Source organism: Macrobrachium nipponense, chromosome 19, assembly GCF_015104395.2.
Source record: "Macrobrachium nipponense isolate FS-2020 chromosome 19, ASM1510439v2, whole genome shotgun sequence".
NCBI classification, from domain to species: Eukaryota; Metazoa; Arthropoda; class Malacostraca; order Decapoda; family Palaemonidae; genus Macrobrachium; species Macrobrachium nipponense.
In genome coordinates this window covers 3,892,982-3,965,070 of record NC_061088.1, presented here as the reverse complement: position 1 = coordinate 3,965,070, position 72,089 = coordinate 3,892,982, and the positions used below count along the sequence as shown (strand labels likewise).

Sequence of the window (72,089 nt, the reverse complement as noted above, 5' to 3'; positions counted from 1 at the left end):
AGTTCTTCAATCCATTTTCTCATTAGTTACTGGAATTGGTCCTCTATTTACAGTTGAACATGAATAGTATAATAATTTTTAGTGAAAATTAATGTCTATTGCACTTATTCACAAAAGCATTTAAAAATGAGTATTTCTGAAACAAAGGAGTGGTAAAGTCATTTCATTGAAAGCAAATTTTTTCTTACATCTGAATAAGATCTTGTACTTTTAATGCCCAATTTCCAATAGTGCTATTGAACATTTTTAAATGAATTTAATCTAGTATTTAAATTTAAATACTTTTAGAGAATGTACACCTCATGGCAATTACTTTTACAGACTGCAATGTTCAAATAAACAAGCAGAACTGTCATTATTTGAAAGCATTCTTTCCAGCATGTATTTATCAACCAACTGTCTACAAACACATTACTGCAGAATTGACAAGTTATCATCACTAAAATCAAGCTTAACACACACCTTTGCATCCAAACTGTTTTGTCTCTCTTCTTCTATCTGGTTTTTGAGTGCAGTTTGAGAATGAAACTTCTTGATAACCAAGTTCCTTACGCCATTATCCGTCAGCACAGACTGTACTCGTATGTTTTCATACTTGGCTGCAATATTATTGTAAATTATTTTCCTGTGAAAGCCAGTCAGAGTTTTACCATCAATCACTAACTCCTCCTGGGCAGCATCGTCCATGAAGTTTTCCACTTTCTTCTCAGTTTCCTTTAGAAAAGTTTTGGCAGCAATTTCTGTTACCTGAGGACACAAGTGCTAATGAAATGACTACATAAATGAAAATACAGAATCCCAAAAGTATGACTGCTTTACGTATTATTATTAAAAGAGCTGAGTAGTCAGTCATCTCAGTCCATACTCTATTGTGTTTCAAAAACATTCAATAAAACTACATATACAAGTCTAGGTCAACCTGAATTCATAACAAGTGAAACCAATCCAAATATAGACTGGCAAGGGTTGTAAAATCTTATATAAATAAATAAATAAAAAAGAAATACTAAACATTTTTCTTCATTTTAGCATAATAAAATCTGCATGTGCTTTTATCCATAGGCTGGGCACTTTCAAAATAGAAATTTACATCACCTCAAAGGCAGACAATACACATATGTGCAATGACAGTACAGAAAGTGATGCTATTTATTAAAAACTTAAATAACCACGCAACTGCTTAAAAAAATAACATTAGTATATTATGAAATACACTAATATATTTTGCTTCCTAGAAGGGGGTACTGTTTGCGGTGAGTCAAACCAGGTGCACTGTAAGTAGTACTTAATGTTCTTCATAGCCTTCTTTCAGCAGCAGTTGCATTGCTTTTTATTTTAGTATTATTATTTTCCCTACTATTATTATTATTATTCAAAGACAATCCCTATTCATATGGAACGAGCCCACAAGGGCCACCGAGTTGAAATTCAAGCTTCCAAAAAATATGATGTTCATTTGAAAGAAGTAACAGAAGGTAATAGGTTAAACAGAAAGAAGAGATCAGTTATTAGAAAAGAAAAAACAAATAAACAAACATTTAAAAATGTTCGTAAATTATTAAAATACAAGAATTGCTTTAGGTAGTACAGTAATACGGCACATCTCCACTTGAAATTTTGAGCTGCCAATCGCACATCCTCCTCAGGAAGACTTCTTGCTTCCCCTGGTCTCTTTCTATGGAGCCGACCAACTTTTTTAGCTTTACCTTCCCCTAATTTTTACTGCTCACCAAATAAATATATATCTTTCTATCTCAATCTCAAATAAACAAACAATTAAAAATTTAGGACATCCATCTACCTTGTTTTTTGCCAATGCCACGGCCTCACACACTTCCTCATATACATACTACAATAAACTAAAAAATTTCTAATTCTAAATCATCTTAAACTTATCCCTTTCAGAAGTTAGATAAGCTACTCTCATTTTCTAATGATCTAGGTAAGATGTAAATCATTCATGATCCACATACTAGAATACATAAAAACAATCCAGCAAAAGGAATGTGCAATGACTTATCCCCAAGATTTAGCTATCAGTTCACTCAAATATACATTAAAATATCACAAATCAACAGCCAGGCAGTGAGGAGAAGAAGAAGAAGAAGAAGAAGAAAATTCTGTACACACAATTTGACACTACAAAAATAATAAAAACAGTTTAAAAAATCCCCATTATCAAATAACATACTGTAATCAGTTGGGAATATTCATCCTTAGTACACTCCAGCAGAACCCTCCAACATACTTTATATAGCTGAATGCCTGCAAATTAAAATCACCTACTGCTTTGGTCTGAATGAACTCTACCATAAACATGATTTCAAAAATAACTATACCTACTAAAATAAAGCATTTGTGAGAAATATGCTCAGAGGAAAAAATGACATCTACAGCAGGCTAGCACTAAGAAACAATTTAAAGGTGATGAATATTTTGAAATAAAAGTAAATATTTCTGCACATCCAATGCAATGTAAATACAACCAAAATTATAAACCACAAACCTTAACAGGTGTTGGCTTTGAAATTTCTACTGGGTTCTCCTTTAGTTTATGCCTCAATTCTGCTTCCTCCTTCATAGAAATATAAGGAATACCCTCTGAAAGTTCATTAAGCAAAAAGTAAATGATTGTCATGTAATAATATCCAATTTTTCAAAAAATATCCAATATTCCACTGCATACAAAACTTTTTTTTAACAGAAACCTAAACTATCAATAAAAAATAAGAAACCCCATTGATTTCCTTCATTAATGACACTTAAGCAAAAGAAAACCAAAAACCAGACTTGGAAGCTCACAAAAAATTATAATTAGAACAAGGAAAAAGGATGAAATGTATGAAAAATGAATTGGAGCTGAGGCGCAAAAGGATAACAAAAAACTTTCAATACCATCTACAGTCTGCTAAGCTAAGTTCACTGTAAACTCACCGTCTCCACAGGTATTGTAAATGCAAGTAATATACAATTACTACTGGTATTAATATATTTTCTAGGTATTTGTGCACCTTCTAAATTAAATGGGTAGGCAACTCTCAATGAATTTTCGTTACATAGCCAAGAATCACGAAAAGCTTCCATTCGGTTTGACTGGCAACACACCCAGTCACTACATGAGACCTTAATTTCACATTAATGGTTTGGATAAACATTTTAATATGAGATTTCCCAAATGCAAAACTACATGTAGAAAAATAGAGCCCCAAACTGTGAAAAAAAAAATTTTGTACATTTATTTTGTATGCATATTCAAAAGTCCCAGTTAAACATTTTTCCAGTAGGTGAGATTCTTTACACAGGAAGACTGGATAAAAGAGTAATAAACCCAAGAATGAGACTGCTGGAGCATATTAGAAATCTTGAAACATGTTGGAGAAAGGCTTCAAAAAATTATTGAAACTGAAAACTGTACATAGGTTTGACCTCATGCAAGTGAAGTTATCATCACTGACAATCGGCAAGGGAAATCCTATGTAAAGGTAACCTAGCATTAACGAGTGAATCAAAGGAAGAGGTCTTATTACTGCTTAATTAATGTATGAATGAATGGCTGAGGAGACAACTGAACATCAGTACATATAAGCAAGACATAGGACACAGGACAAAAGATTAGTTTAAGCAGCCCTCTGAGCCTAACAAAAGCTCTTCTTGGGCTGGTTACAAACAAGATCATGGTGACTAGAAAGGAAGTACAGGAAAAAGTAAAGTAAGGAACATTATTGAAAACAATTATAGTGAAAGACTGTGTATTATCATTACAGCAAGATAATTACCTTTATATAGTTTGTTAAAATCAAATCCATTATTTGCAAGAAAGTTGAGACTTCCAGTGTCATAAATTTCTCCAGCACCTGGTTTAGCTAAGACATAAAAACAATATGTTGCATGACTGTACCTGTAAAACAATGAGTATGATTAATTATTGTCACATTAAACCTTATACACTTAATAATGCTATGAACTGTGATCTATAATCATATTACAGATTATGAAAAGATGAAAACAGATTGTCAGCTCTAGCAACCAGCCATATTACATTAATAACTAATCAAATTCTCTTCAGGTGGAAATTAAATGATAAACTCTCTCACGTTACATATACCACTTAACTTCAGTATGACATATTTATGCATCATAGGAAATACCAGAGAAAGAGAAGAAAAGTACAGTATTATGGAAAGAAATAAAAAGTGATAGAATAAAAGAGAGCGACACACTTCTTGTATGACACACAAATCAGATGAAAACCAATCCAGGAAATAACAAATGACCACAGCCCTGGACTGGAGATCAGGTAGTGGATTATCACCAAGCACTCAACCTTCTTTGCCATATGTACTTGCTACTTTATATCAGCTTTTTACATACTGCCACTCAAAAAAAAAAAAGGAATACTGAAGTAAATACACATAGTATACAATACATATAATATATAACACACATTACAAACTTGACATTTCCTAATAATTAATTAATAAATATCTACACCAACTCTGCCAACCTGATGAATTTCCAGATCTGGGTAGCAATCTGCCTATTTTATCAATACACCAGTGTCTGACTAAACAAAGTATTCCACTCTATCGCTTTGTAAAAACTCCCACATCAATAAGTAGTCTCCTTTGTGAGTTCTCGTTTCCTGCATATGCATGCTATGCATCTAGGATATTATCATGGCAGCAATGAATTGCAGATTTCAATGTTAATTCAGTCCCATTTACCACTGGTAATGATTCAGCTGTAAAACTATAGTTTACACTTCTTGTACAAACATAAAAAAAAAAAAGTGGAAAATGTGCCACATTTTACAAGGATTACATTAAAAGGAGAAATATGTAATTATCCTTTCACTCAGTGTTAATGAAGCATGTAAACTACACGTACACATACTGATACGTAATGGTATAACTTACTTCTTTTTAGTAGGGACATAACGGAAAGCTGACAAACCGAACTGGATCATTCCAAAGTTCTGGGCAGAATGCTTTAGCTTGGAGTATCTGAAAAAGCAGAGCACAGACTTTGATATAAAAATAGAATAAAACTTAAGGGCACATAATTCAGATGATATGATATGCAATCATGTTCAGATGATATGATATGCAATCATGTGCATAGTATGTACAAGGATCACACTGTTCTTGAGAAATAAGAAGTTAGAATTGCCATCACACAAAAAATACTGCATATTTAAGTTCTATAAAATTCTGAAATAAATATAAGCTATACTAATCTGATGATGTTAGTAGTACCAATCAAACTGCCAAGATGCTCAGTGCTGATAACTGGGACTCAAGAAAACTAGAAAAAACGAATGAAAACCCTTGTTCATCTTAGTTACAAGTTTATTAGCCAATATAAAAAGATAGGGCCATGAGTAAAATCCAAGAAAGTGGTAAGAGTGAGAAGGAGGAACCATATTTTCACTCAACAGCTCACTTTCTCTCAGTCATTCTGACGATAGCAGTGTATGCAGTCAGCATTCCTAAAGATAATAGCTACTAGTGGGTACCGAGAGAAAAGTAAATGTAGTAAAGGTTATTTTGTTTGTAAAAAGTATTAGACAACAAAAGGAGAAAGTGGACTACAATCTTGTATTGTATGGTGGTTAAATGGAGTGTACATCACAATTAGCAGCTGCTCCCTCACAAACCAGTATTACAGAGGGGAGCTATTCGACACATTCTGATGTACGTATTTGTGGCCAGGAAACTCACCACAAACTGGACTACTACTAGGAGATGGAATAACTCTCTATGCAGGTACTACTTAAATGAAGGTCAAGCAAGGTACGGAGGAATAAAAGTGGTCAATTGTCTGTCAGGCAATCACTATAAGGCTTGTAGCTACTTCTGAGCCCAATCATATCTCAGAACATTACTAATGAATTTCAATGATCTTTTCATAAAAAAGGGATTTTGACGTAGGAAAAATCTATTTCTGGGTGATTGGCTCGTGTCGCCCTATGAAATATCCTTAAGTTCATTATTTCTAGGTAAAATTATCCTAAAATTACCAGAGAAAAAATAAAATCAAGAAAATGTCAGTTAAACTGACTCGCTCACTCTATAAAGAAGTGTCGGTATGGAAATAGGGGCGAGTGGGATCACTACCACGAGTCATTCACCATTTAGACCTTCCATCATAAAATCCCCCACCTGAGAGAGCTGATACTAAAGGGTGATGCGTCCGCTACTACTACTACTACTACTACTGACGCCAAGCGGAGAGCAGCGCCTCTAGCGGTCATCCTTAATAGATGAACATCTTGTCCTGCAGGGTGGGATAAAAAAGGAACAGGGTGGGTTTCATAGGGCGACACGAGCCACTCACCCAGAAATAGATTTTTCCTACGTCAAAATCCCTTTTCTGGGCTCAGCTCGTGTCGGCCTATGAAATAGTACCAGAGAAACAGACAAGATGGAATAAAAGGACAAATGAAACCAAATAGTAAAAAGATTGATATAATATAAGTGAATCAAGACTCATTACAGCATACTAACAAAAAGTACTTAAAACTAACTTATACTAAATAATGGTAGGTTAATTATACCATATTAACATAAAGTACTTAAAATTAGCTTATACTAGAAATTGGTAGCACATAATAGTATAATGGTAATTAGAACAATATATAATGATTCACTAAATTAAGTATTATTTACAAAATATACAAACTCATTGTGTTCTACCCTAGCATAAAAATAAGGGTAGAAACACTGAAGCACATTATATGCACACAATGTGGATGCCCCTAGCAAAAAAAATAAGGGGCAGTCCACCAATAAGATCCTAGCGGCTAAGGCTAGAGTATCACGAAGAGCATAGCAGTAGGGTGAGGCATGTTGGACGAGGTAGGTAGAAAGGAGACCTGGATCTATACTACAACTACTGTGCAGCATCAGGAGAAACTATGTTTCCCGCTGCTACTGCTGAAAATTTTAAAGATTCCAAGGACTTCAGGTAATGACGTTTAAAGACTGTCGGTGATTTCCATCCAGTATACTTTTTAAGATCCTCAAAATTCATATGTTGGAAATAATTAATTGAGGTGGGTACTCCTCTGATATCATGTGCTTTTGGAAATGATTCAGGGTTGGCTTGTTTAAAGAAGTAAAGGATCTGTTGCCTGATTCCTTTCACTGATAAAGTACCACCTTTTTCTCTCATAAAGAGAGGACCTGAGGATCTAGAGGATGTACGAGATAGAAAGGCTCTTAAAGTTGATACTGGGCAAAGAGAAGGATCTTGTGGAAGTGGGATGACTTTCCAAGGGGCCCACCTTGCAAGGGGATCCTCGTTTTTAGCTAAAAAGCTGCGATCCGGAGAAAGTAGAACTTCTCCTGGGGGGAGAAATTCTACATGACCTGCATCTCTGGATAGAGCCGACAGTTCTGAAATTCTGGCTCCTGAAGCCAGGCTTAACAAAAATAACGTCTTTCTAAGTAGCATTATGAATGTGCAAGACGAGTTGTCAGTATCTGAGGCTAGTTTGAGGACATCATTTAAGAACCATGAAACTGAAATAGGCCTTTGAGAAGGTCTAAGTCTAGCACAGGCTTTGGGAATAGGCGTTAAAAGTAAAGATTTGTTAAGTCTATTTGGAAACCCAACTGAAAGATTTTCTTCAAAGCCGATTTATTAGTAGTAATGGTGCTAGCTGCTAAGCCTTTTTCAAACAAGGATCTGAAAAAGGATATAGCTAAGTTAACTGTCATGGTTGTAGTGTTTGATTCTTTCAGGAAGGATGCTAACTTTTTAACAGCTGAGTCATATTGTCTAATAGTTGACTCTCTTTTATCTGATTCCAGAAAGAGGATGTTTTGTGGATCAATGTTAGCATCTTTTTTAGCCGCAAACTTCATGAAGTCCATAAAGTTAGGGTCTGAAGAATTCCTGAGGAAGCGAACACAGTCCTCATTTGTACTGATTGCGACAGCTTGGGATTGGGAATCCGTTGAGGTCGGAGACCCAATTCCAGAAGCAGAGGATACCAGTTGCTTTTTGGGCAATCTGGAGCAATCAGAGCTACTAATCCCTTGAAAGTCCTCAGCTTGCTCAGAACTTTCAAAAGAAGATTCACTGGAGGAAATACATAGATTTTCTTCCATTGATTCCAGTCCAACGACAGGGCGTCCGTGGCATAAGCCAGAGGGTCCAGGTTGGGGGCCACATAGCAAGGGAGCTTGTGGTTCGCTTGTGAGGCGAAGAGATCTACTTGGAGACCTGGGACTCTCTGGCATATCCACTCGAATGACCTGTCGTCTAGGGACCATTCTGACTCCAGAGGGACTGACCGGGACAGTGCGTCCGCTATCACATTTCTTACCCCTGCCAAGTGGGTGGCAGATAGATGCCATTTGTGCCTGTCTGCTAGAGCAAAGATGGCTATCATGACATGATTCACGTGTTTGGATTTGGACCCTCCTCTGTTGATGCAATGTACTACCACTGCACTGTCCAAAACTAGTCTTAGATAAGACTTCTTTGGGGGAAGGAGTCTCTTCAGGGTAAGAAATACTGCCATTGCTTCCAGAACGTTTATGTGGAGCTGGCGGAATTGAACGGACCAAGACCCCTGAACTTGCTTGAATTAAGAATATCCCCCCCAACCGGACAGGGAGGCATCCGTGTGAATGGTTAATACCGGAAGGGGATATTGAAGGGGTACCAATTTGGCAAGATTCTTCACTTTTGTCCATGGACGGAGCTGGTTGCGAAGGATCTGTGGAATCACTGACAACTTGTCCCGAGATTTGGCGTTTGCTCTTGACCGCCAAACTCGATTTATATCTTTCAGTCTTGCTTTCAGAAGGATGTCCGTCACTGAGGCAAACTGAAGGGAACCTAGGATTTTTTCCTGGTTTCTCCTTGAAGCTTGTTTGCTTTTGAGAAATTGCCTCACAGACTTGGCTATTTCTTTCCTTTTGACTACCGGAATTGACAGATTGTGGGAGGATAAATCCCATTGGATTCCTAGCCACTGAAAACAAGACTCCGGAGTGAGTCTGGATTTCGTTTTGTTTATCTGGAACCCCAGATGTTCCAGAAATTGCACTACCTTCTTCGTGGCTTTGAGGCATTCCTCGACAGTTGGTGCCCAGATTAACCAATCGTCGAGGTACGCTACTACCATTATCCCTTGTGTTCTCAATTGTTGAACTACCACTTCTGCTATTTTCGTGAATACCCTGGGGGCTACATTCAGACCGAAGGGCATCACTTTGAAGGAGAACGTCTGATTTCCTAGTTTGAAGCCTAGGAATGGACAGAAGTGTCTGGCTATAGGGATATGATAGTATGCGTCTGTAAGATCGATAGAGGTGGTGACGGCCCCACGGGGAAGTAAGGTCCGTACCTGCGAGATGGTCAGCATTTTGAACTTGTCGCAACGAATGAAAGAGTTTAGCTTTGACAAGTCTAAGATTACCCTTCTTTTTGTTGAGCCTTTCTTTGGCACTCTGAACAAGCGACCTTGAAATTTTAGATGTTTGACTCTCGCAATAGCTCCTTTCTGAAGGAGTTCCTCCGCATAATCTGTCAACTCCTTTGATGGTATCTGATAGAATGATCTGTTTGGAGGAGGATCTTTGATCCAACTCCAGCCTAATCCTTTGGACACAATGCTCTGTGCCCATTTGCTGAACCCCCACCTGTGACAGAAGAGGAACAGCCTCCCTCCTACCTGGGGAGCCTCACTGTTGTTGAGCGGGTTGACCTCCGCGCCCTCCTCTGAAGTGCTTGCCTCTTGCAGCTCTTCCTGTGCCTCGTTGGCGAAAGTGACCTCTCGCTCTGCTCCCCCTAGAGAACCTGTTGAAGGTTGGGAAGGCTTGGCTTTCATACATTGAGTTGAAAGCTGGCGAGACGGTGTATGGAGTCGGGCTGATTCTGAGGAGTCAACAGGAGAATGGGCTGTGTCTGCTTAGAAGTCGAAGGCTGCCCCTGTTGTGTAACTGGGACAGCTTGGACGAAATGCTGTTGTTGCTGCTGTTTCTGGTAGGGTTGGAACCTCCTACCAGTTTTCTTCAATTTCTTACCAGCAGCAGGGGCGCTCTCTTGCTTTTGGAAGAGATACCCCATCTGGCTCTAAGGCTCTGGTTAAGCCTAGCAGCCTCGTGATGCACCTCATTCACAGAAGCTTCTGGGAAGAGGTCCGCACCCCACATGCTGGAAGCTAGAAGCCTATTAGGCTCGTGCCTAATAGTTGCCTCCTGCAAAACATGCTTTCGACAGTTCCTTCTAGCCGAAAAGAAGTCGAAGGCATCAGCTTGAACCGACTGGAGCTGGGATTTAGCCAGTATTTTAAAAAGTGGTTCCGTAGCATAGGAAAGAGCAGCCATCTCCGTGATGATAAGGGAGTTAAGTGATCTCCCAAATCTTGTACAGGCGTCGAATTACTTAGCCTGAATGCAAGGCTATTCAGGCCACAAGTCTCGGGAGCTTCTCGCCAAACTGGTCCATCGCACAGTCTGGTTTCAGCTTACCTACTGAGAAAGTGGCAGGTAGGATCTCCCACAATTCTCCGAAGGACGGAAAGAGCGGAGATGTTGATTTCGCCTCTCTCAATTGTGGCATGGGCTCGTCTTTAAGGACTGCTTGGAGAGTCGCTTCTACTATCTTAGTAGCGAATGGAAGAGAAGCCTCCTCCTCCGTAGCAAAGATAGTGAAGGGGCTCTTGAATGCCTGGAGTTTGGTATTGGTACAATCCCAATCCTCCAGGCAGTGAACCCATTCCCTCTGTGCGTGATCCCTACTATACAGCACAGTCTCCCTAGAGATTTTATCCTCCCTATTGAGAGCTGTCACCGTAAGCCTAGCATACCCTATGAAAGGCTGAGTCAGTCCGGGGGGGTAGAACTCGAAGTCCTCAATCCTTCTTGTTCCACACTCCGGAATGGAAATCATGCCATCCTTGAACAAGGGGAGGCATAAGCTTGCCACCCTATCCAAGGGCAGGTTATCCATAGAGAAGGCTGGTAGGGATTCATAAGGAGGTAGCTGGAGAAGACCAGTACCTGCCACAGGGGAGTTCGCTTGAGGGGCCTGAGTGAGGCCAGCGAAACGGTCATCATGCTCCCTAACCCGGTTAGAGAGGTCCTGTATTGATTGACCAGATTGGTTGATGGTACTAGAAAGTTGAGCAAACATTTGCTCAAATCTCATACCGAGAGAGCCAACCATCTCTCCCACTTGTTGCAACACTCCTGCTGAGAAAGTGGTGGGATCAAAAGAGCTAGGTCCCGCCACCCCAACAGGAGTTACCGGAGTAGATCCGGTAGATGCCGGAGAAGGCACTGGCTCGGCAGGAGCGCGGGCCTTCTCCTTAGAAGCCTTGCTTCTTGAGCTCTTCGAATGAGAAGAGCTAGGCTTAGCCTTCACCGCGTCGGTGTAGGATGTCGTAGACTTCTTAGCCGAAGAAGACGACGACTTCTTGGAAGTCGTCTTATGGAGGGTCTTCTGTTCTCTCTGTCCCTTCACCTTCGGGGGTACAGAGAGAGCGGGAGAACGCGAAGGGATCTCAGATCCCGTGAAGCCTTGAAAAGAGGAAGAAGAAGGAACAGGGGAAGAAGATCCAGGAGCGCTCAAGGGTAGACCTTGAGCGCCCGAAACACCTACCTCAACCAACAAATCCTCCGCACCTACCGCCATAGGCTCAAGATTAAGATCCAGGTTAGCTACGTCTGGAACAGGCTCCTGCGTCGAAACGGACCCAAACGCCTGCTGCACCTCCTGCTGGATGGAAGCTATGAGTGGGGCTGCTGAGATGGGGTCCACGTACCCCGTCGCCTTGCCTCCGAGGAAGATCTGAATGGCCAGCTTCTTATCTAAAATGTAAGGCTGGCCCTTGGCGGCGTTCTTGCCGAAGCCGCCTACCCAAGCTTTCAGGGTTGCTAGGGCGACTTCTTTCACGGCGGCAGCCTGAAAGAGAAGGCGATATGAAGCTTCTAGCGGCGGGGATATGGTTAAAGGAGCTTAAAACTAAGGGTAAATCATTGATAACAGGCAATATGTCCAGGAGTTTACTTACCCCACCCAAAAGCTGACTCACGAGGTCATAGCAGATGGTGCATGCCTCAGGGTGCCAAACAATCATCCCGTTGTGGGTAGTGGCACACGGGGCGTGGGTCCTACATTCTTCATGGGCGCAGGGGTCATACAGAACAGCGTTACAGCCTGGATCTTGGCAGTTGGTAGCCTGTAAGTGGAGAGATACATGAGTATCAGAGTGCACACTTACAGCCTAACATAGACTCCGCTGCATGCCGGAGCATGTAAGTTAGATTAAAACTAGTGCTCCGCCGCAATACGTGTGGTTAGATAGGCGGTTGGTTGGGGTCTGCAGCTTACGCCGGAGACAGGAAAAAAGTTTCAACCAGGAGTGGTGAGGAGCCATGAAACCACGACGGAGAACGACGGAGATAGTACGTAAAACTATAATAAAACCAATAAATCATCGTATCAGTAAGGGTATATCCTTATAGAATGAGATATGACTCTTTCCGACTACTAGAGGAGTGCCCGGGTAAGGAGCCAGCTCTCCTCCGGTAGCGAAAATCAGGATATAGTAGGCAAGCAATATAGACCACTAGTAATTTCCCACCCCGCCCGCTGGCGGAGCCAGATGGACTTTAACCGAAGGGGCTCCCGGCTTCAGCGGGGGTTCCGTGTCCGTTAAGGTAGGGGTAGGGGAAGGGTTGGGAATGGGGGAAAGGGGGGAATCCCGGCGTGAACACGGCGGGCGAGAGAGAGAGGGGGGTGGCCTACCCCCCCGTCCCTACTACTACCCGTCGGGTAACCCGGTACCCGAGACAAGTGGTCACCCTAGCCCCCAGCTGGTACGGAACTCCTCTGGCCCCCTCGGAGGGAGAGGGAGGTAGGCTACGGTGGTTGTCATGACAACCAAGGAGATCCACCAGACCCCTCCCTACCACATGGAAGGGAGGGAAGGGGGAGGGTAAGGCGCCTAATGGGACACGTGATCGTAGGTGGCCTAGGACGCGATAGCAACACAACCACAGAGGGGCCACGTGAACCAAACTGTACCAACACATGGCACAAGGCACCTAGGCTAGCCTAACACCCTAAATAACACTGATAAATAAATAAATACATCGTAAAAAGATAGAAGAGACACTTGAGTAAAAGAGAAAGAAGAAAAAAAAAAAAGCCCAGGAGGAGGCGAACTGATCCGAAGAACAGTCGACTACCCGGAGCCAGCAGTAGCCGATGAAGAGCAAGAGCTGGGATGCTGGGCCAGAAAAACACAGTATAGCCCTAAATACCAAACTAAGAGATAAAAGGTAAAAGGGATGGGCTGTGTCCTAACTCTAAAATACGATGTAATAAGACGATGAACGTAAAATAGAGCCCATAAGCATAAGATGTCCCAGTATGGAAGACCGGGAAATCTTTACAACACGAGGCGGCTCATGGCCGCCACGAGTCAACCGGGAGACCGTATATGACCTAAAAAACGGAAAATACTGGTCCCTGGAAGACTGGAATACAAAAATTATTACTTATGAGGCACTTAATTTAGCCGAAGCGATAGCAGCACGTTCCATCGTTGAAAAGGATAAATCCCAAGAGCTAAAACAACACGAGTCAAAAAAGATGCAACTAGCGTTGTCGAGCTAATAATTAAGGATGACTGCTAGAGGCGCTGCTCTCCGCTTGGCGTCAGTAGTAGTAGTAGTAGCGGACGCATCACCCTTTAGTAGCAGCTCTCTCAGGTGGGGGATTTTATGATGGAAGGTCTAAATGGTGAATGACTCGTGGTAGTGATCCCACTCGCCCCTATTTCCATACCGACACTTCTTTATAGAGTGAGCGAGTCAGTTTAACTGACATTTTCTTGATTTTATTTTTTCTCTGGTAATTTTAGGATAATTTTACCTAGAAATAATGAACTTAAGGATATTTCATAGGCCGACACGAGCTGAGCCCAGAAATGATGTCTGGTGTTTGATATGGGAAAAAATCTGAACGAGTATCCATGATTTTACCTCAATAACTTCTGCATCAATTGATTAAAGTCTTAAGTACTTGCACCAAAGATTTAGTAGCCAGTATATAATAATTAGATCCATTACCAATTCTCTTCTAAAATGGTTACATTTCATGTAATCCCAAAAACCAGATCTAGTGGATAAAAATATGAACTTAAACAAATTGGCACTGGGAAACTTAAGCATGCAGTAAGTACTTTTCAAGTAATTTCACCTAATCACTGCATCAAAACGAGGGAACCTAGGTGTCTTTAGATGACATGTTTAAGGCAGAAGATAAATAACTCAAAACTTCTTACTTTAGTTTTCAACTAGCACTGCCATGTTCCACGCAGGATAGTTTAAGAGACAGTAATAGGTCTGTACTTATATTTATAAGATATATGAAATAAAACTATTCCTACTCACTGAGACTGAAGAACATACTACATACTCAAAGCAGTCATGGGTAAATGAAAAATGCTAATTAGGAAAATGCATGCATAAATCAGTTTCAAGGAAAAGAGGCTATGCAACAAATACACACTGCAAGTTCAATGGGGAAACATTGAAATCATCAGATAAAAAAAAAATGGCTAAAAAAATGCACAAAAATAACACTTCATAGAATAATTAAATACAAAATAAAAACTGTGAAACAGAGTCTGACTTATACAGTGCATGGGTGAGGTCAAAAGTAGTAACATCTTTTATTTAATCTGAAATTTTTCTCATTCAACCAAAATGTCAAGGCATTATAAAGCAATTGTTTGTACTTCACATAAATGAAACAATTCGTGCCTCCAGTGTATCAGCTTAAAGAAAAAAATCACTCGTCTACATACATTTCCAATGAACATATTGTAACTAAAAATGAATTCATAGTACATAAATTTCTATACGACATGCATTGCCATTCATGATACGTAGTACTTTTATCAAAAACACTGCAATCAAATTGCCATGAACATTACATAACTAAGGTGACTCACCTCTCTTCAACGGTGTCTAGGTCATTCAAATTAGTGTGCTCAGTTCTCAGTCCCGTAAATTCACTGTCGATAGCAACAAAGTCACTGCTGTCAATGGCATCTATCACATTTGGCAAGGTAGCCTTGAAATCTGAAAAATTACATTTACTACAGATGCTGATAATATCAAGGATTATATAATGTTACAGCTAGGAAATTCTCAAACTTATTTAAACGGTAATTCTCCAGAAGTGCTCCACATGCAGATCTCATTTATGAATGAAATTTTCTGACTGAACAATATAGAAACGGGTGCATATAATGTAGTACAGGTGAGATAATTTGAAAAATCCACCAAAATAATGTGAGAAATATATCATCTTTTGTCTTTGTTTATACATTCATCCCTAAAGGGATGGTGTTAAACATCACATCCTATGGAGATATTCTCTATGGAGATATTCTATGTGAAAACATAAACAAAAGACATTAAGTTTCTTACATTATTTTAGTCAAATTCTCAAATTATCTCACCTGTGCTGGATCATATGCCCTTTTCTATATTGTTCAGTCAGACAATTTCAATAATAAATAATATCATGTAAAGCTCTTCTGTAGAATTAGGCCTAGCTTATTCTTTTCTTTTACAAACCTATTAGATGATTTTATACCCTCCACATTAACCTAATCTAAGACAGCAGCATGCTACTTTATACCCTATACGTTAACCTTATTTAAGAGAGCATGCCATAGACTGAAGACTAAACCTGTGGCCTGGTTCCCGCCAGTCAGTTTTTATGTTGTTTATGAAATTTACAATCTTTTTGTTTATGTTTTTACATTCATCCCGAGGGACTGATGCTAAATACAGTTACCAAACCAGAGGGGTATTAAAGTAGTCTTCAATTTTACCCAGTAGGATTGTCATCTCCAGACTGAATCCTTTCCTGCAGCCTGAACCAATTACAGAGTGGAGGGGGTTGGAGGCTGCAAAGCTATCTGAGGAGTTTTCACTCTCAAAACACTGGCAAATGTGATTAAGGTAACTGAATGATGCCAAACCAAACCCTTTGTATTTGGAAACATGTGAGGTCTACAGCACCTTATGGTTAATTTGGACAATACCCCCTAACTCGGCTGGTAAAACTGAAAACTAAAACCACAACCCTCTGGTTCTGGGAGGTTGCTAGGCAGAATACCTATTTACCATCATTTGTTTGCTTTTGATAATGTCTAGGTATGTCTGTTCATGTTTTTACATTCATTTGCAAAGGGCTGGTGCTAGACACGGTACCAAATTTATATGTACACGAATAAGTTACAGAACCAGAGGGGTGTGGTATTACCTACCTAGTACGTATACAGTTTTACTGTGTTGTTAGGGTCCAGAGTGGACCATGTACGGTCAGCTTGGACAATCCCAAAAAAAGTACATTATAATGCGTCCTGACATCGGAGATGGGCATCAGTAGCGACTTGTTGTTGGTGAGAAACGGAGCTAAAGACCTCTACTCTCCTTTCGAAGTAAGTATTTTCTCCAAAGTTAGAAATTAAGGCCAAATTTTAAGATTTAAACAGAGGGTAGTGAAAACGTGTCAAACGTAGTGCAAATCTCACCAAAACGCATTCAACATTTTTACTTACAACTCGAAGTATTTAGAAGATTGACGCCATCTCGATGTTTACGGAGTCGCTTGTGTCAATAAACTAACCATTTCCTGTGATAAATCCGCACACCACTTGTACCCACAGACGCTGGGGCACTTTCATCACAACAATTGGAAAACTTTTCCTCACCGAGTAAACAACTGTTTTGTAGAAGACGACGACGAAGAGTGCACTTTGATAATTTTTTAAATAAATAGTAAAACATCAACATTTTACATATTTATGATGATTAATTTGAAAATATTCGTTATTGAAAAAGTAACTTGATTCTGACTCAAATTTAAGTAATTATTTTTTGGAATTAGAACGTTCTTTTAAGTCCTAAATTATGACGTCACGACATCTTGACTTTCGTACCTATTGTAAATAATTGCTTTACTCAACTTTCTTGCAGAACAGTTTACCAGTTATTCATGCAGATTATCAGCTTTTCATGTAATTGGTATAATTGTAATACACATATATATCTTTATTATTTACTTTTTGGATATATGAAGATGTTTTACTGCCGGATTATCGCCGTAGTGTGACGCAATCGTTTTCGGTCCCTGCGCCTCTGTTTTCGCACCATAAGAAATTATGGGGCCGAATTTGCAATGACCAGAAAGTCGTTAAAAGAGGAAAGTTACCATTGAGGGGCATATGTTTTGATTGAGAAAAATACAAATTTATTCAATAGCTAGCTTGTAAAAAATACTTGATTACAAAAAACTTGATTGACAACTAAGCAGCACACCTACTATGGGTTTCAGAGACAGTGCAAGCACGTTTTTGGGCAATACCTATTTCTGTAACGAACACTCGTATCAGAACGAGATTTTGCTATAGTGTATTACACCCAGTGCCGTAATTTATAAGGGTATCATGAATCACTAATCGTAAAGAATAACAACACTTGTCCTTGTACCAAGAGACAAAAACTCCATTATGCAGAAATGGATACGAACACGCGTATAAAGCTCCACCTACCCTCTCCCCCCCCTCCACCGCCACCCCTTTCCTTCTTCGTTCCTTCGCCTTCCTTTCTCTCTCTCTCTCTCTCTCTCTCTCTCTCTCTCTCTCTCTCTCTCTCTCTGTTGCCATTCGGTATGTGTTGACCCTCCAAACTGGGTATAAGACTATACAAAAAACGTTGAAATTGGTGAAATTAGGCTATGTATTGGAAGTATATATACATAAATATTAAAGCAATTTTATAATTATTGCATTACTACGACAACTAGAATTCATGGAAACCGTTTATAATAATGAAACGGCGTATGTGTGAAGCCTCCACTAATGTGGCAACGATGATTTTGCCATTCTTAGCATGCAAACATTAAAGGTTACATTTATTTTTGGCATACGGTTATTAAAGAAATTCAAAATACTAATATAGACTGAAATCAATGAAAAGTGCTAGCAAAAACAAAAAAGCAAAAAAAAAAAATATGTATATAATTCACTTATCCGTAGTCGTTCCTCTATGGTTTTCGGCAGCCAGATGTACGAAAACATTAGAAACATTTGATTGTATCTACTTTAGAAATATCTGTAATTTTTCGGGGTAATTTGGTTGCAAAAAAGGGGTAATATACATGAATTAAATTAAAATTTTTAAATAACAAAGTAAATTTGAACTAAATAATGAGTAAAGTAAACAATTTAGGGAATAAAACTTTGCAGTTTCGTCGTCTGCTGTTCGTAACTGTTGTGCTTAGGAACCAGGAACAGCAACTGGTTTAAAGTGCAATGTGGAGTGAACTGAGACCAAAATGTGCATAATAACAATCAAATAAGCACTGTGGAGTTTCAGTTGTGATGGCAGTAAGGATAAAAACCACCGATTACAAGGTAAGAATGAATTCAGTTCAAACCATGACCCCGGGAATAAAAAATTTCATACTTTCAGTAATATAGGCAACAAAATATTGTTTTATTGTGCTGATTACAACTGCAATCTTGAGTAAGATCAATAAACGTTACATACATACATACGCTAACATTGTTCAAATGATTGCTGGGAAGGCTAGGAAAGATGATTTTCGTCACTGATCAGAACCTGTACATCCCATGGTAGCCACCATATTGGATTTCAAAACTGCCTTGTAAACATATTTTACGAAGAGCGTCACATGCTTATTTTAGTTTGTATGGGGCTTTCATATATCACATTATGTTGACGAAACTTCAATCTTTTGAATGGTATTCTTGGAGTTGTAATTGTATTCTTGTTTCACCATTTAAATATCGAGTGAATAAGACCTGAAAACTGTGATAAGGGTTGGTAGTCGCTAAATAATGGTAGGTTTGCTTGCAACATATTTTCTCTGAAATGCCTGGGACAGTTAAGAGCTACCCTACAGTAAAATACAGAGCAGGGAGTCATGAGTCAATGTGGGGGTTCAAGGGGGCCAAGACACCTCCGGCCAGGTTAGGACACGGCGTCCCATGTTAGGTCAAGTAAAGGAAAGTCTGTTAAGGTTATACCTACTAGGTATTCCCTCTGAAATGCCTACTACAAAAATTCCTACAGTAGGCCTGACCCCTACTCTGCATTTGCCAGACCACAGTGCCCACCCCAAGCCTCAGCCTCCCCCGCATGTTGGCTCCCGTGTTTAAACATACAGAGGGCAGGTTGGCTATGAACTTGTTCCTAGCTGTCAAGCATAACCTCGGGGACCTTGTAACCCCTTCCATTGTGCCCCACCCCCTTAAATAACCCCCAAAAATAACTACGGGGCTACCTTCGACAAGAATTCGGGGAGAGGCTTAGGTAACTTAGCATAGCCAACCAAAACCTGTCAACACTCGGACATACCTAGCTAGGTACTTTACTACCTAGTGCTAGGTAACTGACCCCCGCAAACCGGCAATTAAAAATACCTAACAACGCCCACACTCACTTGTCTTTGTCACTTCCATCTTCAGAAACAGATACGAAAAGTCCGGGGAGCGTTGTCAAAGCGTCATCCGGTGCGGCGGTGAAGATAAAGGATTTGTTGTCCTGATCGAGTTGGTGTTGCCTGTCTGGTTTGTTTTGTTGACATTGGGATACTGGGACAATAATTTTTGTCGGCTTCGTCAGAGTAATGCTTCTCATTCTACCTATAGAGTAGTACCTAATATATGATATATTTCAATACAATGAATGTTATAATTATTAATGAAAATAATTAATACAATTATTATTATTATTAATTAATGTAAATAATCAATAGATTTACGTAAGATTTCTATCTCGTGTTCCTTCCAACGGTAATTATTTGTTTACTATTATTATTACTGTTTTTGTCTCGTTTACTTCGATTGGTAATGTAATATTACTCTTCTGAAATAGTTTCCAAGATGCAGAATAGAAAGATATCACTAGATTTTTATCACTTATCTAGATTTTCATCGTTAACTCTAATAATGGATGAAAGGTAATACTAATTTGTGGAGAAAAATATCAGGTCAGGACGTTGGGGTGTAATAGACTATATCACGATATTTGGGCTATGCGGCCAAGCACTGGACACTATTCAGTCATTCACTTTCAGAAAAGGATTCAGAAAACAAAAGGAGAAGCGCAAAGATGTAAATAGGTGAGAATGGAAGAAAACTCAAGTTATAGGTACAAAGAAATAGTTAAAAGCTGGACAGCAAGATGAAAACAATGAAACGGGAATAGAAATAATTAGGCAAGCTAATAAGTGCGAGCTACTACGGCCAAGGAACTTTACAAATACCCTTTATAATTGCTTACAGTGGACCGTGCAAGGTGCAATTGCAGCATTTAGAACGTTCAGAGGTGACAAGAGGGGAGGGTCAGCAATTGTATTTAATCGGTTAACATGGTTTCCATTTATTGTGCGACTAGTACTCAACTTCACTTTTACATAGTCACTTTACTTGCGTATTTCTGTTCCATATTTGCCAAAACTGGTGAGAGTATGATCACTTTTGATTTATAACTTTTGAGGCTTTTCTAATTCTGCAGGCATTTATTATTATTATTATATAATTACTATTATTATTTGCCAAGTTGAAACCCAAATTGGAAATGCAGAGTTCCACAGGCCCAAGGGTCCATTAAGGAAACCAACTCCATATGGAATAAGAAGCAAGTAAAGGATAAACTTTGAGAGGAATTGAGAAAAACTTGGGTGAATGATAAAGCAAAACAAATGTAAGTAATAAACTATTTGTAGCAACTCATTTCTGCACCATTTTACCAAAACACACTGATAGCAATAAACTTAGACTTTCATCTCTAGTCAGACTCATTTAGAATAAAACTAAAAGGAAATATTAGATGTTAAAAGGGAAAAGATGCATAACAAGGTAAACAATCAGTCCTTAATTTATGAAACAAATTTAAGAGAAAAAGCAAAAAATTCTGCCCAGCTTCAATAAAACTGGTTCAGAATTGTTTAGTATACATAAACAAAATCAAAAGTAATGGGTAAAAACTGATGCTTTATAGTTCTATGGAGGTAAACAATTAGGAATGCCATCTGTGGTACAATTAATCTATTCTAAAACAAAGGAAAAAGTAGTTAAATATGTTCTTATACTTGAACTGCAAATTTTTCAATATATATATATATATATATATATATATATATATATATATATATATATATATATATATATATATATATATATATATATATATATCTCTCTATAACCAAGCAGGAATAACAAAAAACCTATGTGAATTTTAAAACAATATATTTTAATAAGTCTACATAATACATATGCAAGTAACGAAATACATTTTTATTGATGTTAAAATATATTAATTGCACTTAAAATAACATAGGCATGCAAGAAAATTTCACCTTTTTTTAAAAAAAAGAAAAAAAGGAGCATAAATAAATTTTTCAAAAATAAATTTCAAATAAATACTCTGCAAAAAAGATGGCACATGAAGAGTAAAAATTTTCCTCAAACCGTGAAACGTAGCAAGTCCTCATCCAATTAACAACCGAAACAGTTTTCCCATATTTCAAGAAGTACATAACAATCACTTGTTGACTGAGATAAATAACAAAAAATTTCCTTTAGTGAACCTTTCCCATCGTATACCCAGCCCAGTCAACTTTTCTAACGAGAACACAATATTTCAACATAGGTATTGTGGTGTTAAGGCAATGGAAAAATATATTCCATACAAGGGAATAGAGAAAAAAAGACTCCACGTTCTACATGTTTATATAGGTATAAAAATTAGATGCAGAAATCTTGTTATATCTTCAGCAAACTCCAGTAACTACTGGTTCTATATAGAATATTGCAAGGGAAATGCTGGCAGTGGTTTATTCTAAAACAAATAAGAGTAAAACTATCACAAAAGGATATTACAGTAGTCTACTACAAACAAGGTCTGCATTTGATTTTTTGAACAGAAGGGAAGACTAAAGCAAACTTTCTAGTAATTATGAAAGAACTGAAAACAATTGCTAACACAAACATTACCGAGTGCCATTCACAATTTTGAAGGCAATGAACTTGAAAGAATGTCCAGCAAAATCTACACAATATCAATACCTTCAAATTAGGCAATAAATCTAAAAACTAATGCTTCACTTTCATTTCAGGTCTTACTAGAAAAATTTTCAGTTATATTTTTGCAGTCATATTGAACACAATTTGATAACATTTGGCCAAAGAACAATAATTTATATAGTAATGAAATCTGAAAATAGAATTCTTAGCAAATAGCACCAATAAGATAAAACAATATATGAGAAACTGCATCAAAAACAAAAGTACAGATCACCTGTACAACCAGAATTTGTACTTGTAAAATAATGAAAGGTACAAGTCATTTGTCATGAAGACATTACCTGCAAATATTTTAAGCTTTTAGGGTTGCACAACATGTAATCATTACACAAAACATAAAAGGTACATTTACTGACAACTGAAATCTTCAAGAGAGAATACAGCTTGGATTTAATCCACATTACATTTACAAGAACAGCTTAACAAAGTCCTGTCAACAAAACATCAAAACTAGAGATATCAAGAAAGCTCCTTTATTAGAATGAATGAACTTTCTTCATACTGAATACTTCGAGAGAATATGCCCCAAATAAAAAGCGCAACAGTTGTGTAAGTTCTAACTGTAACTTCTTAAGTAACAATGGTTAGTTCAATTTACCTAGTAAATAGTTACCATAACAATAAACTATTTAATCTCTTCAATTAGACTTTAATTTTTTGGTCAATAGCATTTTTTTAGTTTTGGTAAGTAGCTTTTAAAAGCCCCAAAAATGCCATGCAACTCAGAAATCCCATCAAGTAAGTTACAACTTACAAAAGTACCTAAATTGTAACAAGGTTAGTTAAAACAGCAGTGAAACCAAGAATGAAATACTATCCTGACTGTCCTGACATAATCACTTGGTAACCGAAGTCAACATTATCAATACTACCTGGATCAGAAGTGAAACTGGTTAAACTCATTATCATAAAAATAATATTCTTAATCTACAAGTGGAATTCACCCATAAAAAAAAAGGGTTGAGAACAACCCAATAATATTGGTCAGGATAAAAAAATCAGAAAAACCTCTACCCTGCAGCTGATCATATGGCATTACATACTGCAACAATTATAAAACTCTTGTCAGTAAATAAAGCAGAGTAATAGTAAATGGTCAAGCTATTAATTATGGGCAAACATAAATCAAAACCAACAAATTTTTAAGATTTAGACTTTAAACCTCATTTCTACTTGCCACTGAATGTTTCAGTATGTACATCTAAATTACAATTATCAGCAATAATTTGATAAGTACCAATGATAAATGTCATGATATGACAAAAAAAAAAAAAAAAATGCCAAAATTTGGTTCACTGCAAAGCCTAACCCCCATTTAATACATCAAGTATATTACACATCAAATTAATATATAAGCTTTCAACGAAATTTTACTTCATGATACAAACATCTTATTTTGTTTATATATATTGCTCTCACTTTGCAACAAATTAACCAAGATGTGGAATCACTCTTGAATTAAGAGACAAGTCATCTTCCAGTTTGGTATCTGCCACTAAGGGAAAGAGAGGCCACCAAATCTCACTGCTGGTTATCTGGAGCCTTTGTGAGCTCAAGATAAATTAGTTTCTTCTACAGATAAGGTTGGGAGGAGCACAACTTATTAAAAATAAATGAGATGTTTGTACTTATGAAACATGAAGTACTAGTTTCAAACGTTATACAAGTTCACACATCCTTTATGATGTGTTGATTTATAGGTGGAAGTCTTACACAGGTGTCATTATTGTCTTATGGGAAAACAAATTTACAGATGGTTACAAAGGTTCCACCATGTGTGAAATCCTCTTACATTACATTAAGACTGGCCAAATTTGAAAATGAAATCAGCTTGAAGGAATGAGGGGATTGGATGAAGAACAATCTTATTCCTAAAGCAGCAAGCATACAGACTTTTGAAAAAATCTTAACCTCAAGTACTTTTGACCAAGAGCTTAAATTTTTGTATGTCATAAAACCTTGAGTGGTTTTCCACACCAAAGGAATTAAAATCCCCTTATCAAGAAGAATGAAGCAAAAATTATTTCCATTTTGTGTAAATAAAAAAAATAAAAAAACGACTACTGAAAATTTCTTGTGTACAACCTTGAATTAACAACCTATCTTACAAAACACTCCTCAGTGTTTACAACTAGTTTGAAAGAGAAATAAAAACCTCCCTCCAAAAAAGTAAAATGAAACCATTTATATATGGTTTTCCCTCACCATGTACATAATAAAACAATATGCTTTCCTGAAAGCAAAGAGTGGAATGAAAAAAGAAATTAAAACAAACACACAGTCACTCACTTCTTATATCTAGTGAAATTTCAAACACATTTAAAATTTTTAAAAAATATTGCTATTACTTAAAAAAAAAATTACAGTGAGACTTTCTTCAATTCACCAAAGCTGGGCAAACAGAGGCTTTTGCAATAAATTAATGTCTAATGCTTCTGTCCATACCCTTGACATTTCTTTTAGATTCCTCAACAACAGATGCAAAATACAGTATCAATTATGAGCTTCTGGGAAGCTTCTAACTATCCTTGATGTTCAAGGTTGACAAAAAACTGAGCAGTCTTTAGGTACATATTTCTTTCAAGCTAGTATGTTTGGTTTTGAGGTTTTAAAGTGGCCAAAATCACAACAGTACATACATGTACAAGGTAAAAAAAAAAAAGGAGCTAATTACATTAGATGTCATAGGAAAAGGAACGAAACATTGTAAATCTTGCATTATTTTCATGAAAATACTTCATAAGGACACTAGACATCATATCAAAACCAATCACACACCAGCGAAAGCCCTCTTAGAAGCTCCTTTCATCTATAAAAAAAAAATTCAGTCAAGGAAAGCCTTTTTAAGAGGTAAATCCTAAATCTTAGAAACATTGTTGGTCCACACTATACGTATCAGCAAACGAGAACTCCTACTTTGACAAATGAGCAGAGGCTTTGGAACCTACATATAAGCTAGAGTGTTAGTGCAATGCTGTTATGTATATCTAATAGTTGGACCACAAGTTTGTGGAAATTTTGGCAAAACAGTAAAGCTTGCCGTTCACTGCCATGTAATGTACACAATGTCAGGTCTTATGACAATTAATGCATGCACTATATTTGAAGTAGTGCATGGTAACCAGTTGAAATATTTTTGTTCTAAGTAGTTTCAAACGCATTACATAAAACACTTGCATCTCAGTTGCTACGAAGCCTCTTGACAGAGAGCTATATTCACACTTAGTAAAAATACTTATTTTCCAAATACCTAAATAACATTGATGTTCTTCAATATTCAAATGAACAGTTATACAGTTGTTATCTGCATACATAATCCAAGAATATAAATGGTAAAACAAATATACATAAATGCCAATACGTACCTCATCATTTTGAAAACACCACCTTTGAAGCAGTTTCATGAAAAACAGAAACGATAGAAAAAAAACCAACATAGTGGTGGTAATAAAAAATTGACATTATTTTCATCATTAAGGAATCATCTCTAAATTTTGTACAAAAAAGTGTTTTCAGAACACAATCTATACTTGAAAAAAAAAAAAAAAATAAATTAAATTGTATAAATTCTATGTGATATCAAGCTAAAGTCCTACAAGGCACTGTTATCATTGTCTTGGTTACATTAGACATCTTACTAAAAACTGACTAAAGGATGAAAGCATTCTCTCATAGCTACCACATAATGAAATTTCTCATGAGCCTTTATAATCCAAATGCAATCACCTGAGTTGCTGGTTTCAAGATGTAAAAGATTTTCTTGCTAAAGCTTCATAAAATTAGAATCTTACAACTTAGGGAACTAATGTAGTATTTTCAACAGAAAAAATTAAAAAAGGCAAACATAAGCAGGGATGATAAAGCAATATCTGAAGCCCTCTTCATATACCCTTAAAAAGAAAACATGTATATCTTAGCTGAAACCCTGAAAGAGTTCTGTTTTCCAAGAACTGACAAATATCAATTTGAAAATTCCCTAATGGTGGGATTTCACATTGGATGGTAACAATGATCCTTTGCAGCATCCTCCAAATATTCATTGGTACACTCTGGGCTATACGTACCTGTACACCTTAATCATGACTTAGTCCTACTTTTAATGCCTGATGTGAGAACAAATCACCTGGACAAGCCCAGTGAGTCACAGAAATGTAATTTTTATAATAAAATGTAATCTTATTGCATACTTACTGAACAATTATTACAGCTGTAAAGAACCTACAACTATAATAATTGTTCGGTAAGACTGCACTAAAAATGTAATTCAAGTGGTCAGTCTTGTTCCAATTCTTCATAACAACAATAATTAATATAATGACAAAGGATATCTTTAGATTTACAGATAAAATTATGCTGTCCTTGATATATATCAATATATCCCCAAAACACAAAAATGATGGTGACTTACAGCCAGTTACATAGGTGCTACTTGCAGAGCTAAATACAGTACCTCCCAAGGCTTATCACAAGCTTTGGGTCTAACCTTCTAAAAAATGTCAAAACCTGATACGTAATAAAAGACATTTTAGTATAGCTCACATAAACATTTAAAGTATGTATCCCACAGCCAACAGTAATTTCATATGTCTAGCCCAATTTAAACAGTATTTTACAGCAACTCAATTTAGGTCTACCTGCTACATCATTTCCTCAAAAACAAAATGGCCTAACAAAAGACAATCATAATAACATAGCTAATACAGTAATAAAGTCTAGTAAATTGAAGTCTTGATAATCTGTGAGGCTACTCTTGAACTTTTCCATTTCTTCAAATACTGGATTCAAGAAGCACACTGTAACTGCTTCTTACAGGACAACCTGTACTAATACACATGTTCAATTAATTAATGAAGTACGTACCTGGTCCAGATGATCAAGGGCAATACACTGAATATTCACTAAAACGTTGTCAGAAAACAGACTTGTCCTAAATTTTTTCCAAGAAGTAGTATTCAGCACAGCAATGTGAACTTTCTAATTAGCTTAAGTTTATCTGTCCCCATTAATGATGAGACTAAAACTACCACTATGTTACAAACATTGTTAAACACCACATTGGATGAAAGTATAGTAAATGTTACTAGTTATGGAACCATTCAAAGGCCTTCATATGACAGAGAAGTACTAGTACTCCATACAAAAGAATGGGACAGATCAATCAGTTATTTTTAAATGAGAAACCTGGGGGGGGGGGGGGGGGGGTTGGAGGAAAAATGATGTAGTACAAGAATTTACTCCAACAGGATTATTTCAATGACTTCAGTATCTGAAGGCTTATCGCAGAGTGAAAAAACTTCATCAGCACTCATAGTATAAAATATATTTCTGGCAATCCATACCTCAACATAGCAGTATTTCAGAAATGCTTGTTAATAAATGGAAACACCACAGCAGAAGTATGATCTGAAAAATCATGTGCATGTTACTCCTGAAATGTCTACAAATTCTAGCAAATGTCAGGACTTGTGGTAATACTGGAACAATTCTTACCTTATTACAGTTAGCTAAAGCTCTGTGTGAATTCATTTATCATTCAAGCCAGTTACTCAAGATGTTGCAGTTCACTGCAATACTACTTTGCTCTTTCCTGTATTGTGGCCTAGATAAACTTTCTTATAACAGTAACAATGAATGATGCAAGGCACTAGCTCATTGTGTTTGTTATCTACTCAACCTACAGTGTAACGCTGGCCATCCCAAATTCAACAGATGTTAAATTAGACCATATAATATGTAGTACATATATGGCATACAACAGCACCTGCTTTTCATGTTTACAGCATTGTAGCACACGTCGACCAAAATGTGTTCTACACACAGGATAAATATCTTATGTAAATAATCTTACTGTTCAAGCAGTCTGTTTCCATCATTCATTGGTTTGCTTACAATATTGGTCAGATATAAAACATCAGTAATCTACTAAGTATAGCAGCAACACTACAGTATATGATAAAAAATAACTAAAAAATACCTTAAAAATCTATTAATTGGGTAAAGCTCTAGCTACTAATCTCAAACAAAGGAACAAACTAATGCATCTTAAAATACGATAAGAGTGAATTTCATAACCTTTTGCAGCTAATCACTGGATTAAACTTGCTAAGCTTCTCGAATTATGCAATTACAATAACTATGATATTAAAAAGTTATCCTTTAAAGAACTAAGTCTGAACTCGTAAAAATTAGACATTTCTATTCCTACTTTAAAAAAATAATAATATATTTAAATTAAGTAAGAACACATACACAGGTTGCATGTAGTAACTGCTCTCTTTGCAACTTCACAAAGCCACTTTTTTATTGCCTTAATCCACTTTTAAAACATCAATCATCCCACTAGCCCCATCCATCCATACAGCACTTCTACAGACTAAGAAGCACCAGTGAAAGAATGCAACGTTTCCACAAGTGAAACTTGCTCAACAATGTACCTATTTACTAGGGATATAATAATTTCCAAGTGTTTCTTCATTACATCAGTGACCATGATCCCTATTCTATCACTACTTCTGATGCAACATCCAGCAGAGGTCAACAGAGGATGAAGCTTTTTACAAAAAAACCTATGTACTTACGAAAAAAGCACTAGTTCATGAATCCTTCAAGTTGTTGCAAAATGTTGACCATAAAACTTAAGCTCTTGTCACTTTTTGTCAAAAGCTTTGATGAGTCTTCATATACTAGTACTAAAACTAAAACCATAGTTTGACAAAGAAAACTGTATCAACAAAATCAAACTGCCATTACCACTGGGCACATCCTTCCTTTGTTTCCACGCAACAAGAACTATATACTGATAGAAATGAAAATGACAGATACAACTGAAGGTTCATTTTTCAAAATAATTCTATGATATATAAAGAGCAACAAAGACAACAAATTAAGTCTTGTTCTCTTACTAATATTCCATGCATAACTTTGCCAAAAGAAAAACTAAACCCTATTACAAGTAAGGATGATCATTCAGGGAGCAGAGATAAATCTGCAATGGTGATAAAAAACTGATGAAATGAACACAGAACTGCAGAATATCAACGTTGCACAAGATCTTCAAAAAATATTTGAACCTTAGCACATGTGTAGCCTAAAGAAGCATCTTCCACTAACAAGACAAAGAATCAAGACCAAAGGCTGTGTAGCTCAATAAGTAACCTGTATCAGGAAATCCAAATTTAATCAAATATTGGCAACAATATAGACAAGTTTTTACCAAAAATTTGTTTTCAAGGATATTATTCCTCGTTAAATAACTGACATTAATCTTTATAATTAACCAATAAGGAAAGTCAAGGCATTCAATTATTTGTCACTCCTCACTGTAACTCAGCAAGGAATGAATTGTAAAGGTTATGAATTAGACCTAACAGCTATCAAATAGGTAAAATCGATGTTTGAATTAGAACCTACAAAACTTGAGAACCGAATCAAAATCATCTTGATTACAATAGTACGTACATTTTAATCTTCAACACATCTGAAAGATAGAGATTTATTATTCTTAGGCCACTGTGCAATATTCTTAATCTTCCCTTCCACAAGACTTCCACCGAATATCAATGAGAACCATGAATAACAGGATTGCAGTATCTAGGAAATCACAAAATTAATTTATGTAACAATTATTAGGCAGCTAAAATACCTGAAAAATAGTGCAGTATCTCCAAAGGATTACCATCATACTTGGACTGACAAGTATCAAAAACATCTGGTCTATATGGCTGATATAACAAAATCCTTTCGAGTGCACCACACCAAGAGAAAACAACGACACTAAACCAAGAAGACGTCAAGTATTTAGTTACAAATATCTTTTACATACAATGGTTTCTGTGAAAAAATCTTGAACTCATTTTTTAAGATTCATAAACCAGCTGTATGTGAACACTTGTAGTAAGAAACATCAATCTGCTGGTTGAAACCAACTCTCTCACCCAATGAGCTTTGGAAATGTAACAATCGCTCTCAATAAAAAGTTGTCATGATACAGCTCCTCACCTGTTCTGTTACCAAGAGGTGAAAGGTATCAATGAATCACATCTTTTAGCAGAAACATGAATAAGTGTTGATGAACAAGAATTTGCTAAGGAATAATGTCAATGTTTAAGGCTTATATGTTCCTCCATCACAGAGCCCATTTATCACAAAATGCCATTAAATTTCATTGTTACTATGGTGAATCATTCATTATAAACAACTGACAACATTAATTTATAAAAATAGAGTTATTTGTCAACAGCTACACCTATACCTAAGTTTAAATTACACAACAAGTAGTAGTATATATTCAATCTTCAACAAACATTATTTAGCTGCATGGCTTCACATCTCAAATTTGATTTGCTGCTTGTACTGTTTACTTTTCCAGTCTAAAACCTATTTACCTGCTTTTCTTTGCAACTTTCAAAAAAAAAAAATTACTGTAGTCTTTTCTTACTCTAATATTTTTAAATGATAGAAATAAAGCAGACTCAAAACAGTTCCACAAGACCAATGGGCATGTACAACTTAGAAGAGCACAGTAGGATGTTTAATAGGTCAAAGCTTTGTTCTGTTACAACTCACTTCACTGAACATAAAATCTGAATGAAAATGTTTAACACAAGTTATGAATTTCATGACCTAATATAGACTACAGCACTTTTATGCTTACTTGCTACAAGTTAGTTTCAGACATTTCAAAGGCATTAAAACTTCCTTCTCTGACATCTATCTTAAAAAGGAGTTGACCACAATCATTCATCTTAAGGATCACAGAATGAAGAGGGTGCTGAAAGCCTAGATACACCTTTTCTTTAAAAAAAGTTACTCTGGAATTACACTTAAAATTCTGCTGGGTTGGCACATGGCAGGAGGAGGGGATGATGATCCATCACCCCTTTCCTTCACTTGGTTACAGTCATCGTCTGAGTCTGAGGAGTCGCCACTGTTGTCAGCCTGACATTCATTACTCTTGCAAGAGCTCCTGCTCTCCAAAGCATCCTTATTCCGATTCACATCAGTTCCTGTATTGTCTAAAGTGTTCATTACCATAGGAATCACATTAGTTCTCAAAGTCGATGTTGGAATATTATCCACTGTATTACTTTTGCAATCATCTTCTGTCTTGGAAGTGACCTCCCAGACAGAAAAGCCCTCATCATTACCTTCCTCCAAACTTATTTCTATATCTTCAATGTCGGTTTCATTGTCCTCTACAACAGTTGTACTACATGGTTCATTATCAAGTTTAGGAATATTCAAATTGGTATTCACAGCCAGAATAATATTCTTCCCTTCCGTAGGACTTTGGGCACCGTCACTTTCCGAACCTTGACTACTCGCACCACTTACAACTCTCTCCTCTTCCACCGTAATTTCCACTGCAGAAATGGAGGCACAGCTGCTTCCTGTCACAGTTCGTTCTCGACCATCAGGGGAACCGGTGTCAGACAAAACTTCTTCCTCTGTGGAACAGCTGTCATTTTTTACCTGCAGTTTTTCAAGTTTCTCCCTTAAAGTTTCCCAATACTGAAAGAGGAAAAAAAATTCAAATTTAAGAAGTGTAGAAAAACACAAAAGGAAGGCTTCCTGGCAAAATTACGCATAGAAGATTGAATTACAACCAAAAATTTCTAATAAACAATTGTACAATTGTTGCTTCACTCTCAATGTAATTATGTTACAACTCATTATTTATTGATTATTGATCAGGTGGGGTTGGTGGGATGTAAGGCCTTAGAAATAAAAAAAGAAAGAAAGAAAAAAAAAACTCTTATGTTCACTCAGGCATAAAGCTGACTTTACTCAAATTTGCTGACATACGCCCATCCCAACTAATGATCCAAACTGAATGAAATTCCCCAAAAGGCACAGGAACAAAACATTAAGAGCAAATACCTTAAAAAGTACAATAGAGTGAATGGGTGATGCACTTCTTCCCAAGTAACCAAAAAATATATGTATAACGCAGAACATGTTATTGTTAGTATACAATAAGGTTTTGTACATACTTACCTGGCAGATATATACTTAGCTATACGTCTCTGACGTCACGACAGAATTCAAAACTCGCGGCACACACGACAGGTAGGTCAGGTGATCTACCTTACCCGCCGCTGGGTGGCGGCTGGAAGAACCAATCTCCCTTTCCAGCCAGAATTTTTCCTTCCACCGGTCTCCTGAGGGGAGGCTGGGCGGGCCATCAATCGTATATATCTGCCAGGTAAGTATGTACAAAACCTTATTGTATACTAACAATAACATTTTTGTACATGAACTTTCCTGTCAGATATATACTTAGCTGATTGACACCCTTGGTGGAGGGAAAGAGACAGCAATATAAATATGGAAAAAAGGGGAAAACAACACTAGTTGTAGGATGTAAATACAACCTTGGTTCTTACCTGTTTAGGCAGAAGACTTCGTAGTTACTGTCTATGAGTCTGCGTTGCCTTAAGAGCTTCAGCGAGGGCGTGACCTACAGCTGACAGACTCTTTGGGTCTATCAAAGGGATTTGGTTATCCGCTTACTTGATAGAATCCGAGCAGGATCTGTCAACGGGGATTCGCCCACTTATATGACAGAAACCCTAACCACTATCATTGCAAGGAGCTCAAACATAAACCGATCACCTAACCAATCTAATCATTGTTAGACTACGAAATGAAAAACATGCCTACCCGCATGTTCTTTCAAACAACCAAAAACTTACAACCTAACAAGGGGAAAACTATATACTACTAAGGATATGTCTCAGCTCCCTGCCCCAGCACCGAATCCGCCGATACGTACGGGCCTAACCCGAAGCACTTCTCATACGTAATTTTGACGTCTCTCAGATAGTGGTCTGCAAAACTGAGTTGCAACGCCAGAATGTTGCCTTCATAATATTACTCAGGGATATGTTTTTGTTAAAAGTCAATGAAACGTGGCAATAGCTCTTACCTCATGAGCTGTGACCTTAAGAACTTTGAATTGACTTTCATCACATATCGCATGCGCTTCTTTCACCAGGCTTCTGATAAAGAAAGAAAGCGCATTCTTCGAAAGAGTCCTCCTTGGATCTCTTACAGAGCACCAAAGGTTGACATCATTGCCCTTAAGTTTTTTTTTTCTTTCTCTGTAGATAGAATTTAAACTTCGAACTGGGCAAAAGCGACCTCTCTGCTTCCTCGCCTACTAATGCAGACAAGCCTTGTACTGCAAAGCTCCTAGGCCAAGGATTTGAGGGGTTCTCGTTCTTGGCTAAGAACGAAGGAAGGAACGAACAGATAGCTGCATCTCCTCTGAATCCACATTTCCTTCTAGTGCATGGAGTTCACTAACACCTCTTTGCGGAAGCCAATGCCATGAGAAAAATTGTCTTCTTCGTGAGGTCTCTAAACGAGGCAGACTGAGGCGGTTCGAACTTATTGGACCTCAGGTAACGTAGCACTACATCCAGATTCCAACTCGGAACCCCTGGAGAAACCTTCTTGGATGTTTCAAACGATCTTATTAGATCATGAAGGTCCTTATCTTCTGAAATGTTTAAGTTTCTTGTGCCTAAACACTGCAGATAGCATGCTACGATAGCCTTTAATGGTGATACCGCCAATCCACTTTCTTCCCTAAGGAAAAGTAAGAAGTCTGCTATTTGGGGTCCCACAGAGGTTCCGGAATTGGGCTACTGGAAAAAGGAAAAAAAAAAAAAGGAAAACGTGATGGTTTGCCTACACCATCGCCAAAAGAAGTCCCGACTTCGATTGGTAGACCTCTAAGGGTTTAGAAGGCCTTCTTGCCATGCTGCGATAGCCGTTTGCAAACTCTTTGCAGAAAAGGCCTCTCGTTCTGACCAAACTTTTGACAGTCTGAAGCCAGTCAGATCTAGAGCGGGGAGGTTTTTGTGATACCTCTCGAAGTGGGGTTGTTGAGCAGATCGATCCTCTGTGGTATGTTCTCGGAGGATCTACTAACCATTCCAGTACCTCTGTGAACCATACTTGTGCGGGCCAGAACGGGGCTACCAGCGTCATCCTTGCTGCCTCCGATTCTGCAAATTTCTTTAGTCTCTCTCCCACAGTATCTTGAATGGAGGAAAAGCATACATGTCTAGACCCTTCCATCTAGTAGAAACGCGTCTATCGACACTGCCCTCGGGTCCGATATCGGAGAGCAGTAGTTGGCTATCCTCGCATTCTTGGCTGTGGCGAAGAGGTCTATATGAGGCTTGCCCCAAGCTTCCACAGGTCCTGGCAAACATCCTCGTGAAGAGTCCCTCTGCAGGCAGGACTTGATCTTTCCTGCTTAGGAGGTCTGCTCTGACGTTCTTTTCTCCCTGTACGAACCTGGTAAGGAGACAAATCTTCCTTTGCTCTGCCCACAGCAGAAGTTCTTTTGCTGTCTCGTACAGGGAGAAAGAGTGAGTCCCCCCTGCTTCCTGATGTAAGCCAGGGCCGTGGTTGTTGTCCGAGTTGATCTGTACTGCTGAAGCTAGGACGTGGGGCTCGAAAGCTTTCAAAGCTAGCCAAACCGCCATCAGCTCCTTCTTGTTGATGTGCCAGGTCACCTGTTCCTTCTTCCAGGTGCCTGACACTTCTCTTGAGCCCGAGCGTTGCTCCCCAACCTGTTTCCGAGGCGTCGGAATACAACACTTGGTTGGGGTTCGAATGTGAAGGGACATCCCTTCTGCAAACCTGAGAGGGTTGGCCCACCAAGAGAGGTCCTTCTTGATTTCCCTTGAGATCTCGAAGGAGAACTCTAGGTTTTGCGAACGACACCTCCAGTTTCGATGTAGAAAGAAACTGGAGAGGTCTGAGGTGCAACCTTCCTAGAGAAAGGAATTGCTCCAACGAGGAGAGTGTCCCCAACATACTCATCCACTCCCGCGCTGTGCATACTTCTTTCTCTAGGAAGGCTTTGACTTTCTCTGACCCTCGGGCTATCCGTTCTGGAGACGGAAAAGCCCGAAAATCCAGAGAAGCCATCCGAATCCCCAGATAGATACGATCTTGACTGGGGATCAACTGAGACTTTTGAAAGTTCACCAAAAGTCCCAGAGAACTTGCCATGAAAAGGGTCTTTTGTAGGTCCTCCAAACATCTTTTCTGCGACTTGGCTCTGATTAGCCAGGTCGTCCAAGTAAAGGGACACTCTGACTCCCTCCAAATGTAGCCATCTTGCTACATTTTTCATTAGTCCTGTGAAGACCTGAGGGGCTGTTGAAAGGCCGAAGCACAAAGCCCTGAACTGGAATATCCTTCCTCCCATCATGAACCTGAGGTATTTCCTTGAAGAAGGATGGATAGGCACATGGAAGTAAGCGTCCTGAAGATCTAGGGACACCATCCAGTCCCCTGGCCGAAGGGCCGCCAAACACTGAGGATGTCGTCTCCATGGCGAACTTCCTCTTTTCTACAAAGAAATTCAGGGCGCTTACATCCAGAACCGGTCTCCATCCTCCTGAGGCTTTTGGAACTAGAAGAAAAAGGCGGTTGTAAAAGCCCCGCTGAGCAAGGGTCGCTCACTAGCTCTATAGCCTCTTTCTCGAACATTGTTCCACTGCTTGTGTTAAAGCAAGGATCATGATGGGATCCCTGTACCTGGCCACCAACTCCCTCGGAGTCGTTGTCAACGGTGGTCTTTCCGTAAAGGGAATCAGATATCCTTTCCGGATAATCGAGAGGGACCAGTTGTCCGCTCCTCTCTTTGCCCAGGCTTCGAGAATCTTAGAAGTCTGGCACCTACTGGTGTTTGGAGGACTACTTCCCTACTTCTTAGCTCTGCAGAGCGTGAGAAGGATCTACCTCTCTTGAAAGGTCTATTACCTCTCGAGTAGAGGCTCTAGAAGGAGGGCCCCCTCGAAAGGGCTCCTGTCTAGCTGGAGTCTCCCTTCTTCGTCTTCGTCTGGAAGGAGGTCCTAGGCTTCCGTGCCGACTGCGCGAGCATGTCCTGAGTCGCCTTCGCAGAGATAGATCCTGAGATGTCCTGTATTATCTTCTTCGGAAATAGCAGAGGCGAGAGCTGCGAATACAGAAGAGAGGCTCTTTGGGCATGCGAAACAGACTTAGTCAGAAAAGAGCAGAAGACTGATCTCTTCTTAAGGATCCCTGCTCCAAACAGGGAGGCTATTTCGCTCGATCCATCTCTAACTGCTTTTATTAATGCACGTTAGAACACTGTTGAGATCTTCTGGCGAAATAGCATCCGGGTTCTGAGTCTTCTTAGCCAAGACCCCCAAAGACCAGTCAAGGAAGTTGAAGACTTCCAAGACTCTAAACATTCCCTTCAGCAGGTGGTCAAGCTCGTTCATAGCCCAGGTAGTCTTAGCAGACAAAAGAGCGAGCGTCGTGCTGCATCTACCAGAGAAGAGAGTCCGCATCCGCCGATGAAGGAAGACCCAGGCCTAGGGGTTCTCCAGACTCGTACCAAAATCCCAGTCTGCCCGTAAGCTTGGAAGGAGGGGAAGAAAACACAGTCTTCCCTTTCTCTTCCTTAGAAAAGCAGCCAATCACCAAAACCTCTCAAAGCCTTCTTCATTGAGATGGTTGGCTTCATCCTCACACAAGAGGAAACTTTCGTCTTCTTCGAAGTCGAGAATAAAGAGAGAGGAGACGGAGGAGAGACGGGAGTAAGGGAGTCTCCAAACTCTTGAAGAAGGAGATCTGTAAGGATCTTATAGGACGAACTGACGAGTCCTTCTTCACCAAATCCTCTTCTGAAGGTTCAACTTCATCCACTGAAGAACCCTCCGCTTCTTAACGAGGGCAGTTAGCCTTCTCTAAAGAAGTGCGCCTGTCCAGAGAGTGTAGTAGCAGACTGGCGCCTATCAGGGGAAGCCAAAGTTTCTGGAGAGCTCCTCTCGAATGAGTCCTTCCTACTCTGATGAGTGCGTGCTCTTTGATCCTTAATCCTACTCCTAGAATTCCGGGCTTCCAAAGGGGAGAGCGCCTGCTAGGAGAGGAGAGCCTACTATGCTCAAGGTGCTTCTCAGGATCCATGCGCCTGTTCAAAGGAGAGCGGCTGCCAGGCGAGCTGCGCCTACCATGAGGCGAACGCCTACTAGGCTCTTGGCGCCTACTTACAGGAGAGCGAAGCCCTGGAGAAGGTCGCCTACTAGGAGACCGGCGTCTACCATGCTCCACAAACTTCGATCCAGATTGTTGTGTCTCTTCAAAAGGTAGTCTCCCAGAAGAGACATATCTTTCAGGCTCTACACGCCTGTCCTGAACAGAGCGGCTAAAAGGAGAGCCGCGCCTATCAGGAGAAAAGCGCCTATCCTCTCGCACCACGCTTGGGAGCAGGAGAGCGTCTACTTGGGGAGTATGCGCCTACTAGGCTCAAGGTGCACTAACAAAAGGCGAGATCCTGTCTCTTGACGAATCCATCAAAGAGTAGGCTCTCTTATCCGGAGAATGAAGGATCTTCGGAAATGAGCGAGAAGACGAGGCTGTACGCCTGTCTTTAGACGAACGCCTACTAGGCGCTAGATCCCTTCCTACTGGAGAGATGTAGTCACAGGAGAAAGCTTCTTGGGCGATTGACGCCTGGAAGGACGACAAGACGCCTGCGAGGGAGAGCGCCTCCTTCCATCCCGCTGATACAGGAGAGAGAACCGACTCTGACTGAGACGGTAACACAGGCGAAGGAATCCTAGACTTCTTGACAGGGAGAGAGACGTCTTTCCGACGCGTTCCTCCTGCCAAGGAGCCCGCCAGCGCCGAAATCTGCGCTTGCAGTCCAGCAAGAATTCGAGCTGGAGATCTTGCAAAATCCTCCACCGGAGAAGAGGCTCGAAGCCTACTATGATGGCGAGAACTCCTGCTCCCATCCATGGGTTTTTCGTGATCTCTACTTTCCCAGGTCTCTTCTTTGGAAAAACTTCCGGGCTGGAAGGAAAGGCGCCAGGAGCCTTCCAGGCTCTCTTCAGCGGTCGCGAAGAATCCAAGGCGCTCCATCCTCTTCTAGGCGAAGGTGAGGAAGAAGAAGAGAAGCATTGGCGCAATACCTCCTTCTTCGCGCGAACAAGGGCAGCCTGGGTACGAGCATCAGGACTACCGAGGGGACGCCTGATCGGGGTGGGAGTTCTCCCTAACCTTCCTGCGGCTGTTGACTTTCCTCCTCCACTGGGACTGGGAGTCTGGAAGAGGTCTAGGCTGGAAGCATTAAGGAGCCGATCAGACGCACCCTCCACTGCACTGTGGTCACTGCACAATTCACCTTCACTACTCTTACCTTGCAACGAACGAATCTTCTTTTCCATGCTAAGGATCGTGGCTCTCATGGTTGCCACTTCCGTAGTCGTATCCTTAGGTTCGATGCAGGGCGCAGGAGCTGAAACTGGAGAAGGTTCTAATGTACAACAGGATTTTTCTTTTCTACCCCTCGCTAATACGAGACTTACTAGAAACTCCTAGACGAAGCCTTTCTCACCCTGTCTTTCTCTAAACTCCTCAAGTAGGAAGAAAGAGCCCTTGTCCATTCAGCCCTCATCCAAACCTTCTCACACTTCATTACACGGGTTAACAAAAGAAAACTCATTCTTTCCCTCTACATTTAAAGCAACTGTGTGAGGATCTACCGTAGCTTTCGGTAGTCTCACCTTGCATTCATCCATAGAGCACACCCTAAACATAGAAGATTTCTTAACCTCTAACTCAGACATCTCGAAATCAAAGAAAAATCCAAATCAATATCCAAAACAATCCACAAATGCGTATGCCAAGCCAACAAGATCAGGTACTTCACCGAAAGTCAGTCCAAATAAATCCACGGCAACGAGAATTGAATAAAGCTGTCAGGGGAGGTAACAAACCACAGGTGTAGTCGTCACCGGCGACAGAAAAATTCTGGCTGGAAGGGAGATTGGTTCTTCCAGCCGCCACCCAGCGGCGGGTAAGGTAGATCACCTTTTGAATTTTGGCCTAGCCTAACTCCTTTCTTTCTCTATAAAAATGAATAATCTACCACCTGTACGCTTTCTCCAACTCCAGTACACTCCAGAAATCACCTTAAAACACCAGCACCACAAGACTTACGACCCAAAAAACAACTCCTACCAGACAGAGAGCTCTCCCCTACCAACCACACACCACCAACACGTGCTTTCTACTGCCCGTGTTATTGTTTACATCCGGCCGACGCCGCCGCCATCTTGTCTATGACGTCACAGCCTATGACGTCACAACACAACTTAAATACAATCAACAGGACACATTCTAGAATCTACCACATGTTGTCTATATATAGGACACCCACCATATTTCAACAATGCATAAAATACCATAACAATTATACAATATATAATCACGCTTATCTATACCCATAACAATTTATACAATATATAATCACCACTTATCTCTTTCTCCCTCCCCTCCGACTGTTTCCTAACCTAGTATTCCCTCTTAATTTCCTTCGTCCTCCAACTCTTTACCCTCTACATAATTTCTAATACATTCCCCTGAAACTCCTGCTTTAGTTAATACATCAGCCACTTGCTCCTTTCCTTTTATCCATCTCACTCCTTTATTTCCCCGGATTCAATGGTTTCTCCCTTTATTGCAGCAATATCTATTTTTAATCTTCTTGCTACTTACACAGTGCTCGATTTGATGGCCGTCATTAGTGTTTTACTATCAGTGTTAACCAAGGCTTCTAAATTTCTCCCTCCTACTACCTCTTCCCACAAATGCTTGAAATATATCAATCCTTCTACAGCTTCCCCAACACTCAGGGCTTCAAGCCTCAATGGTGGATCTTGCCACTCTCCTGGATTTCCTAGACTTCCACCATATGGGACTTCTCCTCTTCCCATCTGTCAAAGAAATAATATAACCCAGTTGAGTATGGCCATCTTCTATGTTTCCAAATGAAGCGTCTGCATAGGTCTTCCCAATAAACCCTTTCTTCTTCCATCTCACTTATTGTAACTTCGCCCATCATGCTCTTAGTTTTTCTCACAATTTTAATAAGTTTCTTCATATCCTGAGTTGTTCCTTCTTTAAATGCTTTACTTAATTCGCTAATATCATGATATTTCTGGCATCGTGTGTAGTGTACCCAATTCAGCTGTCCTACCACTGATCTGTACTCTGTTAACTCTTTTGTTCTAGCACTCTATTACCCGTATATCTTCTAGCCTCTGGTTCTCTTATGGAATTTATATACTGCCACTGATTAAGGAAAATCTATTCTCCTTCTGCTCTATTACTACTCCTATATACTTGAACCTTTTACTCTCTTGTTCTCCTACTTGCAATTTCCCTTTCAATCTCCCAATCGTTTCCTTTAAGAATCCTTCAGTTCCTCCGTAGCAAAAAATCATCTACGTGTGTACAACAAAATGCCTTCAATTTATTGTTCTTTTTCCAAAAGAATATATTAGGTTCTAGTCTACTTCTCTCACCTTGAAGCTCCTTCACTACTTTCACCACTTTATAATACCATGCTTTTGCTGCATCCTTAGCCCCATAGACTGTTTTTTCTTCAACAACTTCCATAATCCCCTCCAACCATCTTCCCTTGGTGGCTTCAAGTACACTTCTCTTTGTATCTCGTCACCTTGTAAATATGCAGTTTTGACATCCAATGTATAACAATTCCAATTTTTCACCTTTATTATGGTTAGACAGAATTTTAAAATTTCAGCATTGCATGTGGGAGCATCCTTTTCCCACTCAGCCATTTCTTCTTCAAACCCTCTAGCTACCAATCTTGCTTTACATATCCTTTCCCCCCCTTTTATCTTTTCAGTTACTATCCATCTTGTAGATATAGCTTTTTGTCCAACATCATTTACCTCCTCATATACCTGGTTTATCTCTCCAACTTAGAAGTTCTTTTTCTTTAGCTTCCATTATGCTTCTATTTTCAAATCCAGCAACACCTCCTCTTCATCTTCAATTTTTTCTACCTGACTATAATCCCTCAAGTTAACCCACCCTTTGTCACCTGACTGTGAGTCTCGTATATTGTACGAATCAGCCCATGCTTGGCTTGATCTTTTTCCTGCAAGACTAAAATAGTCCATTCTTCTACTTGTCCTGTATCATTGTTTATAGCCCTAACTCTATTTCCCTTTTTGAATTTTGGTATCTCTTCCATTAACTCGCTTTCTATTGACCCACTTTGCCCGTTATCTTCCACTGTTTCCTCTATCACCTCTCTTTCTATAGGTCCTCTTCTGTGTTCTGCATTCCTTCTCTCACCCATTATCTCCTCTCCTTCCAGCCAATCTACTTTCCCTTCATTTGGGCCATCTGACCTACCTTTCACCCCATGGGATTTATCTATTCTAGCCGATATCTCTTCTGTATCTGGTGATCGTCGTTGAATCCTTGTCACATGTATCCTAGCTACTTCTCTTAAAGAATCCCATGTTTGACTATTATTGTTTTCCCCGATACTCCCAACTACCTGAGCAGGTCCTCTCCATTCATTTTCATTTTCCCTCTTATAGAATACCTCATCTCCTACCACTGCTTCTTCAAATTTATGTTCTCTGATGTTTTTGTTTAGCGCTATTCTTATTTTATTACAGGACTCATTTTTTATAAATGCTTCTCTGGCCTTGTGCATTGCATTCAGTGTGTCCCTTACCATACCTCTTCCATCCCTTTTTCTCTGCTTGCAGGACTAGAACTTTCTTCTCCTATTAGGTTAGGCAGTGAAGGGTTTTTTCCAAATACTAATTGGTTGGGAGAGAAACCTCCATATTCATTAAACAGTTCCTAGCACTCACTACCCATTTCAAAGCTAGGGACCAATCTACTTCCTCTTCCTCCATCATCTTCCTTACACTTCCCTTGATCATGCCTACGGTCTTTTCACATAATCCGTTGCTCCACGGAGATTCTGATGCTGTGGCTAATACTTTAATATTCCATTTTTCTGCCATCCTTACTTTTTCATTTTGAAATTCTCCCCCATTATCTGACAATATTTTGGAGGGTGCTCCAAATATAGCAAACCAGCACTCAAAAAGTATCTTTATTATAGTTTCTGGTTTCTTATCTTTTATCCAACAGGCCTGACAATATCTCGTTGCCATATCCACTATTACCAAGAACTTTCTCTCTTCTATCTCTCCCACATCCATCGCTACGACTTCATTGAACGTTTTACTCCAAGAAAAGCCTACTACCGGTTTGGCGGGGTTTCTTTTGTATTTTTACAAACCTCACAATTTTTTAATCAGTTCCGTTAGTAACTTTCTTATTTCCTCTTTTTCTTTTTCGATTAACCCATTACTCCATTGTGCTTCCTCTGTTAGCTTCCATATTTTATCTCCACTTCCATAACCAAACTGTAAATGTAATTTCTTCATTGTGTTCTTAATTTCCCTCGGATTCTTTCCCTTCCAACCCTCCAGTAATAATTCTTCTACCTTCCTCCTCCTTATAGGCACTCTTAAATGACCCTGTTCGTCTTCTCTTAACTCTACTTTCATTCCCCCTAATACTTCTACTATGACACAATTTTCTTTCAAATTTAGGGTCATACCCATTTTACTCATGGTTTGCTTACCTATCAGCCAGGGTATATCACCTTGCAGAATTTCCGTCTTCAAATAAAACTTTCTGTTTTTTAGTATCACAGGTATTTCTATTATTCCTCTGGACTTATAAGATGTCTCACCAAAATTAAACACTTTGGTTAGGGACTCTGTCCTAGTGTCCCCCCCCCCCCCCCTCACTTCTCCTCAACTCTCCTGACTCAAATCCATGACAATACGTGCTAGTCACAATTCCCCGCAAACTGTTGATTTACACCCTGTGTCCAAAATTGCATCAAACCACCTCCCATGATGCTTCCACTATTTTATTAACTTCTCCTACATAAACCTCTTCTTCTTCTGTCCCATTTTCTGTTTTTACCTTATTTTCTTCTAGTCTTGTTTCAGTTTTCTTCCTATTATGAAAATTCTGAGGACAATCCCTAGCCCAATGCCATTCTGAGCTGCATATTGCACATACTGTTACCTTCCCTTCTTTGTTTATAGGATTTCTACCACCCCTTCCTCGGTTCCATCTTCCCCGATATCTTTTGGTTTTTGCCCTCCCTCATCCCAGAACTGGCATTGCCTTCTGACGAACCCCACCATTCCCGTTCCTCTTTAGTCCCTAATCCTCAAATAGTCTTTTCATTGTTTGCGACACTGTTCCGTACTCTAGCTTTTCTTGCCCACAAGCCGATAATACCATTTGTTTTTGATTTTCGTGAGATTTGCTTGCTCTATTACATGATACCCCTTGACTTCGCCTTCAAGCGCGCCTTTCCCATTGCTCTTTCACACTCAGGATGCTGCCTTCTCGTATCTAATTAAATAGTCCGCCATATTTTCACTAGATTTCTCTTCTTATTAGAAGGTATCTTTTATTTCTACCGTAATTCTCCATTACCGAGTCTTTTAGATAGGCTTTATCTAGTTTCTCTAGGATTAACTTTGGACCCTCTGTACCAGTAAGTTTGTATCTTTATCTAATGCTTCCACTAGCTCTCGGGCTTTCCCTTTTAAGCTCATTCTCATTTCTATCGCCGGGTATTTTGTATCTTCTCCATACAACAATAGCCAATCTTCGGCTTGACCTTTCCATTCTTTGTATTCTTCTTGTATCCCGCTAAACCTAGGACATTCCCTTCTCCATCTAGTAGTCTCCCTTTGTTCACTGTCGGATCCAGGCATCTTTGATCAACCACGCTCTGCTACCAGTTTGAATTTTGGCCTAGCCTAACTCCTTTCTTTCTCTATAAAAATGAATAATCTACCCACCTGTACGCTTTCTCCAACTCCAGTACACTCCAGAAATCACCTTAAAACACCAGCACCACAAGACTTACGACCCAAAAAACAACTCCTACCAGACAGAGAGCTCTCCCCTACCAACCACACACCACACGTGCTTTCTACTGCCCCGTGTTATTGTTTACATCCGGCCGACGCCGCCGCCATCTTGTCTATGACGTCACAGCCTATGACGTCACAACACAACTTAAATACATCAACAGACACCTTCTAGAATCTACCACATGTTGTCTATATATAGGACACCCACCATATTTCAACAATGCATAAAATACCCATAACAATTATACAATATATAATCACACTTATCTATACCCATAACAATTATACAATATATAATCACACCTGACCTACCTGTCGCGTGTGCCGCGAGTTTTGAATTCTGTCGTGACGTCAGAGACGTATAGCTAAGTATATATCTGACAGGAAAGTTCATGTACAAAAACCTAAAATATAATAATGATAAAAAAAGGCAAAGGCAGCACACAGAAATGTTAGGAAAATGGAAAACAAAAAGTATTGCACGGTTGCTTCACAAAAAGCATACAAATTTTGCATTGATCATGCTCTTTGTTGTACCAATATTACTGAAATTTTTGTACTAAAAGGTTCAAGCACTTATTGGATTAGCATCAGTTCTCTTTATTTTGAAAATCCTGCCTACTTTCATGCCCTAAATTTTTCATAATGAAAATGTAATAAATTTCTCAATCCTGTATGCTACCATACCTCCTGTGAAGTGTTTCTAAATAGGTTTTTCTATACATGTAGTATTTGCTGTATTTCCCTTGACTGTTAAGTACTATCACTAAAATTCATGAAAATTCATTCTTCAGTGTTTCATTACTTCAACACTGATGTTTTCAAATGCTTTAATTAACCAGATCAATTCTTTTTAATTTTTGTGGTGGATTCAACAATCAAATTATCTTTAAAAATATTTTCTTATCTGCTTCAATACTGTGCTCGAACTCTTTTGTTTGTTTGTATGATTTTTACGTTGCATGGAACCAACAGCTTTACGTGACTTCCGAACCATGTCGAGAGTGAACTTCTATCCCCAGAAATGCTGGAACTCTTGACTAATTTATATTTCATAAAGGTAATCAATAATAAAATGAACAAGGTTGTGTCCCAGTCCCAATTTTGTCTTTCCTTTGTTGTCTTAGCGATCTTACTGTTTAGATTTAGTTTTCCTCTGCCTTTCACAAATCTCCACTTTAAGGGATGATGTATCTTCTCTTGAAAATACTCAAATCATGCACAGCTTGTTAACCAAGGGTCTTTCCACAAAATCCAAGGGAATGGAAACAAAACTAAAAAATAAAGTGAGAATACCATAATTAATGTAGTTTTGAGCAACCACGCAGAGCCAACTTAAGTCAGCCCAACCACAAGGGACTAAGAGTCTTGGAGTTTTTTAAAGTTGCAGCTGACAGACTACAAAAAGACAAATTTTTAATCAATTTATATTTTTCAAAACTAACAAACCTTTGGTATTACATATGATAATCTAGCGCCAGCTGGAAATCTAGTAAAATTAATAAGAAAAAAACTTGTGTGATCCTGGCACTATTGGCATCAGTACTTGCTCACAGGGTATTTGGGTATATGTCTGATAAAAGTCTGTGTATTATGAGACATATTCTGGTGTGAGATGACAAGGTTAGAGACAAATGATCAAAACTGCTTGGTTACACAGGTACAGTGATATCAAACATTTGTTACGGAAGATCATATTAGAAAATTTGGGGGAGAAACAAATTTCAGCAATAACCACACAGTGATTAATAGACAGTTCTGAAGAAAAAGTTACTCCTACTCCACTGTTTTCCTAAGTGAGGTATAAGACAACATGGTAGAGCCTTTAAGGAGGAAGAGATCTAAGCATATTTCCTACAATTTATGTTACTTCGCACAATGTTGGTGATAGAACAACACCATAGGGAACAAAAAAAAAGTGGAAAATCTGTGGACAAGAGAAAGCACAAAGCATGAGGGTCAATGAGTGAAAAACAAGGAATTGAGTACTAGTACATGAAATCTGGCCTGTCTGGCTCAATGCTGGGGCCAGCTGGCTTAGAGAAGTAACATCATTCAGGATAGTTTCTACTGCTGTATGTAGTGCCTTAACCAAATTCTGCAAATGAGTTACACATCACTTCACACAGTGAGCAACCTCAATAATGCAGTGGTATTTCAATAGTATGTAACATCCATACCTATTTTCAGGTGACACATGAGAGTAACTTGATTCTTTCAATGGAATTAAGTTCAATGGTATGTCTCCCTGCATACAAACATTTAAAAAAAAATAAAAAAACAACCTTTTCTTCCTTTGCTGTCATTTCTTCGAGGGGTGTGAAGGCTTTGGCGCTTGTGGGAGAACGATCTTGATCATCTGAAATTTCTGGTGGAGTCAATTCCGCCCCAACACCTGGCTCACGCGGTAAACGGCACTTACGCTGCTCGTGAATCTCTTCAGAAATCTGTGAAAATGTGGCAAATTCAAGATCAGACAGGAATGTACTCTAAGCCACCATAAAAAAACTATTCTTGTTCACCAGTGCCAAACAGTTTAGAGGGAGTGAAATAATTATCAAAAGACCAGATATGTGTGGGTACACCAGCCACAATCACATAAGCTCTGTCAGTTTACACTTATATCTATAATATATACCAACAATAATATCAGATACTTCAAAATATTATCCTTCAACTAATACAAAACAGACATTCCTAGTTGAAGACAAAACAATTCCTCCTTACTGATATGATTTGCCTGGATGGGAGTATTAACACCTCTATTCGCGGCATGTTGGTTATTTCAAATTCTCTTGACTGGAAATGACTGGCACTTTCCTACAAAAGCAATCATTTTCCTTTCTAATATATTAAAGGTAATATACTGAACAGGATAATTCCAGATGAAATGTTGATTTGTCATTTCTCATGAACATAGTTTGTTTAACCTGCCCTCTTCTGTTCCCTGATTTTGTGGCAGTCCTGCAGAGCTTCCATTGACTTGCAAACGGTCGCACATTCTGACTCTTGTACTCCAAGATTCTTTGTATAAATAATTTTTTATATAGTACAGTTTTTTATGGAGTTTTTCGGTTTTCTAATCATTATAGTACATCTATTGTTAGAGGTGGTATTGCTATCTTTAAATTTACTGTTCTCCCTTTCTTTGCTGATCTTTCTTAAACAGATTAATCAACTACTATTCTGAAGACTGATTAAATACTTCTGCTCAGGCTGAACTAAACTTTGTCTATGCAGCACGACTCAATGAAAGGGTTGTACTCTCTGCAAATGTTTGGGGCCATAACAAAACTTTTTATGACCTTTAAAGTCACACACCTATATATAAAATGACACCTGTTTCTGGGGAAAAAAAGACAACAACAGAATTCCTCTCCGTCGGGTTTAACGAGCCTAACTTGTTTACAAATACTACACAGATTACTTCCTCTTGACCAGGATGTGGATGTTTACTGAAGAGCAGAGCTTCCAATTTATTGCCAGAGCTGTTAATGTGACTCCCATGAAATTTTTACTGTACTGAGTTTTACAAATATTCATAAGTATTTGGAGTCTATTTAAATATGAACAGAAATTACTATAGTGTATTTGATAACCTTCCGAAAAAATGTAGTTAGCCAAATTGAAAGGAAAATTTGTAACCAACTTAAATCATTTACATTGCTAACATAAAGAACAGAATTCAGTACTACTTACCAATTCTAAACTTCTTAGAGACTGAGCATATGCTGACTTGGAAGCTGCAATGGCTCGCTGTAACTGTTGTACACGTTCTTTCTGCCCTTCCAACTGAGATGTAATGTTAGCCTTTTCCTCAAAATAAACAAGAGACTTGTTAATGGATGACCTGAGACCTCTCTGAAGCTGTTGGACCTTCTGCTCAGCCAGAGTAAAAGCTGATGCTCGTCTCATGTGCTCTCGCTCGCTGGCAGCCTTTTGAGCCTCTGCTTCCATGACCTGTAAGAAAGCAAGATCCATTCCAGGTTACTGTTTTCCACTAATGTCTTAATGACAATGTCTGTAAATAAAACATGATTATTCAATGTCATAAAATTATTAGTTTTTTAATAAGTGAGTTATTTGGTTATTTTTTAAGTAGTCTGATCAAACCTAAATTAAAATTCTGAATGTTCATCTCGCTGGCTAGTTCCCATATGTGTATACAATGTGTGCATGTTACAAATATTTTTAATACAGGATCTGATGATACTGTTTTAGATTTACTTTTGATTTAACATCAACTAAAAGCAAAGGAAATAATGTTTGATAATCCAAGTAAACAATTAGTTCTCCAAGTACCTCATTCTATAATCACTGATTTTTAGAAAGCTTTCTACAATGACTTGTTTGGTGCAGATGGTACCAATCCCCCTAAAGCAGATAAAGGATGACATTCTCAGAGAACTACAGCACTTGAACCAAACTATTCAATCTCCTGCAAATATTTCTTGAAATAATCCGATCATCTTGTTATCCTCAAGTTCGACACCAAGTCAATAAGTACAATAAATGTCAGTGGAGCTTTGGTGTTGCCTTCTCAGGTTTGAATGTGGGTGTTGACTGTTCATTTTAAGGGAAACATGATATTGTTATAATACAATAAAGTTTCATACATACTTACCTGGCAGATATATACGATTAGGGCCCACCCAGCCTCCCCGCAAGGAGACAGGTGGAAGAGAAAATATATGAGTAGAAAACGGGAATGGTTCCTAGTCCTGCCACCCAGGGCAGGCCGGTAGATCACCTGACCTACCTGTAGCGAGTGGCGCGAAATTTGAATTTCTGTCGGGGACGACGGAGTCTTAGCTATGTATATATCTGCCAGGTAAGTATGTATGAAACTTTATTGTATTATAACAATATCATTTTCATACAATCAACTTACCTGTCAGATATATACATAGCTGATTGGCACCCTTCGGTGGAGGGTAAGAGACAGCTACTTCTGGAATAGACAGGTAAACAACATATGTTGTAGGTATAAATAAAAACCTTGGTTCCTACCTGATAGGTGGTAGACTTCGTGGGTGTTTGCCCCGTAGTCTGCATCACCTCAAGAAACTTTAGCGAGATATGTGATCTATGGCCAAGAATTCTTGTGGGTCTGCCGAAGGGGTCTTATCCACTTACTCGGCAGAGCCTGAAAGGACTTTGTCAATGGGTGCTGATCCACTTATATGACAACACACCTTATTAAGGAGCACACAACCAATCCCGACCACCTGATCCTAACCACCATGTTAGTATTAAAAATTGCTCCGAGTTATCCCCAAACTCTTCGCAACAACCGTAACTCAAACCAAATTGCACACGCACACAATAATTTTCCAAAAAAAAAAAATGATACTCATCTACTAAAAGATATCACAAGAGTTCCTTACTGAACGGAAGTGACTGGCCGCCTGTGCGGTATCTGCACTTGTTCAGCAGAAAGTCTAGAACATATCTATTAGACTTAAGTAGTAAAAATTAAGGATTGTTGTTAGCTCCTGTACCCAGGATTGTGCCCGCAGACACAAAAGGACCTAAGGAAAAACATTTTTCATAGGTCACACGCACATCCTTCAAATAGTGAGAAGCAAACACAGAATTACATCTCCAATATGTCGCTTCCAAGATATTCTTCAGTGACATATTTCTCTGAAAAGAGAGAGACGTCGCCACTGCTCTCACTTCATGAGCTCTTACTCTCAGGAGTTTGAAAGAATCATCCGTGCAAGCCTTATGAGCGTCCGTAATTACGTTCCTGACAAAAAAGGCTAAAGCATTCTTAGACATAGGTCTGATGGATCCTTCACCGAGCACCAAAGACCTTGTCTAGAACCTCCCAACTGTTTCTTTTTCTGTAAGTAAAACTTTAACGCCCTTACTGGGCAAAGAGACCTCTCCGGTTCCCTGCCGACGAGACCCGATAATCCTTTTACCTCGAAGTTTCTCGGCCAGGGATTCGAAGGATTTTCATTCTTCGCCAAGAATAATTCCTTGAAGGAACAGATGGCTGAATCTATATTGAACCCGACTTTGTCACTAAGGGCGTGCAGTTCACTAACTCTTTTCGCCGTCGCCAGTGACAAAAGAAATAAACATTTTCTCGTTATATCACGAAACGAGGCCAAATCCAGTGGGGTTCAAATCTCTCTGAAGACAAGAACTTAAGCACTACGTCTAGATTCCAGTTAGGGGGAGAAGTAATCTTAGACTTCTTGGTCTCAAAAGACCTAATCAGATCATGTAGATCTTTATCGTTTCCCAAATCTAGGCCTCTATTCCTAAAGACGGCCGATAGCATACTCCTATAGCCCTTTATCGTGGCTACGAGACGCGATTCTTCTCTCAGAAATAACAGAAAATCAGCTATTTCTGTTACAGAGGTACTGGAGGAGGACAACTTCCTCGACTTACACCACCTTCTAAAAACTTCCCACTTGGATTGGTAAACCCGGATAGTGGAAGTTTCTCCGGGCTCTAGCGATCGAGCTTGCTGCTTTGCTAGAAAAGCCTCTCGCTCTGACAAGTCTTTCGATAGTCGAAAGGCAGTCAGAGCGAGAGCGGGGAGGTTTTGATGAAACCTCTCGAAGTGTGGTTGTCTGAGAAGATCCTTCCTTTGTGGAAGGGATCTGGGAAGTCTACTATCCACCCAGCACCTCTGGGAACCACTCTTGAGCTGGCCAAAAGGGGGCTATCAGGGTCATTCTTGTCCCTTTGAAGTCACAAACTTCCTGAGCACTTGCCCCAGAATCTTGAATGGGGGAAATGCGTAAACGTCTACCTGAGACCAATCTAGCAGGAAGGCGTCTACTGCTAGAGCTCTGGGGTCTTCCACTACTGAACAGAAGACTTCCAGTCTCTTGAGAGGAACGTGGCAAAGAGGTCGACATGAGGAGTCCCCCAAAGAGACCAGAGATTGCGGCAAACGTCTGAGTGGAGGGTCCATTCGGTATGAAGGACCTGGTTTCTCCTGCTCAGCCTGTCCGCTCTCACGTTCCTTACTCCCTGAACGAACCTCGTCAATAGAGAGATGTTCCTTTGCGATGTCCACAACAGCAGGTCTCTTGCGAGTTCGTAAAGGGCATACGAGTGAGTACCTCCTTGCTTCCGAATGTATGCAAGGGCGGTTGTATTGTCCGCATTCACTTGTACTATTTTGTTGCTCACTAACGGTTCGAAGCTCTTTAGAGCTAGGTGTACAGCAAACAGTTTCTTTGCAGTTTATGTGCCAGGACACTTGAAGAGCATTCCAAGTGCCTGACACCTCTCTCTTTCCCAAGGTTGCTCCCCAACCTTTTTCCGACGCGTCGGAAAACAATACAAGGTTTGGGCTCTGTATTTCCAGGGAAGTACCCTTGTTTTCCCTCAGTGGGAGTAACCACCATTCTAAATGGCGTTTCATCAGAACTGGAATGGGAAAACTGTCCGAGAGGAGTCCTGTCTTCATGTTCCACGATCTTCTGAGGAAGAACTGAAGAGGACGGAGATGAAGTCTTCCTAGATGAAAGAACTGTTTCGAGCGAGGAAAGGGTCCCTAATAGGCTCAACCATTCCCTCGCCGAAGTACGTTCCTTCCTTAGGAAGAGAGAGACTTTTTCTAAACTCTCGTTAGTCTCTCTTGAGAAGGAAATACTCGAGAACCCCGAGAATCCATCCGAATCCCCAGATAGACCAAGTTCTGGCTGGGGATCAGTTGGGACTTCTCGAGGTTCACAAGTAATCCTAAGGTCTTTATCAGGTTTAATGTCACAGTCAGGTCCTCCAAACACTGTTTCTCTGACTTTGCTCTGATAATCCAGGTCCCGTCTAGGTACAGAGATATACTGATTCCTTTCAGATGAAGCCATCTCGCCACATTTTTCATAAGGCTCGTGAAAACCTGAGGCGCCGTAGACAGGCCGAAACACAAGGCTCTGAATTGGAAGATCCTTCCCCCCGTCATGAAACGGAGGTACTTCTTCGACGAAGGATGGATCGGGACGTGAAAATAGGCGTCCTGGAGATCCAGAGACACCATCCAATCCCCTTGGCGAAGAGCCGCAAGGACTGAAGCAGAGGTTTCCATGGAGAACTTCTGTTTCTGAACAAACTTGTTCAGAGCGCTGACATCCAGAACTGGCCTCCAGCCCCCCGAGGCTTTCGCAACCAAGAAAAGACGATTGTAAAACCCTTGGGGAGCTTTGATCCAGCACTAGTTCTATAGCTCTCTTGTCCCACATCTGATCCACCATTTGTTGAAGAGTATCTTTCAACACAGGGTCCTTGTAATTGGCGGACAATTCCCGCGGAGTTGACGTCAGGGGAGGATTGTCCAGGAAAGGAATGAGGTATCCCTTCTGAAGCACAGACATCGACCAAGCGTCTGTGTCTATGAGAGTCCAGGCTTCCGCAAATCCCCGAGCCTGGCACCTACTGGTGTTTGGAGAGCGCCACTTCACTTTCCCCCTTTTTAAAGGGACGGAACGAGGCTCTACCTCTCTTCTCGGTCGTTTTCCTTTTAGCGGTAACTCTAGCGGGAGGGCCTCCTCGAAAGGGCCGAACAGGAGTAGACACCTTTCTTTTCTCCCACCATCACTGGTCTCTTCTTCCTGGAAGATTGCAGGAGAAGATCCTGTGTAGCTTTCTCCGTCAGAGATCGGGAAATATCCCTCACCAACTGTGAAGGGAACAGAAAGTCAGACCTAGGGGCGAATAACAAGGCTGCTCTTTGCGAATGGGATACTGCTTTCGTCAAGAAAGCGCTAAAAACAGATCTCTTCTTCAAGAGACCTGCTCCAAATAAGGAAGAAACTTCCCCTGAGCCGTCCTGTACCGCCTTGTCAATACAAGACAAAATTGCAAGGAGTACGTCCGGATCTAGCCCTTCAGGGGCATGAGCCTTCTTGGACATCACCCCAAGGGACCAATCTAGGAAGTTGAAGACTTCTAGAATGTGAAAAAGTCCCTTGAGGAGATGATCCAACTCTGAAAGACCCCAAGTAATCTTCGCAGTGTGAAGGCTATGTCTCCTGGATACATCTACCAGACTGGAAAAGTCAGCTTCAGCCGAAGCTGGGAGAGTGAGGCCCATATTCTCCCCAGTCTGATACCAAATCCCTCTCTTGCCCGTAAGTCTAGCGGGAGGCATGCAAAACACTGTCCTTACTAGCTCTTTCTTGGTTAGCACCAGCTATCCAGAGACTGAAGAGCTCTCTTCATAGAAATCGTCGGTCTCATCTTCAAGAAAGCCGACGACTTCAGCGTCTTAGAGCAAGAGAAAAGAGAACGAGGCGAAGGAGGAGCGGCAGGGATTAAAGCATCTCCGTATTCCTGGAGGAGGAGAGCTGTCAAAACTTTGTAGTTAGACAGCCCTTCTCTGCCGTGAGTCTCGTCCTCTGAGTCCTCTTCTAAAATCGGATCAGAAGGAGAAGCCACTTCCCGTTCCGGGTCTTCCTGTCCAAAAACTCTCTCTAACGGGAGACCAACTCCACCCCTTTTCCTAAAATACGGAGAGGGGCTAAGAGAGTGTATAGAGCTCCTATGCTTGGCTGGCTCCTCGTACTTGGCTGGCTCCTCGCGCTTGGCTGGCGCCTCGCGTTTGGCTGGCGCCTCACGCCTGGCTGTTGCCTCGCGCCTGGCAGGATCCTCGCGCCTGGCTGGCGCCTCGCGCCTGGCTGACTCCTCGCGCTTGGCTGGCGCCTCGCGCCTGACTGATGCCTCGCGCCTCTCTAAACTCTCGCGCCTGACTGACGCCTCGCGCCTTTCTGGTGCCACATCCTTGTATGTATGATGCTTGTCTGGCGCCTCGCGCTTGGCTGAATCCTCGCGCCTGGGTTGTTACATCGCGCTCGGCTGAAGCTGCTGGTCTGGCAGACGTATCCCATCTGGGAATATCCTCGCGCCTGTAAAGCGTTTCTCGCTTGTCTGACGCTCTAATCCTAGAAGACGCTTCTCGTCTGTAGGAAGCCTCGCGCTTGACTGGCGCGTCGCGCTTGTCTGGCGAATCAAAATCGTCCAAAGAGTCTCTATCCGAGTAGATCTCAAAAGACTCACGTCCCACAGGAGCCTCACTCCTGGCGGGAGAAGGAAGACGAGTCTTCTTGACCGGAAGTCTCGCGTCTTTCTTACGAGGGGGATCCTTCGAAAGGACTCCTACCAAGGCGGATAACTGTTCCTGCACCGCCAAAATGATCCTCTTGGAAGCCTCTCCTGCGTCTTCTTGAACGGGAGAGGGAGACCTCGAAGGAGTTTTGCCCACATCATGGGACGTCAAAACCCTCTTCGCCTTCTTGATGGAAGGAGGCGCTCTTCACGAAAAAGCGTTCTGGGCTAGAATCCAACACAGGATCTCTCCAGTGCCTTTTCAGGGGCCTGGACAAGTCCGAATCCTTCCACCCTCGTTTAGGAGAGGGAGAAGCGGACGAAGAGAAGCACTCTCTGAGGACGCTTTTCCTATAGCGGTCCTGAGCAGTCTGTCTATTACAGAGCCTGCTGAAGGGACGCCTGACCGGGGGGAATTCTCCACAACCTCCGTACGGCTTTCGACTTTCCTTCTCCTCTGGGCTTGGGAGCTTGGAAGAGGTCTAGGCCTGGGAGCGTCGCAGAGACGGTCAGACGCCCCCTCCACAACACTGGGGACACTCACTTCACTATAATCACTTTCACAGTCCTTACCTGTCATGGTAGCCATTTTGGATCTCATCCTGTGAAGAGTAGCTTTCAGTTCAGCAATTTCCGAGGCCGAATCTGAATGTAAAGCCAGTGAGGGCCCTGATACAGAATTAGAATCATAAATAAGAGAAGAGTTAGAATTATCCAAAGGCTCAATAGGCCTTGTACTACTACCGGCAATCTTAGATGCAGCCCTTCTGACTCTATCCCTTTCTAACTTCTTCAAGTAAGAAGTTAAGAGTCTTCCATTCCTCAACATTCAACCTCTCACACTCATGACAGGTGTTAGAAATAGAACAATCAAAACCCCTACATTTGCGACATACAGTGTGAGGATCAACCGAAGCTTTCGGTATCCTCACCTTGCAGCCTACATTCACACACATTCTCACACAACCACTTGAATCAGACATTCTTGAAGAAAAATCAAAAGAAGTCCAAATCCAGTCCACAGTAGCGAATGCCAAAACAACGATCCAGGTACGTCACCAAAAGTCCACAAAAAGATGATCAATTGTCTAGAAAAGCGAATTCCAGTCAAGAGGTGGCAGCAACGATGTTGATACCACCGGCGACAGAAAATATATGAGTAGAAAACGGGAATGGTTCCTAGTCCTGCCGCCCAGGGCAGGCCGGTAGATCACCTGACCTACCTGTAGCGAGTGGCGCGAAATTTGAATTTCTGTCGGGGACGACGGAGTCTTAGCTATGTATATATCTGCCAGGTAAGTTGATTGTATGAAAATATCAGTTTTCTCCAAAAAACACAAATTTGGATATGAAACTTTCCTAGATGTAAGGGCCCATTAAATTTGGGGAAAAAATGATCTCCCTCCAAGAATAAGGAGGAAAAAAATAAATTTGGATATAACACTCAAATGCAAATATTATTTTAAGACATTTTATGCTTTTACAAAAGGCTTAAGACAGGCTACTTAAAAGAGCAGAAATTCTTATATAACGTACACAGAAAATGCTTTTCTCTGAACTTACTTTTTTTCTTGTCAGCTTCTTCATTATTTTCATTTTCCATATCCATCATTAGTGTCCTTCCCTACTGAAATCGCAGTCTTGCATGATTTGCTGACCCCACTGTGTTAGCACAACATCAAAGGAAATAACTCGTGACTCACCTTCATTGTAGCATGGTTGAGCATTTCCTGCCATGCTGAATCAAACTGCCAATGTTCATGACGACTATTGACAAATCTCTCTTCAGCCAGAGCTATTGTTTCCTTCGCTGCTTGGTGTAATGCTGTAGGAAATACAATGAACTCTGTGTAAATAGCTATATAATAAGAAAGGATATCACCAAGCAAACACTAGCCAGCAATTCTTATTGTTGGAATTTCACCTTGTGATCTGAAGTCTCGGTAAAATCATGAAAAGCATCATACAATAGTTTCACACCAGTCCCTAAACATTTTGAATTAACTTGCTGGTCAAGTAAGAGATATACCTTAACTAACCTTGTACCAAATTTGCATAGAAAATAATTTGTGGCACTACAGCCATTTTGAAATTTTCAGAAACCACCTGGAAAAAAACAGGAACTTACCATTTGCTCTTTGGTACTGAACAGCAGCCCTCTGGCAGTCTAGCTGAGACTTTCTGGCCAATTCTTGAGCTTCATAAAAGGGCCGAGCTTTCTCGATACAACTCCCCAACTTCTTGGCCAAAGCCTTGAGCCGTGCTGTAGATTCCGTAAGAGTTGTTCTGAAGACATGGTTAGCCTCCTGGTAATTATTAATGTGTAATAATTAATTATTACGCCATCAAAATTAGACTTTTTCTGATTTAATTTTCACATCTTATCCACAACACACCATCTGGATTAGCAACATAAATACCTAATGGTCTGGTAAAACTATTTCCTACCTTTCTCTATCATTGCTTGCAAATTTATACTTTTTATGCCTTTGTGGTTCAATATGTTAAAAATTAAATAAATTAAAAAAAAATTTTGGTCATTTTAAAATACCTTTTTTATAACTAAGAGTTTTCTGTAAAACAGCTATGGATAGATGATTGAAAAGTTAGTAAATCAATAAGAAAAAATAAACTCGGAAAAACCATCAAGGCTAAAGTGAAATACACATATTGAAGTGGGCATAACTAAGCTGAAAAATTATCCATGCAGACTTTTGTTTACCTAGTATTTTGACTTCACTAGCTTTTCAAATCACAAAAGCAGTACATAGTTGCTTTTATTTTTGTTAATGTATAGTTGTTGTTGAAATAATTATTAACTAAGCAAATTTCTGCATCTAATAATGATTTATTGAAAGAAAATGACAAATTTCTAACCAAATTGTATTTTTCATAACTAACAAATCTGAGGTCTTAACATTAGGATAATACTAGCGCCAAGCTGGAAACCGGTAGACTTAATAAAAAAAAAAAAAAAAACTTGTGAGATCCAGGGAGTATTGGCATCTGTACTAGGTCCCAGAATGCCCTTGGCATCCCGTGACCTATCAGTTACTCTTCCAACCCAGTTTAGACAGTTAGAGGGGTGGTTTGAGGTGGGCCTTATCTGTTAAGACCTGAGCAGGTGCCCCACCTTAAATCTGCCACTGCAGGAGTCCCCACAACCAGCAGCATCAATCAATGGTGATCCAGTTTTACAGCACTTGTCTAGCAATGCCATTAACTGGGTTTTCAGCCCCCGTAAACGATTTTCAGCATTGGTAAGTGGTTTATCAGCACCAATCTCCAGTTAGTGGCATTGATATCCGGTTAGTGGCACCAATAAGAAGGTTATCAGTGCTATTATCACCGATTTCGCAGATTTTTGGTTAGTGACGCACAGCTGGGAATGGAACCCCTCCCCCCCGTTAGCTGACTGTAATTATTGCTAGTCCAACTAGTCATAGCATTACTAGATGCTAAAATCAATAACAGTTACAGCAGTACTTAGCACGCATAGCAGTTAAATTTAGTAGTATTCAAGAATTCTGTAACATTCTAAATTCATTAATTTACAGAACAGCTCTCTGTGACACTCTAGCGGCTACAATTATTAGTATGTATTCACAGTATCTAGTTGCACTACATTCTCTATTCTGAAGTACCATCTCATGGGAACTTTAGGATAAATACTTAGTTAAAACTCTTTATAGTTTTTATGAATGATGCCAAACAACTTACCTCCAATTTTGACTCCAACTTATTAATGTCATCTGTGGCTGTATTTAGTTTCTCAAGTTCAACCTGAAATCAAAATTCTAATATTAGATGGCTGGAAAACTATTTTCGTAATAAATAAGACATCACATTTAAAAATACAGAAAAATGCAAAAGTGATCAATGTTGAACAGCCTATCATTAGAGGGAATGATTCTAATAAAAATACTCTTCATATGTTGTACAGAATAATTATCTACTCCATACAGATTAACCCACTACAGTAGTACCTCGAGATACGAAATTAATCCGTTCTGAGGCGCCTTTTGTATCATGAGGTTTTCGTATCTTGGACCACATTTTACATGTAAAATGGCTAATCCGTTCCAAGCCCTCCAAAAACACCCCAGTAAATTTCATAATAAAGTTAATTGACCTATAAACAATGAAATACTACAACAATTTCGACCATTCAATACGTAACTTAATAATAAAAATGCAAAACCTGTAAATAAAGTGTATACTAGTGTACGAAAAATATTATTACTGTAACGTAAAATGTGGAAGCTGACCTTTCGAGTGAGGCTATCTCCGAAAGTGGCGGCAGAGGAGGAGGACGACAAACGGCAGATAATGTATGTACGTGCGTACACTTAACTTTACGAAAACACATAAAAAATTTAAGGAAAACTATAAAACTAAAATTTACGAAACACATTAACAAAACTGTAACACTTAACTTTACAAAAAACTAAAAATCAAATTTTTTTTATTTTTTTTTTTTATTTTTAACTTTTTTTTTTTACTTTTACGTAGGCTTTTTTTTTTTTACTCCTGCTAATGCTAAAGGCCTCTTTAAAAAATAACAACCCAAGGAAGATTTCTTCTGCTTACCTTTCACAATGTTCCTGAAACGACTCGGGCAAACGTCATCAAACTGCACAAGCATATGACCTGTGTGAGCCTTTTCGGGGTGTCTTTTTTCGATAAACGATTGCACTTTATGAAAAGCGGCTAGAACCTCCTTAATTTCTACCGTTGTCATAGGCTCCTCCTCCTCTTTCTCGCCGCTGCTAGAGAACTCCTCTTGAACGACATTATGTTGCATGGCCTCCAACTCCTTCAGGTCATCCGTCATAAGCTCCTCTTGGTGCTCCTCGAGAAGGTCGTTGATGTCGTCCTCGTCGACGACCAGCCCCATGGACTTGCCAAGTGCAACTATCTCGTCAAGATCTGGTTCCAAAACAGTTTCGGGATCGTCAACTGTTTCTGACTCTGCAGCACCAGCTTCGCCCACGTCGAATCCCTCGAAGTCTCAGGCGGATACGGCATCAGGCCAGAGTTTCCTCCACGAGGAATTCAAGGTTCACCTTGAAACCTCCTGCCAAGCTTGGTTGATGAGTCGGATGCAAATGACGATGTCGAAATGCTCCTTCCAAAATTGACGCTGCAAATGACGATGTCGAAATGCTCCTTCCAAAATTGACGCAAGGTGAGGTTTGTGGTATCGGTGATGTCGAAACATCTCTTGAAAAGATGTTTCGTGTACAGCTTCTTAAAGTTCGCTATCACTTGCTGGTCCATGGGCTGGAGGAGAGGGGTGGTGTTGGGCGGAAGATAAAGAATCTTGACGAAGGAATACTCCGCTACGATATCTTCCTCGAGGCCAGGAGGGTGGGAAGGGGCATTGTCCAACACCAGCAGACATTTCAGGGGGAGGCGCTTCTCTTCCAAAAATTTCTTCACTGTCGGGCCGAAACACAGATTTACCCACTCGGTGAACAAAAGCCTCATTACCCAGGCTTTTGTATTAGCCCTCCACATCACTGGAAGCTTCTCCTTCAGCACTTTGTGGGACTTGAAGGCTCGAGGAGTCTTGGAATGATACACCAGTAGGGGCTTCACCTTGCAATCCCCACTGGCGTTTGAACAAAGTGCGAGCGTAAGCCTGTCTTTCATAGGCTTATGCCCGGGTAGCTTCTTCTCTTCCTCCGTGATGTACGTCCGACGAGGCCTTTTTTTCCAAAAAAGGCCAGTCTCATCACAATTGAAGACTTGCTGAGAACTGTAGCCTTCCTTGGTCATAATCTCGTCGAAAGTTTTCTTAAATGCTCCGGCCGCATTCGTGTCCGAGGTGGCAGCCTCCCCATGATGCACCACCGAATGGATGCCAGTCCGTTTACGGAATTTCTCAAACCAGCCATGCGAAGGCTTGAACTCTGGGGTTGGCGTTGAAGTCCCTTCCCCTCTGTCGTCTTCCGCCTGCGCAATCAAATCGCCGAAAATAGCGCTGGCCTTGTGGGCGATTGCTGTCTCCGTTACCGTATCGCCAGCGATTTCTTTATCCAGACGAGGAGCAGCCGTTCCATCTCGTCGTGCACGTGGCTCCTCTTGCTGGGCAAAATAGTGACGCCCTTCGACGGTGTAGCTGCTTTGATGGCATCCTTCTGTTTAAGGATGGTGCCTATTGCCGACGGATTACGGCCGTATTCCTTTGCGATCATACTCAATCGCATACCAGCTTCGTACTTCTTGATGATCTCCAACTTTGTCTCCAAAGAGAGCATGCACTTCTTTCCGTGAATTTCAACTTTCTTGGGACCCATGACTACGTTATCTTGTACGTAATTTACGAATAAGTTACACAATAAAGTTTTCGCACAACACGATAATAGTACTGCAACGAAATCGCTAACGAATTTACGTTACTAAACGAAATCGTTGGACCGAACGAATGCCGTGTGCGTACGATAAAGATGTTGGTACGAAGAGGCCGAGATAGGTATGCCACCACGTATACGTATAAGATGCATGATGGGAGGGATGCTGTCCAATAGGAGAGAAGGATTTCATGGTGGTGACTAGCATCAGGAACCAATGGGAGAGCAGGAGGATGGTGGCGAGTCTACTAGTGCTAAGATGGCGGCGTGCGGCGCGAGTTTCAAAATTGTTATCCGGACGAATCTCGGACTTTCAGAAACCTTTCGTATCTTGAAAACTTTTCCTATATAGAGCCATTAAATTTTTCGCATTGGCTTTCGTATCTTGAGTTTTTCGTAAGTTGAGCCTTTCGTATCTCGAGGTACCGCTCTATGTATAGTATTTGCAAAAAAAATGGTCAGCTAAACCACATGCAGTAGATTCCAAACACCCCACAAAATATTTTCTTGTAGATTTATACTCAATTAAAACATTGTTGCGCATTCCATCATTTTTTCTAACTGAAACTCAAGTCATGTGCACTTACTTCAACCAATTCCATCTTGTTATGTACAGTGACAATACTTCAGGAATTCACACTAACTATCAGGCTAGAGCAAAAACATTTAAGCAGTTATGCATACAGAATTTAATTTTGGCCCTGAAAAAAAAAAAAAAAAAAAAAACTGAATTCTAAAAATTACTTCAATCAATACGTAGTTACCTTACTCATAAGCAGTCTTGAAAACAATGTAACCTGCATTTTTATTGAGTTTTTCATCATAAAACATCTATAGTTTTGCTATTCTGCTGTTTTGGTGCCATATTTCTTCCATTGAATAACCGTCATAAACCCAAAACATACATTGTAACCTGGGAAATAATTTTTTACGAATACATTTGAAAAGCGTCGTAAACTCGGAACGATGTAAGCTGAGCCCAGCGTAAACTTGGGGACTGCCTGTACCACGCTATTATTGCTGCGTCATTATCTTCAACATTAAGCTGTTTCCCCCCTAAACAAGAAGAGGTCTCTTTAGAGGAAAAACAATACTGTACAGTCACTGCTCCTACTGTAGTAACTCCTTTTCCTGGCATCTCATGAGTGAAAACCAAGGAAAAATAAAAGCTAACAAAACACAGTAAATCACCAAAGGAAAGCACGACCAAGTTAGAATAGCATTCACAAACAAATAAAACTCATACCCACAACTCACTGTTTGAGAATGTGGGTCATATGGACAGCACTTGGTGTAAGGAAACTAAATATTTTATGGCATCAGTGATGAACCAGCAAACACAAATAGGTCACAAAGAATGAAACGCTACTAAAAAGTGAGGGTAATCAGCGACCCCAATTTACCTAACAAAAAGACAGTGAATGCAAATATGTTTAAGAGGACCAAGGATATGTACTTCTCAGCACTAAGGTGATTTATATGATATTAAATACAAAGTCTTGGCCAAAGGTATAACAATAAGAATGAAAAATCACTTACAACTTAGAAAAAAAAATTTTCAGTGTCAACAGAAGCCAAACATGTTACCATACAAAGACACCAAACCTAACAGACTATGAAGAAAACCTATAAAACCACCTTCATAAAATGTTTCTAGTAGAGGTCATTGTTCCATGTTACCACAATTTATAAATAAAAAGACATTAAAGCATATGAAAATAGAAATATCTAATCAAAAAAGACATTAAAGCATATGAAAATAGAAATATCTAATCATAAGTTGATTCAGGTAAGAATGCTTAACAACAACTTCCATCTATGTAACCTAGTCTTGAACCAATCATATACATACTATTTACACGGTTAAAAAAATATACAAGCAGAGCAATGTCCCTGGATATACAGAATGTACCACATCTAGAAAACAAGAAACAATGTCACTTACACGGCAGTCAAAACATCACCTTTCATTACACACTATCCCATAAGAAACTGCACTGTGTACTGAATTACATTTACAATTTGCTTAACAATTTCAAGTTTTATTGTCAAAAATAAAACTATCCACTTAATCTTTCACAACTCTTCATTTCTTAATTTATAAATGTAAAAATAATCTAAAGAGAATTTGTTATTAGAGTGAAATGACACAAACTCAATACAGAATTAATTCTACAATAGTACAACCTCCCCTCAGTCCACACATATCACACTATCAAGGTCATAATTGTATAAATGTACTTGAGATATGGCAGTTTGATAAGTCCAAACATGAAAAACTAATGAAGGTTAAAGATAACTTAATAATTTGTAAAAAAAAAAAAACTTGTAGGTTAAGGAGAGGAAAACATGAGAATATTTCAGGTGCATTTGCAAGACAGAAGATAATTATGTACAGGTAAACAAAAGGATAAACAAGGTAACCAGAACAATTTAAATACGTATACTAAGAAAGGCTGGTTAACTAAAAATCAATGGATAAATCTATGCAAGTATGTAGATGTGGGGATGAAGTTCTTTGCCACTGGAATATTATGAATTGTTGGATGTGAGGAGCACATGAAAAACAAATATGAACTATGCCTCAATGGAAAAGGTTAATGTCAATTGAAGCATGCATATGGAAGCGATTGCTGGGGATGTTGAGGAGAGTTACAAGATGAAAAATGGAAATACTAAAAGTTGATAAGCTTACTTTACATGCAAATATTACAGCATGGTGGTATATTCTGAACAATACATGAATGAGATAATTGGAAACTTTTCTTGCCAAAAATGAAATCCATCAGTGGGACAAATTAAGACAATGGACGAGTTGATACTGTAATATTAACAATATAGAGGCCTACAGAATTAGAACTAGGTATCTGTCACCGTGAAACCAGATCATCTCTGAAACGAGGAAACAAAAACAAAAAAAAAGGGTTCAAGCCACAGGTTGAGAAAAATGTTCACCCTTGAACTAGAACTAACACACAATGGTGACCTTCAACTAGAATTAACACATCTCTGCTTGTTGTCCACCTTACAGACCTTACTCTTAATGACACTGGAAATGCACAGCTATGGCTTCCAAAGATCTTCATAGAGTGTCTTGCCTTCTCACCTATCAGGCGCTGTTCACACATTACAATCCCCCCCAAAACCTTATCAACATCATTAAAATACTACTGATAAGAGATCTTATAGCTTTATTCCAAATGGTTTCTGTGTGAGTCACAAACCAGGAATGTAGTATTGTTGTTGAATAAACTACATTAATGTGAAAATTTGAATAGCTTCTAGTATAATATTTTGACACTTACAAAACCTGCACCAAATCATTTAACTGAAAGAGACATCTTATTAGAAGCCATGAAATTAAAACTCCACTTATGTTTGATATTTCATAGCTGTTCATTTCTGATACTATTCCATAAGGAAGGAAGGAAGAGAGACCTTAGACCTTACAGACCTTACATCTTGTTCGGGTTGCCCCAGGTCCCTCAGTGTGAGGCACCTCTAATGTCTACCAGAGAGTTGCTAGTACATCTTCCGGTATATTTTGCATCTTCCAATCTTGGATGGTCTGGGATGCAGTTTAGATATTTGTCGAGCTTATTCTTAAACACATCTACGCTCACTCCTGATATATTCCTCAGATGTGCTGGCAACGCATTGAATAGACGCTGCATATCGATGCTGGTGCGTAGTGGATTAATGTCCTGTGTGCTTTCCTTATTTTTCCTGGTATAGTTTTGGGCACTATTAATCTACCTCTGCTTGCTCTTTCTGATATTTTTAGTTCCATGATATTTTCTGCTATTCCTTCTATCTGTTTCCATGCCTGAATTATCATGTAGCGTTCTCTTCTCCTTTCAGACTATATAATTTTAAGAATTGTAGTCTTTCCCAGTAGTCTAGGTCCTTAACTTCTTCTATTCTAGCTGTAAAGGACCTTTGTACACTCTCTATTTGTGCAATATCCTTTTGATAGTGTGGGTACCATATCATATTGCAATATTCAAGTGGACTACGAACATATGTTTTATAAAGCATAATCATGTGTTCAGCTTTTCTTGTTTTGAAGTGCCGTAACAACATTCCATTTTGCTTTACATTTTGCCAACAGAGTTGCTATTTTGATCATTGCATACATGTCCCTATCATCATCACACCAAGGTCTTTAACTGCTTCCTTATTTGTGATGGTCTCATTATTAGGTCCCTTATATGCATATAGCTTTCTTTCTCTGTCTCCATAATTTATTGATTCAAATTTATCAGAGTTAAATACCATCCTATTTACCTCTGCCCAATCATATACTTTGTTAAGGTCTCTTTGTAGAGCGTTCCCTATCTTCATCACAAGTAATTTCTCTACTTATTCTTGTGTCATCTGCGAAACTACTCACTACCGAATCTTTAACATTATTGTCTATGTCTTCAATCATAATAACAAACAGTATTGCAGCTAACACCGTACCTTGCGGCACACCGGATATTACCTTGGCTTCATCCGATTTCTCGTCGTTTGCAATAACTATCTGTTTTCTGTTGTGTAAAAATTCTTTTAACCATTTTCCTACTTTATCCACGATATTGTGTTTTCTAATTTTCTTCGCTAATATATTATGGTCTACTTTATCAAAAGCTTTTGCAAAGTCTAAATAAACCACATCTGTTTCATTTCCGCTTTTCATATTTTTGAATATGTTCTCACGGTGGACTAACAGTTGGGTTTGTGTACTTTTTCCGGGTACGAAAACCATGTTGTCCTTTATTAAACAAATTATTTTTTATTAAAATGTTTCATAATATTTTTTCTTCATTACCCTTTCATACACTTTCATAATATGTGATGTTAGACTCACAGGCCTATAATTACTTGCCTCTAGTCTTGATCCACTTTTGAAAGTAGGGTAATATATTGCTAATTTTGTGCTCATCATATATCTTGCCTGTATCTACACTTTGTCTTAATAATATTGCAAGTGGCTTTGCGATAGAATGAACTACTTTCTTTAACAAAATAGCAGGAATTCCATCTGGCCCTGCAGCAGCTCCATTTTTAATTTCATTAATAGCCTGCACAATATCGGCTTCATTAATATCTATGTCAGCTAAATATTCACTATTTTCATCCCTTACTTCTATATCATTATCTTCATTATCTATTCTAGGGGTGAATTCTCTCTTATATCGTTCTGCCAGTATGTTGCAAATTTCCTTTTTTTCATTCGTTAATCTCCCTTCAATTCTCAGAGAGAGAGAGAGAGAGAGAGAGAGAGAGAGAGAGAGAGAGAGAGAGAGAGAGAGAGAGCAATATATGTAATCTTTGACTTCTTAGTCCTCTCATGTTGACTACCAAATCCATGAACTCCTAGGTCCTTGACTTTTCTACCAAGTGTGTGTATGTGAGTTTGTTGCGCATCATTTTTATATACACATACTTCAATAGAAGGGAACGAAAACTCCACAGTATGATTGTGACGAATAGTGTATGGCAGCGTTTGCTATGGGCTAGGAACAGTTGTCGACATACATAGAATTCCATCTTTACTACAAACTTAAAATTAGGCTATGGTATTTGCTTTTTGCACATGTAAAACAATTTGAAAACTTTTTTTTTAATTGAGGTTCATTTATTTTAATTTGAAATTGACTTATTTTAATCTGAAGTCCATCTTTTTAAATTTGATTTTCACTTTTTTCAATTTGAATTTGATCTTTTTTAATTTGATTTTTATCTTTTTTAATTTGAAACTGACCTTTTTTAATTTGTAATTAACAATTTTTAAATTGATTAATGAGGTTGAATTTTAGAAATATTTAGGAACAGTGATATGCAATAGTAGTTTTCTCCTGTTAAACTTCAAAAACTGAAAACAGCACATCAAACAAAAGCAGCAGACTGAAAAAAAATTGGAAATCAAACAGACTGAAATTGGATACAAAGGTAAAACCATATATTAGGCTATATGATTTGTATTATTAACATAAACAGATATACATCATGAGAATGAAACTATACAAGAGATTTTGTAAATTCCAGAATAAAAGTTAAAGAAGAATATTAAAAGTCAGATGGCACAATAGAATCAGACGAAACCATAAGAGAAATTAAGGAAGTTCCATATGTCAATGAGATAATGATGAAGGGAAGACAGTGATGGCTTGGACATGTCCTTTGCATTACCACCTACTTTGATGAGAACCGTTAGTTATAAAGCAGATGAATCAAAATCATTGAAAGTGAAATCACAAGATATGAATGGCAGAATTTGACAATGGCCCTTCACATTTCACGGCATTGGAGATGATAATGCTGATGGTGAAGATGATGACTACACATAACATTCATAAGTATAACATTCCTTAATCCATGAAGCAACAACATGCAAGCCTCCCCTTTTTAACGGGTTCGGCTTACGACGTTCTAACACGAAGGCGCTTCTCAATTATATTCATCAGACATTTCCAGGGTTACGAAACCTACATCGCTGATCTGGCAGATGAAATATGACACCAAAAATGCAAAATAACCAATATTTGAAGGTTTTTTTTTTTGATGAAAAAGGCAATAAGAATGCAGTTTACATAGTTTTCAATGCACCCAAAGCATTAAAAGTAAGGTTTACTTAGGATTTTTGACGATGTTTCAGCTTACAACGATTTTCAGCTTACGAAGCATCTCAAGAACGGAACCCACGTCATAACCCGGGGACTGCCAGCACAGATATGTAATAAATCTGAGAAGATTGAATTACTGACGCCTACAAAGCCCACAAAATTTTCTCATATTTTGCCAGTTATGTAAACATCTCCTGACTCAACAGATACAGTTTAAGGTTGGTTTTTGTTTCAATTCAAATTGATTCAAACTTTGCACATGAAAAAACAGCCTTTTTCATGTTACCCTGAATTTTCCTAATTCATCCTCGGGTGAGGGTATAGCTATGAAGTCATAGAGATAACGATGGGCTGACATGTGTGCTAGTTTTGGAATTGTGAATTCTGACTACAATCAAATACCAATGTGAAAATCATATTGTTAGGTTTTGATTAATGACCATATATATAAATCATGTGAAATATCATGATGAAATATGTGGTAGTCCAGAGAACTCACAGGTTTGTCATTCTTTTATCACAAATTACAGTAAAACGTAACATTTAACAAGTTACGAGCTTCAAAATTTAAAAAAAAAAGGGATTCCTTCCCAAGATTGTTTGATTACAAACTATTCTACAAGGAAAAGGTCATACTAATTTACAGATAATTCCTAACTTAACCTAGTGTAGTGTGCTGAGTACTTGGCTATGCCCTGACCTTGGGCAAACTACCCTCCCAGAGGCTGGGTAATGGAGTCATTGGCAAAATCAAATACCTACAGATGGACCAAAGATCACCTAGCTAGAAACAACAAGCAAAAGCTAGGTATTCATTCTGCACATCAAGACTAAACTAACCTAGCCTACTCATCTCCAGAGGAGAAGGAAAAGAAGCTGTTCAGACTGACAAAATAAAAAGAAAAAGAAAATCACAAAAATAAATATATTACTTTAAACCCTTATTTAATATTAGAGTTTTATGCCAAGATCTTAAGTTTCCTTAACATGCTGAAATGTACTGCAAAATTACTATTACCAAGATGTCATCTTATTAATGTACAATTCATTCCAATAAGAGCTGGTATGAGCACATCACTCATGGTAGGTAGTACGGTGCTGATATCATATGAAACTTTACAGTGAAAGAAACGGACTAAGAAACATTCAAAGCACACATGAGATATAAAATTAGAAAATATTATTTTCATGTCTAAAGTTAGATAATGATTACCTCAAGCCCAAAATATGATGGTTTTCAAACCTAAAATGTGATAATAGTTACAAGTCCAAAATGTGTGATACTAGTACCTAGGTACCTAGTAACGGTTTAAAGTAAAATTTTACCTTTTCTTATATACCTAATAGGCTGATACCATGTCAATATCATCTACCTATAAAACCAAATCAACTGATTTAGGATTAGCAAACATCTTGAGATATATCTTAGAAACCAAGGAATGTAGCTTCGACGTCCCTCCAATAATTTTTGCAGATCAGCAATTTTACGCCAAATGTGCCCTAGGTAGGTGGCCTTCCTAATAATAGGTAGCTAGGTATTAATATTTGGATAACCTTGGATGGGACCCCAAAAGCAGGCCAACATATAATGAAACCGAGAACGGGTCCAAAAATCAACATAACCATTTGCATATAGGCTAGTATATATAATATATAGAAAAGAAACTTAAGGGAACGACTACACATTTCGGAGATTTCTCTCGGACTGACCTGGACCCTTGGATCGAGTTGTTCGTCTTCCGGAGAGGCCATTATGATCCGGGTTGTGTGTGGCCCCCTCCTCCCTCCCTTCCCGAAAACTTCAATAATTCATAGTGCTGGGGTGAGGCTCTTCACTCGCGGCCACACGAAGGGACACCAGCTGCAGCAACGACCATAGCGGAGGAGGTACTCTACTATGTTTCTGGACTTCGTTAGAAGGACTTCTTATCAATGGCTATAGACGACTGACTCAAACATTGAAGGGTCTAGTGACAGACTCGAAGCTGACAAAAGTCGACCGATCTAGTCATTCAAACATCTATTCTAAGGCTTAAGATAAAGGTTCAAATCATCTATACATCCGCACGACATCAAACGATCGTCTCAGCTGGCTGAACAACACCGCAAATCTCATCTTTGATTGGTATATTTACATACAACAACCAATAAGAAGCAGAGTTGTTCTGCGCCGTCGCACCTATTCCTGTCGAGGTATTAATGACGCAATATTGTGATGCACAGCTGGTGCTACTCGAAAGTTGTGTGGTTCGTTTGTCTATAGAGGGTGAGCTTCATTGTTTGTACTTTGCTCTTTAACATAATCCGTTTCTTCGGAATTTGATTTGGTCGAAACAGTATATCAAGCCTTGACACGATTGTTCGGGAGCAAGTCTAAAATGGTTTGGAATGTGTAACCATGCATATATATATATATTATATATATATATATATATATATATATATATATATATATATATATATATATATATATATATAATATATATATATATATATAGTATATATATATATATAGATAGATAGATATATAGATAGATATATATATATATATATCTTATATATATATATATATATATATATATCGATATTATAGATAGATAATATATATATATATAGTATATATCTATATATATCTATATATATATATATATATATATAATATATAATATATATATATATATAATATATAATATATTATATATTATCTAGATATATATGTGTGTGTGTGTGTGTGTGTGTGTGTGTGTGTGTGTGTGTGTCTTTAAAAAACCTTGTGTTCCACTGTATTTATCATTATTAACTGCTGTTTGTTGAATAATGTCATTCATTCCTAGAGGTCTCCTCTTTCTTTTACGAGAATATAGTAGCTATAACCTACTATAACAGAGCAAAGTGATTATAACCAATTACTTGTTCACAAGGTTTAATTGATTCCTATATTCTGGGAGGTCGAGAATAAGGGCATTTTCAATCTTCATTATTCCCAATGGATACTCTATCATCTGAAGGCTATTACACACTTAATCATGACTTTTCGTCTCACTTCAACCACATATCAAAATCCAAGGAGACGTAAAAATACCCACATCTCTGACTTTCGCCCCAAAACAAGTCACTCCATCGTTTACATGTTCTATCACACTTTGCTTTCATCATAAATACACTAATTATCCCTCTCAATAGCTACATCAGATGACTTTTCAGATGATTGCTTTACCATAAACTCATAATAACAAACTGTTTCCTTGTTTAAACTCACACTATGCTTCTACTAATTCTTCTGTTAATTTTCTGACTTTCTTAACTAAAACTCTACCGTAAACATTTCTCAGCATAATAAATAGTGTCAGGCCCCAGAACTCTTTCAGTAATCTCTGTCACCTTCTTGACTATTTCCATCACAAAAAAAAAAAAAGAAAAAAAGGGGGCCGTTAAGTCTCTTCCCCATTTTTTGGAACCATTTCCCAGCTCATCCGCAAATGTTAACATCATCTAAAGATACAATTAAGTTTAGGATCACCACCCTATACAGATAACTTCTGAAAAACAAGATAACAAAATGGATACATCACCAACAAAATTAATTATTCCTTTAAGGGAAGAATATGCAATTCAAACATCTAGACTGAGAATTAGAACTTGCTAATCAAAGTAATTAAAGAATGGTGTCTCAGTGACATTTCTTTAGGCATTATTATTATTATAATTATTATTATTATTTTATTATTATTATTATTATTATTATTATTATTACCTCTGGTGAGTGTGTCCATGCTTTACAATGGTGAAGTCAATTATGTGAAAAGATTAGGCATATAGTCCACATTCCCCCTGCATTTTCAGGCACACGGGAATGGAGCTGTTCAACTCAATGACTGAGTCATTTACCGGTTTAACCTGAATATTTCTTTTTGCAATCATTAAGTGAAATCGTATAAACACCACTACTGCTTGCTTTTTCATAACCGAGTTTTGTGAAACCTTCGGTTCTGTCAGAATTCTCCAGAACAAGGGGAATTATGCGCCATATTAATTTTGTCTATAATCTATAGATTTCAACTTCAAGGTTATTGACAAGTGTATGGCAAAGCATATTAAAACCAAGATGCTTCTCGGCGTCAGTGAATTGTTGTTGTAACGACAAAAATTAAAGATTATTCAAACCAAAACAACTCCATTGTAACTCGTGACCTCGTAGGGGTTATGCTAAAATTTTATAAATTACAATTGCAGTAGAATATTTCCTATTGTCCTTTTAAATGGTTTGAAACTAATACCTTCTCTTAAAACCAAAGTATACACTCATGACTTAAGTTTATCAATTATTCCTAAACGTGACTTCTGTGATAAAAACAAACTCTAAACAATTTAGATAAAGAACCCCTTTCAAAAAGATAAGCTTTCTTGTAAATACCAAGGAATTGGTAATGAGTTAATCGTAGCTACACTGAGTTAATAAATAATCAAATAAATACGGGTGACCAATCAGACTGATAAGTTGGTTGCGTGGTGCATATATACGCAATCATTGCTAAATTTGAGTCAGCGTAATTCACGTTAACTTTATTTACCTTTAGATAGCGATACATCCTGCTTAAATTTATTTCAGATATCTTGGAATATTACTAATCAATTCTAGTTTATGCATTCCACGTCCTAAAACGTTCACTATCCCTTCGAACGAATTTGACTCAGATAAAGTATTCGCATAAAAACCAATTAATTATTCCTCAAAATTTTACCTTTTGGTCAACTCGTACCCAAGCGAACGGTGTAAGACCTACAAATTTTACCTTCTGGTCAACTCGTACCCAATCGGAGGGTGTAAGATTGGGTCTTCATATCAGTCGCCCCCAAAGATATCCTTTAAAAACCACCAACACTTTATGTAATTACCACCAGATAAGACGGCCCAGAGTGGCGCTGCCCTCACAACTATCAGCTTTATCGTAACTGATCGATTATTTTCTTAAGTATGTACACACCAAAACACACACATGACTTACGTGTGGCAATACGTAAGCACTGGACGAGACGAACTTAGTATGTGCGGTTTTTGTTTCAAAATCGACTTCTTTCG

General features: G+C 39.1%; 2 protein-coding genes across 2 annotated transcripts in view; both read right to left on the bottom strand.

The window, feature by feature from the left end:
* The window catches only part of LOC135219138 (poly(A)-specific ribonuclease PARN-like), a 76,914-nt gene extending 57,253 nt beyond the window's left edge, over positions 1-19,661 (bottom strand). The window contains exons 1-6 of the mRNA XM_064255624.1: positions 19,516-19,661; positions 14,984-15,113; positions 4,917-5,003; positions 3,777-3,898; positions 2,507-2,601; positions 463-747 (exon numbers count right to left, since the gene is read on the bottom strand). Of these exons, the coding sequence (XP_064111694.1) occupies positions 463-747; positions 2,507-2,601; positions 3,777-3,898; positions 4,917-5,003; positions 14,984-15,113; positions 19,516-19,534 (738 nt within the window). The 5' untranslated portion in view covers positions 19,535-19,661. The remainder of the gene's footprint in view (positions 1-462; positions 748-2,506; positions 2,602-3,776; positions 3,899-4,916; positions 5,004-14,983; positions 15,114-19,515) is intronic.
* Positions 19,662-21,308: 1,647 nt separating this feature from the next.
* LOC135213803 (SH3 domain-binding protein 5-like) lies at positions 21,309-69,119 on the bottom strand. The gene is made up of 7 exons (XM_064247928.1): positions 68,720-69,119; positions 57,763-57,825; positions 56,171-56,348; positions 55,746-55,867; positions 47,668-47,928; positions 46,254-46,415; positions 21,309-31,672 (listed from the first exon to the last, which is right to left on the bottom strand). Exons 1-7 carry the CDS (start codon positions 68,759-68,761, stop codon positions 30,968-30,970), a joined length of 1,533 nt encoding a protein of 510 aa, XP_064103998.1. The 5' UTR covers positions 68,762-69,119; the 3' UTR covers positions 21,309-30,967.
* Between the last annotated feature and the right edge of the window lie 2,970 nt (positions 69,120-72,089).

Coding starts and splice junctions, on each gene's coding strand:
- LOC135213803 (XM_064247928.1), bottom strand. CDS start 68,761: ATGGCCTCTCCGGAAGACGAACAACTCGATCCAAGGGTCCAG. Junction 57,826..68,719: donor AACTCGATCCAAGGGTCCAG/GTCAGTCCGAGA, acceptor TTTTGATTTCAG/GTTGAACTTGAGAAACTAAA. Junction 46,416..47,667: donor CTCTAAGAAGTTTAGAATTG/GTAAGTAGTACT, acceptor ACATTTTCACAG/ATTTCTGAAGAGATTCACGA.